Below are 57557 nucleotides of genomic sequence, written 5' to 3'. Positions count from 1 at the left end.
CCCCCCCCCTCCCTAAGGGGTTAGTTATAAGCGTAGCTGTTCTTAGATTTCCCTTACTTCCGAGCGTAGTAGTGCGCTACTAGCGGATCGTACGCGCAATCGATTAAAGCGCCGTTAAGAGTAGGGTATACGTTAACTATAGATAGCGTTACTATCTAGAATTATTAGCTAGAGTTTATRTAACACTTTTATCCGGTCCTTTAACGGACTTCCCTCTTAGTTAGTATGCAAYATAGCTTTCGAATTGTACTAGCGTTTGCGATTTACGATATACTTGTATCGCACCTTTGCCTTTTATCGTGTAGATTAAGCTGTAGCTCTTAGAGGAACATACTACTATATAACATACACTAGTTTACGACATCTTTATACCTTAGCTTGCGCCTTCTTCTCTCTACGCTTTATATAGGTAAACAGAAAAGAGATAAGCAATAGGTATAAGGCAACGCCTTTAGATGAAATTATAAGAGTGTCGATATACTAACGGTAACTAGAACAAATCTTTACGATACTATTATACAGCCTAGCACTCTTGCTATATCGAAACCTTATATATAATACGATACAATAGCGTAGGAAACGCTGTAATACTCTAACTCCGGCGCCGAGGTAAAGCTAAGAGTGGTAGTGCATTCTGAAAAGCTATTTATGGGTTGTTGCAGGGAAGTCGCTAAAAGACCACCGTAGATGTAGCGTGAAGCTTGCCATGTCGATCAAGAACCACCCCCACCCCCACCCCCCCCGCTTGGACGATGGGTGCTTCGTCACCAGGTACTGTTGATACGCATGATTGTTTATCCTTTCGATGCTCATCAACCATATGTTGTTGTTCTCGGGCTCTTGTTTCTGTTTTCTTCCTCGATTCCTGCCCATCTCAAAAGCTGGCGTTTGCAGCGCAAGGACATCATTGAAAACAGCTACACAGAGATGGATGGCTTACCTCACTTCAACGCACAACATGGATRGGTTCCATGTGGCCACACAGGTATCCCGACATGGAAGATCTTAATCGAACTCGCCAACTGGCGATTCTGCCATCACTTCTCCTACATCCGAACCCCAACCGCTCAGACACCTGAGCTTCAACGTGCTTAAGACTATGCTGGCCAGCTAGAACATCTCTGCACTGCGCTCTTTGAACTATCTATCGCGCGATTATAACGTCGGAAGAACGGCGCTTGGGATTTTCTTTGTCGATTCAATTTCATGGACAGGTACACTTCTTCGCTGGTGCTGCACCAATACTTCGGGGTGATTAATCCAACTGTCGTTTACATCTAGTGATTCTCCTACTTGCCATGGTCTACTCCACGTTATTTCTACAGTATCACGTTGGCATGGTGAAAAATTGCGAGCTCGGCATGGCGACCCAACGAATCTAGGCCGCAAGTCCTCACGCACTCAGGAGGTTCGGGAGATTCACACAATCCGTTAATCGACCCTAGGAAGCACAAAGAAGCACAGTCCGAGTTTCGATCCCTTCCATCTACCAAAGCCATGACTATGAAAGCAGGGCACATGAAAGAATAATCACAATGAACACCGCCAGCTGCGACTTTTCCGCAATCCGGAGATTGTACACAAAGAAAGTTGCACAGGTATACATTCCACTCCATGAATTCGATCGAAGACATTCTTCCCACCATCCTTTTCAAGAAAAACATCATTTACAGCAACAACAACAATCATGGCCCCAAAGAAGACCGCCGGGAAATCGGTCCCGGATAGTACGTCCAAGGTAGTCAAGACACCCAAGGTTCTCAAGAAACAACCCAAGATCACCAAGAAGACCCCCGATTCCCCGGAGAAGAAGAAGAAGAAGAAGAAGGAAGGAGATGGCCTGTGTAAAGGCGGCGCTCAAAGAATCCTCGAACCGCTCGTCGCCCAGCTAGACGCCGTCATCGCCAACAAAGGAGACTGGTGCGATGGAAAACATTTCCGTCCAGCTCGTGCCTTGCTCCAATCCTGGCTCGACGAGAAGACCGGAGCTTCCCCAAAGCCACCGCAAAAGATGAACAAATTCGCCGCGAAGAAGACGTTCATTGAACCCATCATCGGGCAATTGGAATTCATCGCCGATAACAAGGATTGGTGTGACGGTGGGAAATTCAGCGAAGCTCGCGCCGCTCTTCAGGCTTGGATGGATACTTCTGCTGGGGAATCGCTCTGTAAAGGGGGTGCGGAGAGGGCTATTTACCCTATTGCGAATGCATTGCATGAGCTTATTGAGAAGAAGGGAAGTTGGTGTGATGGGAATCGATTCGGACCTGCTCGGGATCTGCTCGATGAGTGGTTGATGGAGCAAGGTGCTCATTGTGGTCCTCCTTCGGGTATGTGTGGTTAGTAGAGGCGCTCTGTGATGTTTTTTATGGGAAGTTTTGCGCCCTATCTATAACTAGGTATGCAAAATGTTGAAATCTATAGCTATCTCTGGCAATTTCATTCTGTAAGCCACCTGATTGTGATATCTGTTGGCGAGTCTGGTTTGATGGATGCGGCGGCGGCAGCAGACAAGAGGCTTGCTCGTGTTTTTCGATCTAGTTCTTGGTACCTTCTTCCTATGGTTGGAATAAGCAATCGACACAGTGCTTTCCCTGAACTAGGTCGAGAGCTACAAAGCAGACACGGCGATTCCGCAAGTGTCTCACAGCTACTTGTCAGTGCATTGGCATAGTTTCTTCGTCCCTCGCTTTCTTCGCTCCATCCAACCACCCTTCTTCCTCGCCTCCGCCAGTTAATCCCGATACCAGCCGCCAGAGTTTAGCCCCTCTTTCCCACGAGCCCGTTCAGTCAAACCTTGGCATCGCCACTCGCAAGGCTCTCGGTATTCAATCTCGCATCCTCATCCCAWTAATGACCCCTTTCAATAGCTCGAGGATACTCCCACGTAATCCTCACCGGGTAGACAAACTCGCTATCCCGAAGCCATCGCTTATACTGCTCTAGACCACCCGGTATTGGTTTCTTCCACAACTCAGGTCGACTTTCGATATACGCAGCAAGATCCTCGAAGCGAAGGCCGTTGGCATTTTCAATCTCAATCAAATTCGCTCGGCTGGGCCGGCCGGGCCAATAGTCATACCTGATCCAAAAGTACATGGATTTCTGTGGTGGTTGTGTGAGGAACATCTCCCTCGCCAGAGGCACCTTCGAGCAGATTTCAAATTTCTCCCAGGTGATCCATAATTCCATGGAAGCCATGGATACATGAAGCCAGTGAGACACCGCAGGATGATGAGTAGCGACTCTAGCTACGATGCCCGGCCTTGAAGCGGTACGATACGAAGGATCATCTCTGTCGCGTGCATGGAGAGCCGCGACATCAGCTTCGTCATGAGAGATGAAGACATGACGCTGGTAGGCCCAGGTCGGAAGTCGGTGGTGCGTTACTGTACGGTCGAAAGGCTCCTCACGATGGCAGACAATGCCTTCTACTGTCTCGTCTCGAGGAGCTAGGTTGAGCGCCAAGCGTGTGGGATGCTCCAGCATCACGGCCCTCCAGGCTTGACGGGTCACGCCACGAAAGGCGAGGAGAGTAGCGGTGCCTCTACTGGCCGAGCATAGTTTCGAGGGGGGAGTAATGGCTTTTTGCTTGATCAAGATTTCGCAAAAGTGCGTGCAGAGGTCGGCGTTGCGGAAGAAGCGGATGGCGGATGAATGGGAGGATTCGTTGAGAGATTCACCCTGAGATTGCATCTCGCGGGAATCAAGCTGGAAATAGCAATCGGAGTAGCCAAGTCACACTCTGGTCGATGCTAGCAGGTGGTTTGTGTTGAAATACGTTTCGACTTGCTGGCCTTGGATTTGCAGTGCGTGATGATGAGTGTAATAGAAGCGTACCACCGAATGTCCTCTTGAGTTGTAAGACAAGAGGACTAATTAAAGACGGAGAGAGGTGGCGGTGCTAAGTGGCATCCGCGCTGTCGAAGGATTGCACAGCCCTCTTCATCTTTATCAACCTACCTACTTCCGATGATGGGGGTACATCATCACGCTTTGGATTGGACAGTAGATGTAGGACATGAACTGAAGGATGAAATGAAGAGAAGGGAGCGACAAGCTTACCTTGTACTATCATCGTGCTGCTGGTGAGCACCTTGATCCTACCTTGGCTGCGAATAACAGATTGATCGGAACGGAGCCCCGATTTGACGGTAATGACATATCACTCGACCGCAAGTGGCRGTGAGAAAGGAATGGCAAGTACTTTGGTGCATGAGTGAACATGGTATCCGATAGTTATATGGAGGTGGAAAGAATGGACGTCTGGAGAAGGAAAAGAAGAGGAAAGGCGAAGGCGAAGGCGAAGGCGAGGAGACGGCCCGGCCCGGCCCTGCCGTTCGGATACTCCGTATTCGCGTATCACGAAAACTGCGCGACGCGTGAGATAGGCCGCCTCAAAGACGGAGTACCCCCACTTCTCCTTTCTCCATCAACACCGCTCCATCAACACCGCCCCATCATACATTATCGTATCAAGCATGATCTGAGGGAGTTAGTTCTACGGAGGATGCCGGTGCGAGGCCGAGAAGTTCAACTAGAAGCTCCAAGCATCGCGTCCGGCCTGAACCCGACACGGCCGCCAGAACCATCCGCCAGGCAGAAGCCCAGCCATGGCGTAGTCAGGACGACGCTTGATGCGTAGAGATCGACCAAGGTCGCAGTCATTGATGCCCGCTGGTATCAGCACATTGTCATTGGACTACCTTATTCCATACTACTCCTGCACGTGTTGGACGCAAATCCGGTTCAAGACGCCGCTTACTTCAACGACTATCTTGGTGAGAAAATCCCCCCTTACATGTACAAACCTGTACATGCTCAAGAATGGATACTTGAAGACCCTCGTGGACATGTCCACTGTATCAAGCGAATCGAGGCCTTGTCGAAGGTCTTCTTCCTACGAAAGGTATTGCTCGATTCCCCGGACCAGCTGGCTTCACAAGACTACTACCTATCTTACACGGTAATGATCTTCTGTGAGTATGCGCTTCAAGCAGAAAGTGTGCTTCTCAACAATGCCATTCTCCTCTCAACCCACCACAGATCTCCATGAAGGATCATACGTGGATCCAGATGGCGTTCCAAAGCGCTTGCAGTACGAATACCGCCGGGGTTGTGATATTCAAGAGCTCGCATACCGCGTAGGCCACCGATTATAACATCCGATTTGCGCCTATGAGGGAGTTAAGGAAGATGAGGATTGAATCGTTGGAGGATTCAAAGGTTTCGTTTTCAACGCCTTGCCTGCCCCGTCGTCTTGTTCTCGCCAATGGCTTGCATTCTTTGCACGTGCCTTGCGATCTATAAAGCATAGATCATAGTCCTGACGGCAACACTGGCCTCCATCCGCTGTTTCCGTCGGCTGTTGCCACACTCCTCTCTCTCCGCAAGCGTGGCGAATGGTCTTGCTGATATCAGTTGACAGCCAACCATTGCCTTGCGAGCGTGCTCAGTATTGAAGAAACATATTCTTGCGGCGGGATTCTTCAAGTCACGTCCACAGCGTGTCATTTGGTCAGGCACAGCAAACGATCCTGATGCAGCATCACTGGCTCATGTTCCATCCTCCCGCCTCTCCGTCATCGACTCTCGGCGCCAAGATTGAGGCTGCATACTACCCCTCACGGCTGGTCAAGCCGCACCATAGGGTGCACGAAAAAGCATCACATCATCATCTACACACCTGCGGTCTCTTTTGACTTTTGGTCCGCGGTCTTCCGATACAAGTCGTTTTGGGTGGCTCTACGGGACTGCATGTGATCAGCGGGCGCACGCGAGAATGCTTGGCCCCGAGTAGCACGATGGAGCTATAAGCATAGCTGACCCCCATCGCCATGCTGCATGTGTGGGTGATTGTGAGAAGCTTATACATTGGCTGCCATGAAGTACACAGCGGCATCCTTGACGACGATCGGCCTCTATGCCACCTTCACAGCTGCCCAGCAGTGCACAGCAACCATCTCCGCATCAGGATATCCCGCCCCATCACTTGCAAATGGCTGGTCCGCACACATTATCGCGAATGGCTTTACCAAACCTCGATCACTGAAGCTGGACAATGAAGGTAATATGCTTGTTGTGGACCAAGACGAGGAAAACGGTGGTGTTTACAGGGTGAGCTTTACTGGCCAAGCCCCCTGCTTGGTCGAGTCCAATCGCTTTCAGGTTTGGAAAAATGGGTCGGTATGTTGGGCAAGCACTTGGATTTTCCTGATGACGATAGACTGACATTCGCAAAGCTGAACCACGGTATTGAACTTTCACCAGACGGCAGCACTCTTTATGCGTCAAGTCAAGACGCAGTGTATGCGTGGCCTTATGAAGCATCATCAGGCGCAATTGGATATGAGAAACGTGTGATTGAGCTTGGTGGAAGTGGAACCCACGCAACGAGGACCCTTCTCCTTCCTCCCAATGATCCCGATTTCTTGCTGGTGTCCTGGGGATCTAACGGTAATGTTGACCCTCAAGCAAGGGACCCCACATCAGGATATAGCAGCATCAAAGCGTTTAACATCTCCGACACAAGCCGGGTGTGGAATTATACCACGGATGGGTTGCTTGTGGGCTATGGACTGCGGAATTCTATTGGCCTTGCGCAGAATCCAATCACCGGCGGTATTTTCAGTAATGAGAACAGTGTCGATAATTTGTTCCGTGATGGCGTGGAGATTGTGGAAGACAACCCTGCAGAAGAGCTGGTAAATACTCCCAATTGCGAGGCTTTGCTCTTCGACTGACTGTTTGTAGAACTTTCATGGTTACCTCAATGGCACTGATTCACCCAACTTCGGTGCATATTACGGATATCCTGACTGCTTCTCAGCCTGGGACGCCGAAGCTGTGCCCGATTACGATGATCTCCAGACCGGACAACAATTCGCCGCAAACTTCAACGAATCTGTCGACGATGCCTGGTGTCGTGAGAATGCTGTCAGTCCTGTCCTCAGCTTCACAGCCCATATGGCTCCTATGGATCAAGAGTTCAACACCGCAGGCACAGTCATGTACATCTCTTTCCGTGGCAGCTGGAACCGTGAAAACCCTGCCGGCTACAAGCTCGCTGCCATTCCTTTCAACCCAGCGACAGGAATGCCTACGGCGGACCCCAACAGTCGCGATGGGTATTTGGAGATCATGGCCAACGAAGACGAGAGCAAATGTCCTGATGAGTGTTTCCGACCCGTGGGGTTGGAGTGGAGTGCGGGGGGAGAACAGCTTTTCATGGCATCCGATGCCACAGGAGAGATTTATATCGTCTACCGTGACGATGGAATGCCTGTTGACGACTTCACTGTGCCTGGTTCTGAGACCGAGGATGGAAATGATGAACAAATCGAGCCGGCGTCTCCGACTCCTTCTGAGACCGAGGAAGGAGACGACGAACAAAGCGGGCCAGCTTCTCCTACTCCTTCCGACGAAAGTAGCGCTGTTACCTTCGCTAATGGACAGTGGTGGGTGGCAGCTGCAGCTGCAGTGACCATTGCATTTTTTTCCTGAGCTAAAGTACAATCACATTTGCATTGACGATGGCTGGTCGATAGGCAGGAACCAACTTCCAGTACGACTTCGATGCACTGCTATTCATCCAACTCCTAGACCATGTCGTCGCAACATTGCTTCCTTACAAAAGCGCATGTTTTCTTTGTTGAATTTCAAGAGGATCGGCTCCATCACTGAGATGTTGCAGACAATGGGAATGTAAATCCATTGGGATATTGGATCTGTTTCCGGACATCACAACGAACGTCTCTCTACAGAGTTTATCCAGGCTGTTCATTTCAAAGAAATCGTTTGAAAGCCATCATTCGAGGGGAACATCTCATCCAATTCCACACCGAAATAGACGAATACTACCCTGAACTACACCACAAAGACTACTCGTCCAGGATGGCCGCCAAAGCAAGCCTGCAGGGTCTACCTTACGAGATGAAGTTAGCCATAGGCAATCAATTCGAGCCTACTAGCATCCAAGTGTAAGTAAATCGAAAGGCATAAAAGGCATACACGCGGATGTTGAAGGATAATGCCAACCCCGAGACCTCGACGCATCTTTGGAATACTAGAATTTCGGAACCATATCTGACACATCGCTGACCCTCATGCCCTTTCTTTCAGATATCTCGATCCAAAGCGTCAGACAGCTTTCGAGATCAACAGCCCCGAGTGGAAAGGACTGTATTCGTTGAGTGTCACCTCATACGCCCACCATGGCATCATAGCAGACGTTATAGCAGCAGCGAGAGCTCGATGCGATCTATTAAAAGTCAAACTCTTCAGAAGTGAGGACATCACAGGGCGTATAATGACCAGCATGGAGCTGGGAGACTTCAAGAAATTGGAAGTCACTGTTCCGCTGTACTTCACACTGGACGAACAGTATGTTGAAGGAGAAGATCCCGATGAAGTTCTCATATCCTACACCATGAATTTCACGAAAGCGGAAGATAACAATTGGGTCTGCTCGGAATCCGACTGTACCGAAAGACTACTCCTGAGTACGATTTTTACCGATCCAGCGTACCACCCAGACGAATCTCTCGCATTCTTCAGACACCATCCATTGAAGAGCACTTTACGCCGAGCGGCACTCCGTGGACTGAATTCGCCGCCAGACCCTTTCACTCGACATGTCCTGTTTGCGATGGAAAGGAATATCAGAGCCACTTTCGATCGATACCTAACGTCTCGAAACCTCGAGCCACCCCAAGGAAATCACAGTCGTACCAGCGAAGATTTCACATGTGCTTCCCCATGGAACGCAGACCTGGAACTTGTTATAGAATATCCACAAGCGGAATTCTATAGACGTACGTGGTGCTGGCTGGGTTCGGTCAGGCGATCGATTGATGAGAGACTCGGTATCAGAGGTTGAGTAAGTGGCGATAGGGAGTGTTGGGAGAAGGGCTGTAACTTAGGACGATTATATGAGTTCTATGCTGTCGTCTGTTATTAACGGTACTCGTTTTTCAGGACGAAGAGCTTGTGGATGAGCTGAAGTTTTGGATGTCAGTGGGCTGTAGTGAGATGTATTAAAAGGTGTTATAAGTAGCTTGCCTTTCCAAGATGTGATGTCTCTTACCTGATCGAGGAATCACTTTAGTGGAGGCTTACCTTGCAGAAGAGAGGTACTGCTTGTACTATTTTTCATTTCTGGTCTGGTTGAATATAGGTTATGTACAGTTCCCTTCGTCCTTCCCACTCATTCGATTGATTAGATCTTGCATGGGACATCTCAGCACATAGAGAGAAACATAAGTGGAACCCTCTTTGTCGTCTCGTGAAGCTGCTTTGTATAAGGGGAATACGCTAAACTATCCTGTCGTTCGTGGATCATAATTTCGATTCCACACTTGAGCTACTTCGTGACTTTACTTGAATTTGTTATTCAACGTCTATGTTACGGCTTGCGGAGCATCAAAAGTTCTATATCATGGTTACTGCAATGCCCGGAACAGGTACCGTTAGCTTCTCCATGTTGTCGTCGATAGTTCCTTCATCCGACGTTGTTAGAAGCTTTGCCCTATCCCTGAGATGCCAGAAAATGTTGTACTCACTGCTCTTCGCCCTATAACTCTTACGCATAATCTCAGTCGTCTCATCTTCTTCATCTTCGAAATAAAGATATCCCTCCGGTCTGTGTTCTCCATCGAGGTACGGTGGAAAATAGTTGGTCGCTTCCTTGACCAGCTTAATCCGTCATCATCGCCATCATTGTCTATATCAAGCTTCGTCAATTCGGCATCTAAGTCCTCTTAAATAGCCCAACAGAAATGTTGGAACGTCCGTAACTGATTTTCGGTTACTGTCAACTTATGTCTACTGAAATGGTACCACGTTGTAGGGAAGACTCAAGACCTTAACAGGAGCGGCAGCCTCTGGAGCTAGTCCTCGAAATATTAGACGAGGGAAGCTGCTATGTCATCTTTGGAATGTTTGATTGTGCAATGAAAGTCGCAAGTGGGTGGCAGCTCTCGTTGTAGTAACTGTCACGTTCTTCTCATGAGAGGGTAGGCTAGTATGAGATGACACTCGCGATGAGCAGGGTATTGGGTCGATTGGTAACCAGTTTTGTATCATCTAACAGGACCAGTTGCATCCTTTAAATCACTTGACTATCTGCCAAATCAAGAAATGACTATATGAACACAACATGTCACCTGCTAGAGTCTCCTTAATTCAAAACCTGTAAGTCGTACACTCTAACTTAGTTATACTGGCACTACTTTTGGTGACAAGGGCTTCAGGTTCCTTTGAAGAGAATTTTCATCTCTGCGTTGGAGACGTTTGGTTTCTTTGATGAAAGTGATTTTTCTCCCGGATGGGAACGTTGACTCCCTTTGTGCCATTCGAAATTCTATTCGAATGGCACATACGCTTTTGTATTCCGTTTCCGGACGACTTCACAAGCGAACAAGTACAAGACATTATTGCTGTTTAGCCAACAGTGAACTGCTGAGATATCATCTTGAATTCAACGCTGAATCCTTCTTTGGCGACTTTCAACACTGACAGATCCTGCCCCCTAGAGGCCATTTGATCGAGATGGATCCCCCGTCCATGTTGGATCGTCTGCCCGACGAAATGAAAATGGCAATAGCCCGACAGATCTCGAGTTCCACCGTTGAGGTCTTCTTGAACTTCCCAAATCAAGTAGCCTATGAAGTGTATACCCCTGAATGGAAGGGCTTGTACTCACTTCAACGCAGCAATCTGGGCCTTCTCGGGCCCACAACAGATGCTATAGCCCGTGCGAGAGCGAATTGCCGAAAGCTCGCCATAAACTTTTTCCGCCGCGATGAAGTTGAAGTTACCCGCCACATCGTACCCAGCATCGAAATCGCAGGTTTTCAAGAGCTGGAGATAACAATTCCACTGAAACTCTCAATCGATGAATATGTGGAGGTGGAAGACGAAGAAGAAGAAGAAATGGAGGAAGCAGAAGCAGGCCATTTTACAGGCGCAACCCACGAGGCACTCATAGCGTTGACTCTGAAATTCACAAGAGGTGCAAACAATCGCTGGATCTGCCCCGAGTCCGACCGTCACGAATTGCTCCTCAGCTCCTCATTCTTTCAACACCACTCCTATCATCCCGACGAAACACTCTATTACTTCCAAACCCATCCCATCAAAATTTTGGTACGCGAAATCATTCTCCTTGTGCTTAACGGTCACGGCCCAGCACCACCCCCTTTGAGCAGGGTTCGCCTGTTCAGAGTCTTCGCGCGGATCCGTGCGGCTTTTATGTATTTTGAAGAGCGACGAGTATACGAGTCGAGATTGATTCCCCAAGTCCGCGCTTTCAGGTGCGAGAAGCCAACTGACATACACGGGAATCTGGTCATAGAGCTTCCGCAACAGGAATTCCAAAGAACGGGGGCTGGCTGGACCAGAATTGGTAGCCGTTTGTTTAGAGACGATGGATCTCAGGAGTCTGGCTCAACTAGAGAGGATAGTGATGAAGATGAGGAGATGACAATCGGGGAGTATATGGAGTCCATGTAGCTGTATGTATTGCCAGGAAGTTATTTGTTGACGTGTGAGGCTCAGCACTCTCGATGTGAGAGTTCTTCAGTGATGAGGAACCAATGAGAATTACTGAATACCTCTTCGATGGATCTCAAGAATACGTATGTCGACTTTGAAGAACGTAGCTCGCATTGGATCTGATGAGAAGCATCCTCCTTGATCATCGGAAAGTCCTCATGCCGACAGGTTTGATGAAGTCTGCAGCCGGTCAGCTCACAGTCTCGTTCTTGAAGTGTTTTATACGGCTGTAGAGTACGCCGTTGCGGAGAGGGAGGAGTCAAAAGTAAGACAAGGTGGACGATGGTGAGATGTATGGTGCTGCGTATGGTTGAGTGGATGGAACCTGCGGTGATCCAGTGTCATGAGACCTCAGCTTTTCTGGACGTGGAATGGCGAAGAAGGCTACTTGTGAAATGCCTTAGCCAGGATACTGCCTATGGCTAAAAGTGCAATGAGTGGACTGCACAATAATGAGCTCCATTTTGTCCAACTTGAATAACTCAGGGGTAACCCCTGTCAATTAAGCCACAAGGATATTTACGTAATCCTCGACACGTCAACAACGCGTCTCACAAGCCTACTCTTCTTCTATCTCATCCACATCGTCATCATCAGAGTTTCGTGCAAGCAAACATGCCTCGAGCGAAAAGACCTCTTGTAGAAATTGACCCAAACCAGCAACCGCCGCCGCAGGTCCTGGATTCATCAGAGGCTCAAAAGCCCAAACGTCAACGCACAAGCGCCAAAACACAATTTGAAAAGTCATCGTTCACCGGCAAATATGAGTACATGTGCATTGGCAGACCTCCGTGGGCTGATACTGATACTGAGGAAGAGGGGGGAGAAGATGACGCTGAACAAAACAAGCTTGTTCATCAGAAGCCCATCACAGAGTACCCTGAATGGAAATGGTTCATGTTGAACGAAGCGTTCACACTTCTGGACGCCGCATACAAGGACGCCGACAATCGTGACCCCGATCGGTTCGGCATGTATGTTTACAATGACTATTTCGGGTACGGACTGATCGAGGTCTTGGAGAATATGGTACGTCCGCCCTCCTTCTCTTCTAAATCATTCTGACTTGGGGAAATCACAGCTGATGAGAGCTTTCAACAGAGAGATGAAACCTCAAAAGGGCAAGCAATACAACTACCAGCAAATGTGGGCTATTGTCACAACCCTTGCCAACTTCCTCAATCGAGACGTCAGTGTGCCATGGAGAATGGTTGATGACAGTCAAAGATGCGAGCGACTCGCGGGGATGTTCGGGTGCGTTATCTTGACGGCTTTGAACGAGTTGGATCGTATCGGGCAGCTCAAGAAAGACTCACGATTTCTGGATCTTGGGCATGTTATGGCTCTATTCTTGCTGTGGTCGAAAAGTGTAACGTCCACTGTCATTGAGTATCCTACTTTCACGTTGGGCTCTGACGGGGAGAAACAAACTGAATCGGACCCAGTAGATTGGCGCGAAGCAATTGTGGGATATGCCAAGAAGGCGAAGATTGATCTATCGACCCAGGGAGTCTCTGGCTTGGATAATCWTGTCGTGGGACCAGGCGAGGAATATCCAATTGGCAAGGCCAAGGTGGAAAGGTGGAACTGGACATTGCTTGTGAGTTGTAAAGCTGCTGTGTGCTCTGATGATCTCATGTCACTGCTGACGTTTGACTCTCGGGCAGCTACGAGACTATCGCGAAGACTATCTATTTCGACCTACGATCCTTGCCTTGTCGTCGGACAATATTGGTGGCGATGGTTACAACCTGTTGGAATGGACCCGATCAGACAGGGCCAAGTATGCATTCGATAAGAAGGATCCTCTGGCGGCATATACGGACGAACAAATCGAGGATGGGGGATTCGAATTGTGAAGACACCGCTGCTGTGTATAATATCTTGTCATTGAGCTCTCTATACCGACGGGAAGCGATATGATTGGGGAATGCCACTTCCACTACTCTAGAATATTCCTGTGGAAAACTCAGTGCAAGGGCAGTCAGTCGTGATGGGAAAGTGAACGACGCTTTCCTTCTTCGACAACCTTGTGCTCGTTGAGCCTTCCAGTCCTCCTAACGTGATGCAGTCCTGTCGTAACTGTGCATCACAACCCGCAACTTCCAAACACCAGCCGACCAACCAATGACCACTTGCTCGTTTGCAACAACCTTCTGAATGAATCTGTTGATTCTCTAAACACCACAACGCCACCAACACAACAATGGCTCCACCAACTCCGGGTCCTAGCAAGGCACCAATCACCTCAAAAGACCAGTTACCAACCATCCCAGAAGACAAGTCACCGACAGTCCCACAAGACAAGTCATCAAAAGACATGAAAGATGAGGAGGCATCAACCGCCCCACAAGACAAGCCACCAACAGCCGTACAAGACAAGTTACCAACCGCCCTCAAAGACCAGTTCCCCGGACAGCTCGACACACAAAAGCAATTCCCCAACAAGTTCGATGAGACCAATGCAGTAAAGCTAGATGACATCGACAAATCTTACCGAACCGCTTCGGCGGAGGTTCCGATCACGGTACACTTGCACAGACCGTGTTTACCTTCAATCTTGCTGACCAAAGACACAGATTGAGCGGCCTCTCTTCATCCCACCAAACAAGTCCGACCTCCAATATCCCGAGTGCTCGCTCCAAGACGCCGGCACTGCGCGGTTCAATCGGGCACCTTGTCAGGAGAAACCGAATGGTACCGTGGGAGAATGGTCGGCATCTCACGTTCACCATTCGGTCTTGCAGCAACATGTCGATTATTTCGATCGATCCAAGATTGGAATCATCAGTCCGCTGGACACCTTCGTCTCGATCCGCAAGTGGGGTTGGAACATCCTGCTGGCACTCGTCCTAGCCGCCATCATCCRTCTCGGCGTCTCCTACCCTACTTGTCCATCCTTGATACCGGATATGCGCTTTCGGATCTGGACGAAGAGAATCCACAAGAGTGTACATGGGAGCGACTCTCTATCCTACGACAACGAAGGACGWTTCCGACCGCAGATGTTTGAGGAAATCTTCACCAAGTACGATGGAGGATCCAAGGGAGGACTGACGATTCGAGACTTGACGAGATTTCACAAGGGACAGAGGAATGCCATGGATTTCTGGGGTTGGTCTGTTACTGCTGTTGAGTGGATCGCCGTCTACCTCTTGCTTTGGCCTGAGGACGGAGTGATGAAGAAGGAGGACGTGAGGTGTGTCTTTGATGGGACCATCTTTCAGAAGAAGGCGGATGAGTATGCGGACAAGAAGAAGGGTGGGAAGGGCAAGGTGCAGGAGAAGTCGACTTGACTCTTGAGTTGAAGATGGAGAGCGCAAGAGATGTGTCAAGTTAGGCAGGGATTAGCTGGTTTGCATGATTGCGCTGCATGGAGTCATGGTATGCATAGAATAATGTTTGATGGTGGGAAGTACAGAAAGGCATGGAATAGCACTGAATGAGTTAGAGCAATGCCGGAAGATATAATAGAGAATAGAGCCTACACTTTAGACTCAACGCTGTCGATGAATGCTTTTCTGCGGATAGTGGCCTGTGAACATGGAGACTGATTTAATCCTCTCCAAAAGATAATGCGTGGCCTTTGCATCAAGATGGTCTGATCCCTGATGGCTTTGATCCATGAACACATGACGATTCGACATTCTCAAAGGACAACCCTCGCAACACATCACCTCCCCTCCCCTCTCCAAGTAGCTTTAATCTCCCCATCTCTCTTCTCCCGGACATCCCGCCATTCCGTTTGCGCCCACACTTCTGGATGCTCCACCGCTTCAACCCAATGCTTCATAGCCAACACACACTGTTCCGCCCATCGCTTCTCTGAAACACCCCCGACGCCCGTAGCCAGAGGAGTCATGAGAAGACTTGTAATCTCCGTCTCTATCCCCGATGATGATGATGATGATGATGAATTTCCCCGCACGGCACGATTATGTCGATCTACAGCACACAGTAAAGACCAGATGCATTCGTAGACGACCTCTCGATCCCAGGTGACGTTTTGGGGAACTCTCATCGTTGGGCAGAGGAGTAGGTAAGAGGATTTCCAGGGATTTTTGGAAGGGGCGTCGCCCGGTTGGGAGTGGTCGAGTCGGATGATGGTACAGGTTCCCGGGGGAGCGAAACCTCTGTGTTCGCGGTAGACGACTGCTTGGGCTTTGCGGGTGATCCAGCCGTAGTCTTCTTTATTGGGCATGTAGGCTCGGGCGAGGGCGTCGTCGAAGGCGCCATCTAGACGGGCGTAGGAGTTTGCTGGGGAGACGATGGCCGTGAAGGTTATGTGTTTGGGGAGGAATTTGAGACTGCACTCGTGGTGGGTGATTGTGGTGTGAGAGGAAAGGGTGGGGAAGTGAGTTGCTACTGCGGTATGGAACGCTTGAGCGGAAGAGGCTTGCATGCAGAGGAGGTGGATGTTGGGTAATTTTGATGTTGTTGTGGGGTTGGAGGGTGGGGTTGAAGTTTGGGAGGCCATGATTTTTGTTGAGTTGGAGGACAGTGGAACGTGAAAGATGGGAGAGAAAGTGATGTGAGGGTTTCAAGAGTCAACCTCAACCCAATGATGAATAGATGGATGGATAGGCGGCTGTTTGTTGAAAGCTGACGCCTGGATCCTCCCGGTTGCCACGGCTTCCCGGTTTTGTGCCACCATCATTGCCGACATGTTACCATGAGCCCAAGTCTGGTGATATATCTACCTTCTAGGACTCGTGATAAGGTAGTTCTCACCGGCTCGAGGAAAACTCTGATTCCAATGGAATACATATAGGAGGAAGGCAAGGTGAAGTCCCGACAATCTGGTGAATCTCGGCATCCCGGCCGGCCTGCCGATCCCACGTGCTCGGGCCGCATGACGTCTGCCGATAGATAGCACACCCCACCTACCTTACTTCGTAAAGTACCTCCACAATCGCGCAGCAGCCCAGATAACTCGAAGATCTGCAGCGTCCGCCTATTAAGGACACCACATCACCACTTGCATCATGTCGGGACTGGAGAAGGCGCTGTTCAACCTCAAAGTATGCATGTCCCACCCATTCAATCATCCATCTCCCCCTCACACTGACCTTCCACCCAGTTCACAGCCAAGCAACTCAACCGACAAGCCGCCAAAGCCAGCAAAGATGAGCAGGTGGAAAAGGCCAAGCTGAAAAAGGCCATTTCCGCCAACCACACCGACATTGCCAAAATCTACGCCGGCAACGCGATCCGCAAGAAGAATGAGAATCTGCAACTCCTGACGCTCGCGTCGCGCATCGATGCCGTGGCCTCGCGCGTGCAGACGGCCGTTACGATGCGGCAGGTGACGGGTAGCATGGGCAACGTGGTCAAGGGCATGGATCAGGCGATGAAGAGCATGGATCTCGAGAAGATTTCGGCCGTGATGAACAAATTCGAGAGTCAATTCGAGGATCTGGATGTCGCGACGGGATATTACGAGAATGCCACGAGTTCGGCGACGGCGACGGGCACGCCGCAGGAGGATGTGGATCGCTTGATGAATCAGGTGGCCGATGAGGCCGGAGTGGAATTGTCGCAGGAAATGGCAGGTGCCACGCCCGCCAAGGGAATCCAGGCCCCGGCGGCGGTGGAGGAGGATCGGGAGGATAAGCTGGGCGAGCGATTACGGGCGCTGCGGAGTTGAGGCTTGTAGGCTTGTTGTACGTGTTGGGAGATGGAAGACGATGAGGGAATCCTAGATGGGCTTACGAAGAATGGACATGACGAACAGACGACCAAAGGGACAGACCTTCCTATTTCCTACCAGAAATCATCTCACCTTGTCTTCACAATCATCTCGATTCCGGTAGTTCTGTCTGTCTTGTACGTATCGCGATTTAATGACTCCCTCCAACCCTGTTATCTGACTGCCCAGCAAGCACATTCTCGAGCAGCATGTCCTACATGCTCTCGAAGCGAAAAGCTCCTTCCATCCGTACAGTGCACAATGAAAGCGCCGAGTCCTACTAGCATGATGGGGAACCAGCTCTGGATCGCCCAAAGACAGGGCGAATCCTGCAGTTCTCGCCAATCTAATCTCTCATGAATCGTCATCAAGTAAGAACCCATCCCGTCTCTCTCACGCCAAGTCCGCCCCCATCTCCCGCACAACCCTCTCCTCCGTATCTCTAACCGCTCCATCCAACCGCACCCACGCCACTCTCGCAGGCTCCCAACGCGTGAATCTACCCCTCACCATCGAAAGCGCACGATTCTGTTCCTGCACTTCCGCAATCCTTTCCCGCAAACTCCGCCCAACTTCCCCCCAAGTCAACAGGTTTCCTGTCAGAGTGATTTGGCATGTTGCGGAGGGACCTAGAGTCTGGAATCTTGAGGTAGAATTTTCTCCTCCTTCGGAAAATCGGATATCGCTCGTCCAGAGAGTTGTGATTGTGATGGATTCGCGAGGGGGAGGTTGGGAGATTAGTCTATCCATCCAGGGTCCTTTGGGACGGCTGAGTAGCGAGGAGATGGTGAAGGGAATGCCTAGAGGGAAGGCGGATGTTGGGATGTTGTTTTTGCGCGCGAGTTTCACGGCGGTGTTGAGGGATGCTCGGTCTGGCGGGGGAATTATCGTTGGGTTGAATGTCGTGATGCTTTCTCCTGAAGAGAGCGTTCCTGATTCGGGGCATGGAGAGAGGAATGCGACGCGCGCGCGGAGCGTCTTGGAGAAGGTTATGCCGTTGTGCCATTCCGAGGACACGCGTTGGGCGCGGATCAGGCTGCGGACGGGAAGGTGGAGGAGGATCATCTCGAGGAGCTCCGGGACCGCGAGGGCGCGCGTTGCGGATGTCATGTTGGTGGAGTCGGGGAAGGTGATCTTGTTTGATATAGAGAGAGAGACAGTTTTGTTGTTGTGTTGGAATGTCGTGGGTGGTTGTGGTGTCAAGGACTGTGGTTGTGAAGGTGAGGAAGAAGGGTTGGTAAGAGGGCAAAAAAGTCGAGGTGGGATAATCCTATTGTACTTGTCCTCAAAGCATATTTTTTTCGGGATGACACGTATCCCGCGCAGCYAATCGTCCAGATATCCCGTCAGAATGTGAATGAGTCGGCAATCAGAATAGGCTTCATCGTGCAATATGTACTCCACTATTCATTTCATCTCTACTGAAAGAGATGTCACTTCCAGTTGCGAACTCTAGTTGTGACCTTTGCTGCATCTCGAAAAGAGACAGTAATCAAAGGCAAAATACATCCATCAAATTGCACTCTATTCTTCGTTGTAATGTCCTCTCGAGTTTTAGCTTGCCATCCCCAAGAAGCAATAAGACTTCGCTGTGTTCGAAACAATTATCGATGACCTGCGTTCGAGGGCCGGGTACCTGATCATGTTAGTAATAAAAATAGCGAGGTGGAAAACTTAGAAGAGACGTGTTGTGCTTATCATCTAGGCTTTCTATCTGGCCCTGAGACCTCTTTTTGCCGTGGACCGGTACATAATGAAGGCAAATCGGACGCTGTCGGTTTAGGAGTAGGTATAGAGAAAGGCGAAGCGGCTTTAAGCAAGAGCGAGATTGAATGTGATTTGAAGAAAGAAATGCGTCGAAGATTATAGGACGCTGTGGTGAGTGGTATGGGACATGCGACAGACGCTAAAGTAGCTATGGCAAGATGACGCACGTGAAAGCCTTGGCACACATCACACTTGGTCTTGAATTCGTCTAGACAAAGCTTTACCAAACCACCTATGATTGAATTGGTGAGGACGAGTGTACATTGAGAGGCATGAAATGGGAAAGTATTCGGTCGACTTGGGATTCTCAGCATCGTACAAGGAGCGACAGAGTCGTAGTTTGGCAAAGCAAGAGTCGGAAAATTCCAGATCCAGGAAACTTGCAGAGACGACCGGTGGTCTTGGATCGATGTTCCAGTCAACTTCGCTCGCAATTTTCAATTCTTCGTGCCAGACGCTGCAGTGACCTTTTCCTCGTACAAAGAGGAGTTTCTGGGGATACATCTTGAACTCTGGGTACGCTGCATTAATGCACGTAGTGCTCGCCTCAGAGATAGCGCTCGCCCACGGCCACGACGAAAAATACGGCGTCTCTTTTCATTGGTATTTGAGCAAGTATTCTAGGTTGATTCAAAGCACCATCTTGCTGGAATTCTCCGAGAACCATAGTGTGACGTGCAGAACCCGCAAAACGATAGTTGAGAGCGGTGTAATCTTTTTCATCCTCAGGAGTAAGACATTGCCTCTTCATATCGATGAGCCAGGCCTGTGAAGACATCATGATCCTCGGCGGACTTTCTACAAATGGTTTCATGGAAGTTCAAACAGTCCTTTGCCAGCATTTCTCGTAATCAAGATCTATGGAATTCATTCTGGGTCAAGGAATCGTCTCACGCCGGGATGCCCCAGCAACAGGATTCCAGAGGATATCAAGATCATGGATGGATTCCGTTAAAGCAATGCCACGCTCAGCGCAGTCTCCAAGTAACATTCGACGCCGTTCGGAACCGGCATGTCGGGATCCTCGTTTCCTTCGGAGCAGTATATCTTGAGAGCCTTGATAATTTGAGTGCGATCTCAGCAGTTATCAGCAGGCACATTGCCGAATGATTCAAGATTGAAAGCTTTCTTCTCGAATTCGGAAGTAGAAAAGAAACGCCAGATCACTGCGCAGTTGTTGCATGGAAGAATCCACGATACTTGATCTCGTTGCGTGTGTGTCAGGATGTCCGAACTAGTCTGATTCCGTGGAGATGTTCACATGTTCATGTGCCTTGACATCGGTTCATGAGACAATCCAAACGCTGCCTGTTTGATGAACCAATCGTAGATGTGTACTATACTGCGAACCTATGCTTGCATAGTCTCCTACGGTTGGATGGCGAATCCCAGGTAGTTCATACTCAGTCATGTCTCATCGAAATGCGATGATTCGTCGTGAGACTCAAAGAGAAAGGATTAAAGCGCAGCACTGCAATCTGCATCCATATCCCAGTGCTGACGGTCAGGGTTAGAATCGGCGGTACGTTGCTCACGGATTAGGATGATGAGAAGTATGTGCTCACCGACCCGCTCACATTCATGTTAATGCCAGATTGGAGCCGGTCTGTTTATTTCGCTCGCAGAAAAGCACTTTGAATTTCATATGCTTTCTCGCATCAAGGAGTAATGTGGTAGATGGCTCTACTGCATGTTTTCGATATCAGTGACTCACCATCCCCTGGCATGCTTGAGCATTCAGGGCGAAGGACAACATTACTAGCTCTCTGACTCGCGTAAGCTGACATGCAGTGAGCTTGTTGGTTTGGTTACCGGTTAGTGAAGGGCTCTAACCATACTAACCAACTGCTTCTGAAGTGAATACCAACTTAACCAATGGTTACCAGCTTCCTAAATAGGCAATTAGTGTACAAAAAGCGACTCCTCTTGCTCTAAGAGCTCTATAACCTCCTTCTGTGCAATAGCAGCTTTCTTAGTAATATCCTACTGCTTAATTACCTTATCGTCGTCCTTATTAAAAGCATCCTACTATAGTAAACTATACTAGCTCTTTAAACAACTGCATGCTTTAATTATCTGCTCTTAAAGGCGGTTCCGGCGGTAGGTAATTATATTACGGCCGTCTAAAAACGAGCGTTCTAGCTTATCTAACATAAGTAGTATTGCTAGCGTGTTAAAGGCAAACTTAGCTAGTTCTAGCTCTAAGAGTCGTCTCTTAAACTACTAATTTAGAACGTTTAGTGGAGCCTCTTTAGTATCGTGTACGTAGTCGATAGATAGGTAGCTATCGAGTGCATTAAGCCGTATAGTTGCTATTGTTTTACGACGCTTAAAACTAAATAAATGGTCACGGAGGTCCTTACTATCTACCGGCGTTACGGTAATAGCAGTTAGTAATACTAGAGCCGGCCGGTAGTCGTTTATCTATATGTCCTTAACTAACCTCCGCACCTGTTCGATATAGCCCTACTGTTCCTTATTTCCTACACCCTAGAGGTCCTTAAACTAGCCGTATTTAAGAGTTGGATTAAGGGCAACGGCTACATATAGGATTAGTATATTATCCGCTAGCTTCTAGTACTTCTTAGCTTTTTGCTATGCATACTTATAGTAGCCTAATAGGTAGCTAAAGCTGTTATTATATAGCGCTTCTTCTCGGAACTCTACGGAGTACTTACTAGTATAATCGAGCGTAAATTAGAGGGTAGGGTACTAGTCGTATAGGTACTTCTCGTTGCCTTAAGTGCTTATTATTATAAGCTCGAACACGTGTAGAGCGTCGTAAAGCCGGTTAATCTGTTCCTAATCGTTTAGTGTTAGTGCATTATTACGGATAGTTCTATTTGTCCTATAGAGCCTATAGAACTCGGTAATTCGCTCTCTAACGTCCTATGCCCTTCCGAGCATATAGTAGAAGGAGTTCTACCGCGTAGAGTTGTCTTAGATAAGCTATAAGGGTGGTAGTAATTAGCAAGGTTAGTAAAAGTTAGTAAGAAAGCAAGGACGAATTACTCCGGATTTACCGGAGTTAGTAGCGGAGTTACCTCCGGAACGGTATAGACCTACTTTCTTAGACTTACCTTTAGATTATTAAACATTACCGCCTCTACACTACTATAATACACCTTCTTAAACGCCTCTAACCGGTTTGTCGACCCTCTAATCTATTTAATAATGTTGTGTAGGCGTCTAACGGCTCTACGGTTACGCTAGAACTCCTTAACTTTCTCGAAAGCGCCCTTTTCGATATTACGCTCTAAATCCTTTATCGCTTTACTACTACCCCTACCGAGCAACATCGCCTTCGTAATAAGGTTTATAATGTGGCTAAGACACCTTAGCCTACGCGCCTTACGGTACTTAGCGCTTATCTTTAGATAGAGCGTACTAAGGACGAAATTAATAGCCGGATCGTTATTACTAGCGTTATCCGCGATAAAGTATCTAATCCGCCCTCTAATGTTCCACTCTCTAACTACTTAAAGCAGCTTCGCACCGATATTGTCGCTAGTATGTTCGCCGCGGATCCTTCTAAAGGCTAGTCGCTCTATCCTACGCTTCCCTTTCGCATCGATAAAGTGTACATTAACGCTAAGGATTAAGTAGCTATTCGGACTCGTCTAGCTATTAAACGACATATAGATGTCGCTTAGCGTATCTAGTATCTCTACCTATAACACGACCTTTCGCGCCTTATACTTATCTAATACCTACTATCGAATTATCGAAGCAGCGCGTAGTAAGAGGCTACCGAGGCTACTATTTATAAAAGAGACGAGGGCGCGAAAGTACGTGTTTTCGAGCATGCGGAAAGAGATGTAGTAATACATAACCTAGCGAACAAGTAGGCTCTTAAACCTCTCGAGGCTCTTAACGGTAACTAGCGATAGCATTATAGTAGTAATACTAGCCTTACGCTCCGGTTTTAACACCTTCTTACCCTCCTTATCGATACTATGCTCCCTTAAGAGGTAGTAGAGCGGCCCTTAATTACTATTAAGAATTAGTAGAGTTTGCTTCCGGCCCTTACGCTCGTAGTAATAGTAGTACTAGGCACTTACGCCGTCCGCCTCTTTTACTAACTACTCACCGTATTACTATATCGCGCTCTTTCGCTTTCTTAGGTCCTTTACGCTAGTAATAGTAAGGTAGCGTGTATACCGCGCTCCTTAGATAGTAATACGTATAGGTAGGGAAGCATAGTTATATAGTGTATTATCCGGATTAAGAGTAACTATATTAGTTACGCCTTAACTTACAACTAGCCAGCTACCGAACGGCATTGAATTAATAATAATAATGCTATATACAGCTAATTACTCACTCTAGCCCTTACCGGAACATTAAGGTTACGGACCTCCGAGGGCAATAGAGCTAATCGGAACAGTTCCCTGTTAGTTACCGGTAACCAACCTACTCCATACCAACTACAACTAACAGGCTAAAAGATGCTAACCATACCAATTGGTAACCAACCGGTTAGCTACCAATAACCAACTTAACCGAACCAACAAGCACACTGCTGACATGTATAACCTTGCGGAATATGGATCGAGTGGGCAGTATGCCTATCCGATCTTCGCAGCTGTCAATTTGAGGATTCTTCAACAATATCCGCCCTTTGAGAAAGGTTTAGCGAGCGAGTCTGGTAATGGAGAGATTTGTGCCAACAGACACAGAGCCTATGTCGAGATGACAGAATAAGGGTCAGTGTGAGGGGAACTACAGACTCTTGATCTGTCGGACGATCGTGATATTGACATGTCTGGCAATCTGAGATGGTTCTCCAAGTTAATCATRTCCAGACCTCACAGTCCCTCCTTAGGGTGAATTGGACCTCCTGACATGATCGCCTCGATCAAGTCATGGCCAATGTCAAAAGACAAACCGTCTGGGGCTCTCAAGTCCTCATCATCAACTAAGGAGTCATCAGCGTAGCTCCTGACCCAAGCACCTCAGTAGGAAAACACTCACACCAATCTTGGTCAGCCTCGGGATGAGGTCCCACCAGCCCGACCCAGCCCCTACCGAACTTGTTCAGCGTGGCAGCAACATCACCGTTACTAGAATATCGCCCAAGCACGAATGCGTCCTTTCCTTGAACAAATTTCAGAATCACGGCGCCATCCTGGAAATAGACCCATCGTTTCTTTATTGCTTGACCAGCTTTGGGTCCAGTAGCCCACATCCAGTCCATCTGAATGACGGCATCATCCGCATTGGTGACTTGGGCGCCTTTCTGTAGCATCTCGGACTTTGCATCTGCACCTTCGGGAAGGAGGCCATAGCCGGGTGAGGGTCCGCCGAAGAATGCACCCAAACAGATACCAAAGTAGCGTCCGCCGTTTGCGACAAAGTCGCGGATTGCTGGGGCATATGCCGCTACCTGTGCAAACGTCTCATCTACATCTATCGCCTCGCAATGTCAGTCTCGTAAATGTAGGTATGATCGTGACGTCCGCATACCATCTCCACCTCCCGGCTGAGCATACAGGTCAAATTTCTTGAGGTTCTCCGGGGTGATGCGGATGGCTTCCTTGGGACCCGCATAGCGGACTTTGAAGTTTTGGGGAGAGGATCGCAGTAATGCGGCAACGGATTCGGGACATCCTTCACAGGCTGCTGGACCGCGGTACACCAGAGCTCGTGGGCGACGCATTGATGAGTCGGCGTGGATGAGATGGGATTGAAAGATTAAGAAAGTGCTAAGAATGAGAAACCACAGCTTTGCCATGTCGTGTTGTTGATGTCGGAGATCGATATCCCAATCACGTCCGCTGTGTTGATTGAATTGTTGACTGCGGTGTCAGGAAGCACCAATGCGGTGACGCTTACCTATGCTTTTGCTCTACCTATCTTTGGAGACCGCCACGCGTACACGATTCATCTAAATGGCGCAAGCCGCAGCCTACATGATTGTGCACTTGCAATCAGTCCAATCTCTCAAGGATAAAGTAGTAAGGTCGACGCTATCTTCCGCCATGCAGGAGGTGTCCGTCGGTGCTCGGAGCAACCAAAACCATCAACCGTGGAATGGAGGAGTAGGAAGCAGAAGAGGCGGGAGATCTGATGTGTCCGACCGTCGACGGGATTCCCACGATCCGTTCCGATTCATGCACAGACATGCACAGACATGCATCGCAAGGTGAATTAATCGTTCAGCCAACCTTTTCATCCAATTCATCGGCGAGAGATGGAAACATCATCACCGCCTTGCTCCTGCCATAAGGTTTCCATTGCACGTGCCATGGGACGTGGATAGACTTTTCGGAAGAGGCCGGATCGGCCTGAGCCCCTCCGATAAGGATGTTGCTGCGCTGTTCGCTCGTGCACCCACAAAACTGCTCGGATTCCCCATCCAAGTGTCGCAGTGAAGGAAAGACTGGAGGTGTCGTCAGGAATCGCTAATCTTCAAGCAACATCGTCATTTCTCAATCGGCCCGCCGCCGAACCCCACCAACCGAAAAGACACCGAAGGAGTTGACGTAGGTACGAAGCGAGAGAGCTCTCAAAAAAAAGGTTCACCAGCAGAAACACGAAGCTCTCCCATCTGACTTCCACCGCTTCTTCTATCTCTTCCCTACATCCACGATACACCACCTACACAACACAACCATGGCGCAAATCACGCTCAGCCCGCCCCGGGGCGTCGGCAATAAGCGTGTTGCGATCATGACATCGGGAGGAGATTCACCCGGAATGAGTCCGTTTGTACGCGCTGCAGTACGATATCTGATCCATCAGGGCTGCGTACCATACGCCGTCTACGAAGGATATCAAGGACTCGTCGACGGCGGGGACATGATCAAGCAGATGTCATGGGACGATGTACGAGGCTGGAGCTCGGAAGGTGGAACTCTGATTGGAACAGCACGCTGCATGGCATTCAAGGAGCGAGCAGGTCGATTGACAGCCGCGAACAACATGATCGAGCGAGGAATCGATGCTTTGATTGTATGTGGTGGAGATGGCTCTCTCACCGGAGCCAATCTCTTCAGCAAGGWATGGCCCAGTCTCATGGATGAGCTCGTGTCGAGTGGGAAGCGCAAAGAGTCGGACGTTAAGCCTTATCGTCATCTCAACATCGTCGGGACAGTTGGATCCATCGACAATGATCTCAGCGGAACGGATGCCACCATTGGATGTTACAGCTCCCTCCAGCGCATCTGTCAAATGATCGACTATATCGAAGCCACGGCACTGTCACACCAGCGGGCTTTTGTCATTGAAGTCATGGGACGACACTGCGGATGGCTCGCAATGGCTTCTGCGGTGAGCTGCGGAGCCGACTTTGTCTTCACACCCGAGCAGCCTCCATCAGAGAACTGGGAGGAGGAAATGTGCACAATTGTGAAGAAGCACCGTACAATGGGGAAGCGGAAGACCATCGTCATCGTGGCAGAAGGTGCGCACGATCGAAACCTGAAACACATCTCGCCGGGCATGGTCAAGGACTTGCTCTCAAACAAAGTCGGACTCGACACCAGAGTGACAACATTGGGACACGTGCAGCGCGGTGGACCTCCCTGCGCCTACGATCGTATGTTGGCAGCTCTGCAGGGTGTCGAGGCCGTTAAGGCTGTCCTCGACGCTACTCCAGATACCCCATCACCGGTGATATGCATCCTCGAGAACAAGATTGTTCGCAAGAATCTCATGGAGGCAATTGCGTTGACACAGCAAGTCGCCGAGGACATTGGCAAGAAGGACTTTGAGAAGGCGATGAGAGGCAGAGACGCCGAGTTTGAAGAGCTACTCCAGGCATTCCACATCACGACGGCTGCGGAGGGGGGCACCATGTTGCTTCCTCGGGAGAAGAGAATGCGGATTGGCATCATCCATGTCGGTGCACCAGCAGGTGGTATGAACGCAGCAACACGCGCAGCTGTGGCGTACTGTTTGAGCAAAGGCCACACACCCGTGGCGCTCCACAACGGCTTCCCCGGTCTCGTGCGCCACCACGACGACAAGCCGCTGGGATCGGTTCGGGAAGTGTCCTGGCTGGATGCTGAGAACTGGGGATCCAAGGGTGGCTCCGAGATTGGCACGAACCGCGACCTACCGTCGTCCCCTAAGTGTGGCCTCGATAAAGTTGCAGCCTGCTTTGACAAGTACAAGATTGATGCCTTGTATGTTGTCGGAGGCTTCGAAGCCTTCACAGCCGTCTCTGAGCTACGACAAGGACGCGAAAAGTACGAATCTCTGAAGATCCCCATGGTCGTCCTTCCCGCTACAATCTCCAACAACGTCCCTGGAACCGAGTTCTCCATCGGCTCCGACACTTGCCTCAACGCCCTGATTGACTACTGTGACTCAATCAAGCAGTCTGCCTCGGCATCTCGTCGGCGAGTATTCGTCGTGGAGACACAGGGTGGTGCTTCGGGATATATTGCTACCATCGCTGGACTCTGTATCGGCGCTTTGGCCGTGTATACTCCCGAAGAGGGCATTCATCTCAACATGCTTGTTGAGGACATCAAGTTCTTGAAGGAATCCTTTGAGCGCGACATCGGGCACAACCGGTCCGGAAAGATCATCCTGAGGAATGAAAAGGCCAGCAAAGTCTACACCACCGAATTCATCGCCGAGGCCATCAAGGAAGAGAGCAACGGCAAGTTTGACTCTCGATTCGCAGTTCCTGGTCATGTACAACAAGGCGGCATACCAAGCCCCATGGATCGTGTGCGAGCAGTCCGTTTCGGGATCAAGTCATTGCAGCACTTGGAGAGCTTCTCGGGCAAATCAAGGCAGCAAATCGCAGACGACCCGATGTCCGTCACTGTGATTGGTATGCGAGGAGCGCGAGTAAAGGTCCGAGATATGGAGAAGATCGAGCGCGAGGAGACCGACTGKAAGGATCGGAGACCCAAGGATGAGTTCTGGATGGCGCTGGTCGATGTCGTCGACACGCTTTCTGGACGGCCAAAGGCTTGTCGGACACCTATGCCAGGCAATACGCCCATTCCGGGATCACCAATGATCAAGGCCGCCAATGAGAACTAAATGTGAAATCGAATGCAATGAATGACATGGAATGGGATGGGATGAGGGATGCCAAAACAATTCAAGGCTGTTGTGGGGGGTTGAAGGCGTGGATTGCTTGCTTGTAGATCGTGTGCTTTTCGAGAGATATCCAAATACCACCTGCATTGTCCTCMAAATCTTCTCTCCACCTGCCTCTTCAGATGTGTCCCGCTCTACATGGCAAGCAAAGCCGAGTTCTTCGGTGCATGCCGTGTATAGCTGAAGACTGATCCGGCAACTTTCGTGCGGCGGAATACACTCCTGGAGGTGAACCTTTTGGTCTCCCTTCTAGTCTCCACGCTCCGGTATAGGGTTGTCTGAGATCCCAATCTGTCCAATGCTGATATCTTCCAAAAAGCATGTCTTCGTTCAGTCGTAATCAAGGGTATAGTGTCAAATCGCCTCCATCCTTCAAAGCACACCATCATGCTCGCCAGGTAATCTCTTCACCCGTTTCTGCTCCCAACTATCCAAATCCTTGGCCGCCAATTTCTACATCATGTCAGCAGTCTACTTCACCTCTCCATCAATGCTTCCAGATGATTACTCACATAATACTCCTCCGCCAAATCAATCTTCCGCTTATCCTTCCCAATCCCCAGCTCCTCGTCCTTGGACAACTGTTTGACTTTGCGATCGTGGCGCTCATATCTCAGCGCGGTGGCGGGTGTGAGGAAGAAGCTTCCCAGAAGCATGGTCGCGACGAAAGGTAGGCCGAAGAGAGCAAAGGGATGTCGGGCGAGGAGGGCGCGGTATCTGGCAGGGATGGAAGAGTTGTAAGTGCTCGAGCGGAACTTCTTCGCGGGGAAGACACCCATGGTTGGCAAGAGGCGAAGATTGATTGAGTGAATCGAGGATGGCGAGGCGAGGCGCTCGTTAGCATAGAGCAGATGTCAGTCGGCTATTTCTCGGTTTCCCCGTCGCTGATCTCCCAGATAAGGTTCTCGCCGCGTCGCGCCCGCCCGCATCAAAGTCGCGTCCCAGGCAACACTGCACTGGCACTTTGAGCTCTCCATCTCAAAAGTTGGACATGRGATGAAAGACACTCCCATCAGCCTGAAACATGGCTCGACGTACTGCAATCGTCAATCGAGGTCCCAGCAACGGCCATGTAGCTCCGCAATCCACGCTCGCCGCTCAGATTGTCCAGAATCAGACTCGTCCCGCCACTAGCCACCAGGCCTCAGACAAAACACCCAATATCCGAGAGCAWTTGCAGGCCATCCTCTACAACCAAGCCACGGTCCAAGAGACAGATGTCAAAGTCAACGCGCAGCTGGTCAGTGTGTTAATGCAAGCTGGACTGGTCCCTCTCACCACAGGAAATCCTTTCGCAGATGATGATGTCCTTCTTTCGCTGGCCGTGGATAGCATGTCCGTCATTGAGGCCACGGTGAAACGTCAGCCGGAGGTCTTGCTGGAGGAGCTCACATCAGATGGACCGCAACTACTGCTCAGCCTGCTCAGTCTGCTCATAGCTTTCTGCGGCAAATCCAAGTGCGAGAATTTACCAGTGAGAAGAGTGCTCGAGTCTGCTGTTTCGGCCCTCCGCAATTCCGTCAACTTCTGGCCACAGGCTCGAGTCTTGCAAGAAGTTCTTCAGGAATGCGTTGATGGTACGTGGACAAACCTATGGTAAGTGATGTCTTACTCATTTCTTTCTTACAGACCTTCTTTTTGCTCTCGAGGATCTGCCATTCCCTCACGCAGCTTTCACCATCGATTTGCCTCCTGCGAGGAGCGTCGGCAAGCTTTGGCCTCAATCGGAGAACTCCATTGCCATGCCTCGGGGCCACACCATTGCTGTCAGCAAAACGCCTCATGCCTTTGCCATTGCTTTGATCATTTCTCAGGTGGGAGGACTGAACAAGACATGGCAGCAAGAAGCGTACATCCGATTGCAGCGGCAAGCAGTAAAATCGAAATCATCCCTCGAAGATGCAGATTTGTGGGAGTCTTCAGTCGAGCAAATGCTTTTTCTACCACGCAGCTGGTCGCTTTTGGCGGCCTTACTGCGAGATGCCGCTCTCGCAAAACCCTCAAACTCGCAGAAACTGCTAGACAAGCGCCGGACATCACATAGGCTCCTGGCCCGCTCACTTATGGACCACCTCAGACATGACAGTGACAATTCAAGRGATGTGCTAATGCCAGCGATACGATGCCTCGGCACTGCTGAGCTTTGGCCAGCTCTTGATGAGGATCTCAAGATCGCCATCGCGACTTGGTATACTCGGTTTGGACATCAAGATCATCCGCCGGAGCACGTCACTGCGCTGCGTCGTGACCTCGAACAGAACAGCGCCATGACGGACAGCGATCTCGCCATGGCGTTTCAGGAATTGAGTTCATGTGAGGTGCACCCGTCACGACCACAACGCCGAAAGCGTCGGAAAGTCATCACAGAAGATCCAATGTCCCGCCGCCACGCCCTGTTTCGGAAAACAGCTTCGCYCTTGATTGGTGTGGAAGATGCTGACATTTCAGCAATGCCAGAAGTTGCTCCTTCCATCTACGCATCGCTTTCCAATGAAGATCAGTGTGCCGCGTGGAAGTGTTTGATCGAGTTGGCTGTTCATGACTTTGAGACAACCCAAGCGACGGTTTCGAGGTTGCTGGAAGTGTCGGACTTGCGCAATACCCCAGGGCCGCGAGTGCTATCTGCTATTGCTGTCAAGGCTCTGGTACAGCGGACGGATGACGCAGCGTATACGTCTTTAAGCTCTTCCCAGTTCGGCGGATACTGTATGATGGGACTCAACAGTTCCCTACGGGAGTTGAGAATTGCCTCGGGCAATCTACTCCCATGCTTTCTTCGCGATGATCTCCCAGATAACACCAGAGATGAAAATCGCAAGCGCGCAATGACACGCCTCCGCGAGCTTTCCGATCGAGACGTTGCGAGCGAGCAAGAGACTTTGATTGCTGCATGGGGTCAGGCTGCGATCGCTTCCAGTCCCACGGAAATGAACCTTACTCTTCTTCGTCTGGTGGATTACTTGGGCCACCCCAATCCTCTCGTTGTGGGCTACGCTTTCTCTGAAATCGAAGCCATTGCAATCGCCAAAGCGAAGCGGACAGTGGAGCTCTTTCAACCTTTCTGGCGTTCAGTCGCAGTTTCGGTCGTCCAGGATCTCAGCGTCAAGCCGCAAAAGACGCAGCAACTATGCGATCTTCTGGGAATGGGAGTCAACGCATTCCTTGTGCATACCCAGCGAGAGACATTACCAACGCTCGTTCTCACCAAGAAAAAGGACATCGTTCACAGAATCGCTGCAGCGCGGACAAATGGTAGTAGCGCCAAAGATATATGCATGCAGCCACGAAGCAATCTGGCTTCCATCCTCACATTGCTGCTTGTCCAACCTTGGGCGGACCCAGAGCAGTCTGCGCTAGCATGTCTAGCTGAAATTGCACCCGAGTTTCAAAACACCGACATGGCTGGTCTTGTGAAGCTGGACTCTGTGCTAGTCGCTTGTGAGATGTTGAAGTATTGCGGCGAGGAACACGAGAGCAGAAAGCCCATGGCGTACCAAGCATTTCAATTAGTGGCTAGTATCTCCGAGCGCACACCTGGACAGAGGCGGAAGAGCTCCAAGAAGGAACTAGAGGCTTTTCTTGAGAACCACCTTCTCGGCATCCTTACACACTTCTCCACAATGCTTGAGATCGGCCTTGCTCCCGAGCCTACTTCCGAACGCATACGCTGTCTCAACGGCATGATCGAGATGTTCAACCTCACCAAAGGCCACGTATCTGCTGCGCTTCCCCAGATTAGAGCCTGTTTACAGTCCGCTCTTGAGCAGGATGACACCCGAGAGGTCGCATTTGATGCGTGGCTTGCTTTGATTCCTGTCCTCGATGAGGAGGATGTCGCAACCATCGTGGATGAGACATTCGTCATAATCGTACGACACTGGTCAGCCATCTCCCCTGCTCTCCACCAGAAGACGCACGAAATGCTAGGCCGACTGGTGAAAGCACACAACGCGATACTGCAGGAGAACATCATGACATTGCCATCACTCAATGGCGTGCCGCTGTTGTCAAAGTTTGCGGCTGAGTTCGAGCGATTGAGAACTTCGGAGAGTGTTGAGAGTCAGTCGAGATCTTTTGCTCGACGTCTCCGAGTGGATGGCGATACACTGGTCTTCCAGACTTTGACTGAACTCGTCATCTTTCTCGAGACGAACCAGGACTTCATCCACGATACAGCTGCAAGCGAGCATCCTTCCATTGTCGTGTCTGAGCTTGTCTGTGCTTTGTTGGATGTCACTGTCCGCAACACTGCGCCCGCAGCAGCTGAACTTTGCGGAAGAGCCCTGGGCATCATTGGCTGTCTTGATCCCAATCGCGTCGAAGCCACCAGGAAGAAGAGATCGCTGCTCGTATTGTCAAACTTCGAAGCACCGGAAGAAGTCATAGATTGGATCGTGTCCCTTTTCGAAGACGTCCTTGTCAAAGCATTCAAGTCGGTCACCAATGCCCGACAGCAAGGCTTCCTGGCATACACGATGCAAGAACTGCTAAAATTTTGTAAGTTTGGCGATGCCACCAACTTACGGCCGCGAGGCTCTCAGGCACCCGAGTCGCTTCAGCGATGGAATTCCTTACCAGATCATGTCCGTGCGACATTGACGCCTCTTTTGACCTCTCGCTATCTCATAACAAGCAACAGCGAACTTACTGTGCCGAATCGAAAGTATCCAAGCTTCGATGTGGAACATTCGCACAGCCACTGGTTGCGATCCATCACGACTGATCTACTGTTCAAGGCCAAGGGAGACAATGCCCAATCCTTCTTCCCTCTGCTTGCTCGGATCCTTCGCGGACAGGATCTGGCAATCCCGAGGTTCATCTTTCCCTACGCCGTTATGAACGTCGTACTTGGCGGTACTATGACAGAGATCAAAGGTATCACGGACGAGATTTTGAGCGTTTTGAAAGCGGAACCACAATCACAATCCCAACAGGAAACTGTCCGGCTATGCAGTGAGAATGTATTTGCGGTCTTGGACTACATTTCAACCTGGCTGAGAGAAAAGCGGAAGAACCTCTCGGACACCCGGACAGCGGCATACAAAACCGGCATGTCTCCGAACGAGTTCGACGAGGACAAGGCCATGGGTCAGATTGAAACGATTGAGAATTTCCTGGCCTCTATTCCTGCCAAGACTGTTGCCCAGCAAGCAGTCGAGTGCCGGTCCTATTCTCGTGCGTTGTTCTACTKGGACCAGCACATCCGGCAGAAGCGGAACGTCATACCAGACAAGACGCTCACCACAGCAGACGAGGATCTATATGCAACCCTACAAGACATCTACAGTCAAATCGACGAGCCCGATGGACTTGAAGGCATCGCTGCACACCTTCCATTCGTGACCGAACTTCAACTTGCAATTAATCATTCCARGGCCGGTCGTTGGACTGCGGCTCAGGCTTGGTTCGAGCTCAAGCTAGCAGATCAGCCTGACAATGCGCTATTGCAGCACAACGTTTTGGAATGCTTCCGTGAGACTGGACAATACGCCTCGCTTCTGAGATATGCGAACGGTTTCTTGGACCTCAATCACGATGACGGCGAGAAAGCAGYGGGGGCATCACAGATTCTTCTACCTCTGGCAGCCGAGGCATGCTGGATGACCGGCACGATGAAGACACTTGAGCCTCGTCTTCAGCTGGATCGTAAAGTGGTCAATCCAGACTTCAATGTCAGCGTTGGGAGATTGCTGCTTCATGCTGCGAACCAAGCAGAGTCTTCCTTCCAACAAGAGCTTCACGCACTGCGCAAGTCAATCACTGATGGCCTGTCGATGGCCGGAACGGATTCGCTTCAAGCCTGTCACAACGAAGTCTTCAAGCTGCATGTATTGTATGAGTTGGATGCTTTGATGAGTGTGAGCCCCGACCAAGTGTCTCAGCTGCTGAGAGCATTGGACAAGCGGCTCAACGTCATTGGCTCATACGTGCAGGACAAACAGTACCTTCTTGGTATTCGTCGTGCAGTCATGGCCTTACGTGGTGAAGAAGTCTTTTCCCGCTCGCGATATGGAGCTCTTTGGCTCACGACAGCTCGGCTTGCAAGAAAATCGAAGAATACGAGCTGTGCCCACAATGCCGTGCTGAATGCTTCGGATTGTGGGAACCACGGTGCGAAGCTAGAGGAAGCAAGACTCCTGTGGCACGAGGGTCACCAACGACAAGCAATTCAATCCCTGGAGGCTGCTTTAGACAACGAAATCTTTGATGCCGCAGATCTKGACCCAGAATTCAGTGTCGGAGGCAGCCTCATCACAAGCCTGTCGTCTGAACCCATCAATGGCCACGCCCAGAATGTGCTCACAGGTAAAGCTTTATTACTTCTCGCAAAGTGGCTCGATGCTTCTGGACAGAGCCAGACCAAGGATATGACTGAAAGATACCAGTTGGCATCCCGGCGTCATCAGCGATGGGAGAAGGGGCATTACTACCTCGGCAAGCACTACAGCAAATTGCTCGATGCACAGAAAGCTCTGCCAAAGGAAAAGCGAACTCAATCTTTCATGACTGGAGAATTAACGAAGCTGGTCGTCGACAACTCGCTCAGATCGATTCCATTCGGTAACAAATACTGGCACGAGACCATTCCGAGGGTCATCACCTTGTGGTTGGAGCTTGGGACAGATGCTCTAGCCAGGGGTACACGAGAAGACCAGGCCATAGCTGACAAGCGCGCAAAATCATTGGCGGCTTGCAACAAGCAGCTTCAGAAGTACTTCGAGAGGGTACCTCCGTACGTCTTTTATCATGCTCTGCCACAGCTCATCTCTCGTATCACGCATCCACATGCGGAGGTGTGGAAGCAGCTGTGCAACATCCTCACCAGAATTACCACCGCCCACCCCAGTCAGGCTCTGTGGAGTTTGCTCTCGGTTGTCAAGGCCACCGATCGGGTGCGTGTGGAGCGCGGGAATGAAGTCTTGAACAAATTGAGGGATCCAAAAAACAAGTCAAAGTCGGACGCAACGGCTGTTGATTTGCGAACATTGATCAATCAGGGTCAGCGATTATCAGATGGCCTGCTTCAAGCTTGCGAGCAACCAGTGGAGGCGCGGGCGATTCATGTCAGCTTGAAGGGTCTCGGATTCAACATGAAGCTTGCTCCGAGCAGTCTTGTTGTGCCTGTTGAGGCTACGCTGACTGCTTCTGCGCCTCCCACGGCATCTAGCGAATCGATCCGGAAACACAAGGCGTTCACCCAGGACAAGGTCACCATTCAGTCGTTCTCTGACGATGTACTCGTTCTTAACTCGCTGCAGCGGCCGAAGAAGATTACACTCCGCGGGTCAGACGGCAAACAGTATGGTTTACTTTGCAAACCGAAGGATGATCTTCGCAAAGATCAGCGTTTGATGGAATTCAACGGCATCATCAATCGAGCGCTGAAGAGGAACACCGAGAGCAGCAAGCGGCGTCTATACATCAAGACGTACGCTGTGACCCCGCTCAGCGAGGAGAGCGGCACTATCGAGTGGGTGGAAGGCATCAAACCTATGCGCGACATTCTTCTCAACCTCTACGCTCGCAAGGGCATCCGGCCCAATTACACCGAAATCAAAAAGGACCTGGACGTCGCTTCCGCCAGTCCAGCAAACGCCCACGTCTTCGAAGAAAAGATTCTCTCCCAATTTCCCGCCTCACTGCATGAATGGTTCACCGAGACATACCCCGAGCCAGAGATTTGGTTCAATGCCCGTGTACGTTATGCCCGCACCGCAGCCGTGATGTCCATGACAGGGCATATCCTCGGCTTGGGCGATCGTCACGGTGAGAACATACTCCTCGAAGAAGGAACAGGTGGAGTCTTCCATGTAGACTTCAATTGTCTGTTCGACAAAGGTCTAACGTTTGAGAAACCCGAACTTGTTCCCTTCCGCCTGACGMACAACATGGTCGATGCTATGGGCGCCTACGGCTACGAAGGGCCCTTCAGAAAGTCCTCCGAATTGACTCTTGGCCTGCTGCGGCAAGAGAAGGATACTCTCATGACGGTCCTTGAGACCTTTCTCTACGATCCCACAACGGATTTTGTGGGCAACAAGAAGAAGCGATCCACGGCTGGGGTGCCCGAGACTCCGGCTGAGATTCTCGAGAGTGTGGCAACGAAGTTGAAGGGGCTGTTGAGAGGGGAAACGGTGCCGTTGAGTACGGAGGGGTATGTTGATGCTTTGATCCAGGAGGCTACTAGTCATTTTAGGCTTGCGAGCATGTATATTGGGTGGTGCTCGTTTTTGTGAGGAGGTACATGTAGATGGGCATTTGATTATGACGACCTGAATTTTTTCCAAGAAAGCGGCCATGATGTTCCCTCTCGTTGTGACTCGGAAGTCCATTGCTTCTACTGTATTGGATCATGGCTTCTGTTCTACCTTGAGTACTCTTGACTCCAGCGTTGTGGGATTGGATTGGTTGTTGAACATGGCATCAAGCGACCTCTTGAAATGCCTGGCGCTCAGGGTTAGGGTTGGGGTAGAGCGATCTTGTGTTCCACATGAATTTCCTGATGTCCAAGGGTTTAACATCTTTAAAGATAGGCATAGTATAACTCAAGGAGGCGTAGTAGTGCAGCATAGAGTTGACCAGCTCGTTAAGCTCCACATTGCTTTGTTTCCCGCTGCACGAAGAATCAACGCAAATGTTTTGGCAGTGCTCTCGATACTAACAGTTCTCATGGCTTTCATGGTTTCAACGCGGGTCCCGTCCTTGGAAGGGCAGAAGCCAGGTATCTTCTAACAATGCGGCTCGGCTGCTTTCATAAGTTTCACCATGAATGATCACAGAGCAACTACATGAGCAGTTTCTATAAGGTCATAGGCTATTAAGCCGAAGATTCGTGCTCAGAGTTCTAGACGCCTCCTTATTGTCGGGGCACAGAGTTTTGAAGGTTCCGAATTCCATAGGGAACGCAGAGAGCCAGAGCTCGAGACTTGGAATACCGTCATCGTGAAAGTGACACGAGGCACTGTAGTTATGAGTGAGCCCTACGCTGTCAGAAGCCAGGTGTAGTCTCTGAAACTGAACGCACAGAGGAGTTTGCCCTGCAGTAAATTCTCCGCTCAATGATTGGTAAAGGCCTTCCGTTCTTCTTCCGGCATGAACTGCTCCTTAACGGAACAACTTATTCCGCCAATAGTGTTTCCTCCGAATGTTTCGAGCGTGCCCATTGAGTTACAGCTTTGATGGGAGCTCCATGCTAGATATGGGAGGTCTGACTGCCATCCCGCTTGACAGATTTCAACACAATCGCCCAGGAACCCTCTGCTCGCAACTTCGAGCTTACTACACTCCGCAAGGAGAGCATCGAGATATGTGATCACCCCGAGATCGTACGCAATGATAGGGTCGCAATCGTTTGTAAAGCTACTTCAGCCCCTGATTCCACCCATATGTACACAGACCCTGCCGGTCGACAATGGAAAGTAATGTTCGAAGAGGTGATACAGAAAAGCCGGATAATATCTGTGGCGAAGTGTCGTTTGATACTACTGAGATCATCGAGGCCGGACCGCAGATTATTGCTCGCCTCGCGAGCGTATTAACAGTGTGCTGGATGTGGTGCTGTACACATCGATCGCTATATGAGGGTGACAGAAGCTGATGATATCAGGGAAGATGTGATGAGCATCGAAGAAGATGGTCGTAGGCTTGTTAGGGATGATTGAGCATCGAGCCCCGGAGCGAACAAAACGGTGTTTCGTTCATAAGGGTGGTAGAAAGCGCGTGCATATCAACAGTAGCCTAGAGCCCTGATTTGAGATTTCTCCGAGGAAACCTGTACGACGCCGTCATTCAAATGTCCGGTCGTGGCCTGTACACGTTGAAATTTTTTGATCTGGGTTTTTGATTCTCATCCTTGCTGGGGTTAACGAGTCATCAGAATACATGGCTGATGAGAGAATTCAGCCTTTGCTCCGGATCGGTATTCCATGATTCGTCATTGTTTGCCGGCCTCTTAGACCCACGGCCTCGAGGTATGTTGTGCTGTTCAAAACGGGAGCCCGCATATTTGGCAGCATGTGTAATGGACAAACTGTTTCTTCTCGGTAGGGAATGCATTTGGAATGGTTGTCGCATCATATAACTTCCAGACTCAGATTTAAATGGCTCGAAGTAGTCCCACATTCACACAGCAGCCTGCTCGCAACAAGACCGATATCAACGTCAGGTCTACTTTCATGCAATATGAGCGTGGAGCTGGCAGTCAACTTAAATGAAGACGATCAACGGAGTCTCGAAACAAACGCTGTCGAGAACAAGCTCTCGCAGGGACAGCTGGAGGCAGAATCTCGCCAAGTCCAATAATCGCTTATGGAAGGAGCCATAGAAGACGAAACTGCTGATCGGCCTGCAACTTATACAGCATTTCGAGGAAGTGGAGGCAAGAACGTTGCCGCCAGTCCAGAGAAATTCCATGACAACATGGTCCAAGCCCACAAGCTGGGTGTTGGAGATCAGGGATGGATCCTGCTGGCCGACGAGGATGAAGTTGAAGAGGAGTCCACCGGCTTGCTGCCGGCCAAAGAACCGGATTGGGAGAAGAAGGTACGCTCAACTCTCTCTTCTACTCCTCCATGCGCTGACTTTTCGGAGTGGAAGCTTCAGAAAGCTCAATGCGATCATGGAATGTCCAGAATGAGCGTCACAAATGCGGTGTCCGGATCAGGTGGTCATTTTGATCGAGAGGTGTGCATCATATCTCCACATATTTTCTCATATTTTCCATTGCTCGCGTATAGACTGACACTCTCGATAGTTCCAGGCGAGGAGACTGGAGGCTCACGCACGTCAAACAACTTCAGAAGGTGACTGCCCAGAGTACCGGTAAACCGCCCGAAGAATCATTCTCGACGCRCGATGCGTATGCCATCATCAATAGACTGGAGGTGGGTGATAATTGCAATAATAGATCCGACTTTAACTTATGTGATCCACTCACAGGCCACTCGGCATGACCAGGAAATGGCAACATTGCGGAAGGAGAATCATTCATTGCGTGACCAGCTCCAGGTCGCTCGCGCAGGGCGGGAGAACTATCGACAGATGCTATCTATGGTCATTGTCCGAGACCAAACTCGCCCAGGCTAACATGTTCCTCTTTACCGGAAGGCGAGGTCGTGCTAGCCGAGATCCTGAGTGGTGATTCCGGAATGTTTGGGGACACCAGAGGTAAGAAGTTTGCTCATCGCTTTTTGGATACATCATCAAGCCCATTCGCTTCCGAGGACGGTCGTGACACGTTCGGCGAGAGCAGTGTTCCCACATCCAAGGATTCATTCTCTACAGGCGGAGGCGTTTCCACGGAAAAAAAGTCTGGAATCTCGTTTCGGGCTGTTCGAGGTCAGTGCCTCTCGATATGCGCCTCCGCCTGCTCCTCCCAGCCTGTTCGGATCAAAGAGAACCAACCTCAACATCCCATCCCTTGTCCCGAGGACGATTCATGCCCAGATCCAGCCTATTTGGAGTGGCCATCCCGACCCATCACAAAGAAGATCTTGGAGCAAGGCCTCTCACATCAGAGGCCCTGTCCAAAGAGCATACTAGCACAGGTCGTAGATCGAATGCTCAACACGAAGCTGACTCTTACGTCAAACACATTGAAGGAGACTGCTCCAGTTGCGTTGGTGCTAAGATGCAATCCACCTCATCCGCCGACCCTGAGTTCAACTTTCCAGACCCAATCCTCCACCCGAGAGATCCATCCTCTCTCCCTCTCCGCGACCAACCCACAACCGTGCCACTCGAGCTCAATCCTTCAGTCCCCCGGTTTCCTCCAGAGTTTCCAGCGTCTCTCGCCACTTTCGCTCACTCAGATGCGGAGCTCGACATGACATCGCCAAAGTCTGATTCCCCTCCAAGTCCGCCAGCAACAGACGTTGAAAACCAATGCCCCAAAGAGCATTTGACTTATCACACTCTGGCTACTCAGGTGGAGTGTTCCAAGCTCATCGATGATGGTTGGATGTCTCGTCCTGCGTGTGGGAAGTTGCCCTTGTCTGAAGAAGGGGAGAGAATCAGAGGGCGGTTTGCAGATCCGAGGTGTTATGCCAGCGGAGAGGCGATTTCATGTGGTCTGTGAGAGTTGTGCTGGATCTGAGGCGAAGGTTCGTCAGCCCAGGGTGGAGAGGCTGAGAGGGCGAAGTAGGTATTCAAGTGATGATATCGAACGACTGATCCATTCTCCGTAGTTTCGCAGTTTTGAAGTTGGTTGCGGAATAGGAAGGGGTTTTTTCTTGGATGTGAATGTGTCCGCGATGCTCAATTCTGACCGAACAAGGCTGGCAATCAGTGAGTGGCCTTTTACCTCTTATATCGATGGCGAGAAGCCTAGGGGTAGACCAATCCATTGATTCAATATGTACCTCCGGTGATATCATTTTCATAATACCATCCTTCCACGTTTCTGGTTGATCGTTTCTCACTCCCAGCCACTTCCGTCTCACATCTATACTCCTTCGTCCCAGAAAGTATCCCAGTGGTATCGCTTCTCATCGACAGTGGCTTGTCCAGCAACAGCGTCCAATCCCTTGTTGGAAGAACTGTTGAAAACACGGACAGCGTTGTTGACTTGAGTTGGTGCAGACAGTAGGGTAGTACCGCTGGCAGTCGCTAAGATGGCGAAGAGGAGGGTGATGGCTGTCTTCCCACGCGAAGCGGACGGATTAGTCAGGGAGACAATAAGTTAGGGGCGCAGCGGGAGACATGTAATTTGATTGTGACAATCTCGCAGTCTCTTCTCGATATTTCTTCTTCTCAGTGCTTTGAAGTCCGGAAGAAAGATGGAACGGCGGACCCCAGCGGAGAGATCGTACTTCACGACAAAAGGTGATGCAAAGCTACCACTTGTGTGTTACTTATTCCACCACTCGATAGATTTCTCCACAGCAACCGTTGCTTTCTGCCCTCGTCGATGAATCACTTGTAGTCCTCATCTTCTGCTCGTGTTGATGGCAAAAGGGCTGGATGTGAACAGCATCAATTCAGTCTAGCACGATGCTATTGTTGATATACTGCTGCATAGCAGCTCCCTGGTCGATCTTCCACTCCCCTGAACTCCGTCCGCGCACCCAATACGCACCCATATGGACTATCCGATCCAGTTTTGCCACGCCGAGAAACATCACGCTCGCTCGCTGAAAGCCCAATAAAACAAAAGGGAAGACATGTTGTCCAGTCCAGTCTCTCTTCCCACACCGCACAATCAGCTAGGCGTCATCTTGCGCACCACATCGACCTATTCCACAAGCCTTCTTCATGATTTCCACCATGCTCGCAGCGCGGGGAGTAGTCGGTGGGGAGACTTCCTAAGCCGTGCCACCTCTCGCACCAGCATTCAGACTGCTGGCACTCTCACCGACCCTCACATCATCGTCCGTAATGCCCGGAACAGGGACGCCCCTCCGACTGCTCGCGGTGGTGGATTGACTCTCACTCCTCTCCCTCGGTCCCGCCACACCTCCAATACCTCCATCATTAGCCGCCCAGGCAGCGACCCCAAGACCTGCTGATGGAGGCGGCGAGCCAATGCTGTGGCCTCGGGTGGAGAGACTCTCCCCGCTCCGGACATCGCGACGGTCTGTGCGGACATCACTGGCTCCCCGCTCTCTCTGCTCCCCTCTTGGTTCGCGAGAAGAGCTCGATCCTCGACGCTGAGTGCGGAGAGCCTGTTCCAGAGCTCGGACGCGCTGTCGTAGGAYATCGTTCTCTGCCTTGACGATTTCCATTTCTGTGCGGTAGGCGCTGGTATCGGCAAAGTGCTGCATAGCGTCGCGGACATCCCTCGTGGGTCCTTGTGCAGCGGCCGCCGGAAAACCAGGTTGGGCCAGAGTGGAAGAGCTAGTGTTCTCCCGAGACATGGAAGGGCGGGCGAGAACAGCACTTCTGGAGAAATCCACGCTCTGCCTCGCTGGTGTACTCGCTCCTGATCTTCCACTCACCGACGGATTCCGAGAGAGATTACCCGCCGCAGCAGCACGATCTGCCGAAGCTTGTGACACGCCATGTCCCGCATGGGAACTTCCTGCAACAGCCTGTGTGCTGCCAGCGATGGAGGAAGGGGTGAGGATGACATTGCTCCTGCCACTCATGGACGATGAAGAGCGATGTCTCCGGGAAGGAGTAGGATGGGTGGCACCCGTCATCTGATGTGTGGGATTGGTGTCGCCGATGTCGACGGGGAGGAGCGAGTTGGAGGCGGCGGTGGAATTGGACGACATGGAGTGATTGCTGGCGACGGAAGCGGACTGAGCGCGGAGGGCGGTGAGTTCGCGAGTGAGGCGATTGACCTGCATTGCATTACCATGTCAGTATAAATCCCTCCTGCATGAAGGCTTTATTTTATGCACGTCACATACCACAGCTTCCTGCTCCTTCTCACATTCGAGGTACAACTCGGCGGCGGTGAGGGGCCGAGGATGGCGGAGAGGGACATTCTGCTCCTGGCCCGACATGATCGGGCTTCGATGCGAAATGGTCAGCGAGGCCGGCTGGATGGGCGGAGGCATCATCTGCGAGGGGCGTCGAGAAGCGGTCGTCGAGGGAGTCTGCGAGTTGGGCTGCGAGGGACGCGGGGAGAGTGGAAGCGAGGTGATGTCGGGGGCCATTGATTGATGGATGGATTGATGGTATTGATGGACTGATTGATTGGTCGGGGAGATGTTGGAGTCGTTGGTAAATTTCAGAGGCAAAATGGTCGTGGGGATCTTCGCAAGATATTCGTTGTTGTTGTTGTCGAAGGAGGGAGTTGGAGGTCGGGATGGCCTGTCGTGCCGTAGATTGTATCGCATCAATCAATCAAGACTCATCCGTTGTTCAGGCCCACGCGGCGGCGACGACGACGATGACGACAAGTGTTGAGTCCCAGCAGATTGATTGCCCTCGAGTCGACCGATGTTGGTGCCTTTCACGACAACGGTCTTGTTGGGATCTTCACCACATCCCAGGAAAGAGGTGCAGCGGTTCATGTACAACGATATGATGCCCCGCGATCGAACGAACGAACCCCTGCGCGTCAACAGCCTGACCGTGCACGTGCACAGCCGGATGAACTTTCAGAGCGCTGCCACACTTCTCCCGAGCGACTCCACCCAGATAAGCCACGATTCTCAAGTGAATTGAGCGCATCCAATAGGAAAGAGTGGTCTTCTATACCCGACGACTAACAGACCGGCGGGGCGCTTTGTCGGTGTTGYCTCTTCATTAGGTACGCAGGATCTTTGTGACTTCTGTGTCGGAACGAGAGGAAGGAGTAGTAGACTAGGCTGTTATATTGGAGTGGTTCTTACTTCATCGTCGACTCTGTAGATTACATGTACATCAACATACACATTTTCCACCATCCACACGAACATCTCATTTCCTCTGCTGCCTCTCTCGCTTTTGGTAGACCATGGAGTCGGCAGAACCCACAGCGTTCACCTCCACGCTAGATCTCGACGCTACTTTTCTAAACGCCCCGCTTGTCGAGAGATGAAGAACACGGAGAAGTGGCAAAAAGCACAGAGTGGACGAAATCGCGGTGACGGCCTGGGCATCGGAAGTCGATGCTGCTTTGTCGGGGGAGGAAGACTGATGGAAGGGACCCACAGTACCGACTGGGTTTGGAAAAGTAAGCATCTTGCGTCTTGCGGAGGAGGAAAGCTTTTCGGCTGCGGCCTGCCCAATATGAGTAGTCGCTGCTCGTAGATAGGAATGACTTTCGGGCAACAGAGCACCTGCACTCACTCCCACCTCTCACTGTTTGAGTCTCTCACCCTGTATATCTTCCTGCGCATCTTTCAATAAGAAGCTGCATTCAGTCAGCATCACCATTTCCATCACTAACCTCAAGCCAGTACTCACTTGTACCACCAAATAGTCGGGCCTACCGTCCCCAAATGCCACAACGCATGYGCATCTACCATTCCCCACCACGGCGGGAAATCAAACAACTCCAAACTCATGGCGAACAACAACCAAAACACTATCAACCCTGGCCATGCGGCCCACACTCTGCCCACTTTTCTGTATCTTTGCACGGAGAACCAAGTCCACATGATGTTTTGTGCCAGGCCCAGCACGACGTTGGCAGCCATATTGTAAGTGTAGTCGAAGCGGATAAAGGCCAAGTAGGAGATGTGGAGCAGGTATGCCACGACGCATGTCATTGTCCACAGTCTCAGTACCGTCCCGGATCTTCCCGACAAATTCTCCGGTCTATCCCATCGGAAGATACGAATGGGAGTGTAGTACATGCCATACATGACACTCGCTCCCGCCGCGAAATAGTCCAGCTTTTCCGTCGTCTTGAAATCTCTGGTGTGGAAGATGATGCTAAACACCCAACTCGCCAGGCCAAAGTAGCCAAACATGATGTAGTATTTCCTCAGAGGATATCGAGAGGGGATCTGGGCGCGGATGAGGGACAATCCATGATTGTGAGCGAGGAGGTTCAAGAGGGAGAAGAGGACTGAGGCGGGTTCTTGCATGCCGAGGAAGCGGTGAAAGGGCCATTTCCCGTGATATTGGACAATGGGTTCGAGGTAGGGTGGATCGCGGGCGAGACGGGTGTCGGTGGTGATGTGTTGGCAGGTGTAGTCGCATTCCGCGGGACATGTCCAGAGGAGGAGGCGATGTTGGAGGGCTGTGTTGAGGATCAGAGCAAGGCATGATGAGGTGGAGGGGTGGAGGAGCACGAACGGATGCCGAGTTGATTGTCGCCTTCACAATTCGTTCTGGTGCAGTGCTAGAGGGATCGTCGTCAACGAATGGGCGCTGGGCTCAAATGGCGATGGATTCCACCATGCGCACCTGCACGCAATCCCGGAACTCGGGCAGCCAGTCTCCTATGCTGGCCTGAGCGATTCCGGAGAAGGCCATCATGAGGCACAGGATGGAAAGTAGCCATTGCGGCCTTGGTTGGTGGGAGGGCATGTCGCATGGAAGTCTTGGGCGGAACGAGACGTGACACCGTGAAGTTGACCTGGAATGGAGACGCCAAGAATCTCCGTACTTCATCTCAATACACGTGTCAGTTTCGCGTTGTCCAACACCGCATCCCTTTTCCCGACACTTGTACATGAAATGATGAGCGCTCGAAAATCTTCTTGCGTGTCTCCCACACAAATGCAGCTGGTGAACAACTGTAGCAACGTTGGCCTGTGGTGTGGAGTGAAGATGGCCACATGCATCGATGTGGCTCTCGCAAACGTGCGGCCAAATTGCACCACCGAAGTTGCACACGGCCGCTCATGTCGACTTGCCTTCCCTTACCTTCTTGCACTCGGCACAGTAGATTCCTTTCCCAATTGCCGGACGTGAGACGGTGGAAAAGGAAGCGAAGCGGACATGCGGTTGACCACGCTCTACGACTCTGAAATCCCAATACTCTCTACATGAGCATCCCCAAGATATCCATATGCTTCCTTCTCCTTTCGGCTCGTACAATCTATCGGAATCGGARCGCCGACAAGTTGGGACCGCCAGCAGGACCTGTCGACTCCGAGCTGCCCAACCAAAATCCACAACCAAAACTGTGGGATGTGGAGACGACACGCGCGGAGGATCGCCCGTCGAGAAGATTTTCAACGCGCCCATGGGATCGAGATGCCGAAAGAAGCTTAGCGATGGGATCGACCATGTATTAATAGAAGCCGGGACGGAATGTGCATTGAATGGTACATATCAAGCAACGTTGAATCGTGCTGTACTGTACTTCATGCTTGCAGCTGACGATCGACGATATGTTGTGTTTGAGGTGTTGCTCGCGTGGACAGCTGTGACCGCCTCGTGTTCCAGGGGTGACGGGGTGGGTGGGCGATGTTGTGTTTCAAGCATCGGCGCTGCTCGCCTATAGAAGGCCTGTGAAGCTTGGAAGCTTCGAGTTCCCCTGGCTAGGTCTAGGCTAGTCGCGTTTGACAGGTTGAACCGGGGGTCCTACGTAATCCGGCCGCCATCCCTGCATACGACGACGGAAGTTTGTCGTCAATCCATTGGAAAGTCTCTTCCTAGGTACGGATGAGGGACGCTCATTCATTTGTCCATTTCTCCTCCCATTGTGCTGGCGTTTGATATCCTTCGTTGTTTTTGATTGCAGCATCACATTCGCTCTCCTCGACTGCATTTCCACCATACTTGACGGGTACCGCGTTCCACCACATCTTTTGAAACCACCAAATCACGCCACATTTTGGTGCTGCCATCAACAAACATGTCGAGCCATTTGCAGGCACAGGCAAATCAGCGCAATCGATTTTCTCGAGAAGGCTTCTCTCCCATACGACCCGACGACGCGGAAATGGCCACTCATTATGATCCCCATCCTCACGACGCGGCCATTGACATTCCGATGCACGATATTCCCCTCCAGCAAGTCCGGACCAACGCCAGCAGTGGTGGGAATGGCGGGCTGAGGACCACCGACAAGACGCCCGACTTCCACCCATCAAGCAGCGGACCGGATGAGAACGAAAAAAGTGCCTTCTTCCGAGGACGAAGAGCAAAGCCCAATGCTCAGGCTGACAAGGGCATTGGTCGGGTGGGATATGATGGGGAAGAGGATACCTTGACGACCATGGGCAAGGTTTACAACAAAATCTTTGGATTCTCCATTGTCACGCGATACTTTCTATATGTGTTGCCGCTGGGAGCGCTCATCGCCGTCCCCATTATCGTGGGAGCGACAGTCGGCGGGTCGAAGAACCCTCCCAAGATTGGCGGGGTCCCCATCGTCTGGCTCTTCTCTTGGGTGGAAATCATCTGGCTAAGCTTGTGGATTTCCAAACTCATCAGCCACTTTTTGCCATTTCTCTTCCAGCTGGTTGTTGGTGTCGTCAGTTCAGGCGTTCGAAAGTACTCCACCGTCATCCGCAAGCTAGAGATCCCTCTCTCCCTGGTCGGTTGGGCGGTCACATCTCTGGCAACTTTCAAGCCATTAATGACGAGGAACCCATACAATCGATCTCGCCCTGGACCTGCGCCGGATTGGGTCAACATTGTGCAGAAAATCCTAGGAGCCGCAGTCGTTTGCGCATTGGTCTTCCTCGCGGAGAAGGCCATTGTCAACCTCATCCAAATCAACTACCACCGAAAGCAATTCAATGCGAGAATAAAGGACTCCAAGCGACAGGTCTACATTCTTGGATTGCTCTACGACGCCTCTCGCGCTCTCTTCCCAGCCTATTGCCCGGAATTCGCAGAAGAAGACTACATCATTGCTAATCAGCTCCAACTGGCGACATTGGGCGGGAAGAGAAAGCAGGGTCACAAAAAGACCGGCTCCAGCACGCCCATGCGGCTGATCCAAAACGTCAACCGCGTGGGTGATAAGGTGACGTCTGCTTTCGGCAACATCGCACACGAAATCACCGGGCGCGAAGTGTTCAACCCCAACGCCGCGCACTCTATCGTCGTCACGGCACTGGAGAAGAAGCGCACTTCCGAAGCTCTTGCTCGCCGTATCTGGATGTCATTCGTTGTTGAGGGCCGAGAGTCTCTCCTTGAAGAGGATATCCTGGACGTCATGGGTCCGCAGCGACAAGTCGAAGCCGAGGAGGCATATTGGGCGCTTGATCGAGATGGCAACGGAGACGTCTCCCTCGAAGAAATGATCATGACCGTCACCGAATGGAGTCGTGAGCGCAAGGCCATTGCAAATAGCATGGTGGATGTTGCTCAAGCTATTAACGTCCTCGACCGCCTTCTCTGCACAATCGTGATGGTGGCTGTGGTCTTCATCTTCATCGCTTTCCTCAACGCCAATTTCGTTACCACGCTGGCCACTGMTGGAACCGCTCTTCTTTCGCTGTCCTTTGTCTTCTCCACCACCGCACAGGAGTTTCTCGGATCCTGCATCTTCTTGTTCGTCAAGCACCCCTTCGACATTGGCGATCGTGTAGACATAGGTGACAACTTCTTCACCGTGGAGCACATTTCCCTCCTCTTCACCGTCTTTCGCCGCGCATCTGGACCCAAAACTGGACAACTCTCGCAATACCCAAACGTCGTGCTCAATTCGCTGGCACTTGATAATGTTAGTCGCAGCAAATCCATGACCGAACAAATTGTCCTAGATGTCGCCTTTGAGACTTCCTTCGAGGACATCCAAATCTTGAAGTCTCAGATCCACAACTTCGTCTCGGACAAGGACAACAATCGCGATTTCCTGCCCGATCCTGAAGTGGAAGTCTTGGGCACGTCGGACATGTCTAAGCTCCAACTCAAGGTCGAGATCAAGCACAAGTCCAACTGGTCAAACGAGACTCTCCGCGCCGCCCGTCGCAGCAAATTCATGTGCGCACTGGTCTCGGCTCTGCGTGCAGTACCGATATATCCGCCTGGCGGTGGTGTAGACGCTGCTGGAACTGCAGCAAACCCCAACTACGGCGTCACAATCACCGACTCCGAGGCGAGAGAAGCTGCTCAGGCTGCTGCTTTGGAGAGGGAGAGTGCTCGACTCTTTCCACCTCGAAAGCCCAGCGATGCGCCAGACGACCTCAAGCCTTCAATGTCCAACAACAGTGCTAGCGGCATGGCGGGCTTGAGCGCTCAAGATGCTAAGATCATCAATGATCTCAATGCTCGTGATCCCGGTGCGAATGCTGCGGTTCACGACGACGACAGTAGCACGCTCGGAGGTCTTCCCAGACCGAGTATTGATAATCAAGATATCAGCGATGTGCGGGACATGCTTCGGAGAGCCAGCACGAGGGGCAAGCGCAGACCGGGGAACAGTGTCGAGTTGGAGAGATTTCGAAGCGCAACCACTGCGCAACCACCTGGCGTTCCTACAATAAACGAACCCGGCGAGCTGGACTACATGGAATACGGATACACACAATCCTATCCTCAGGCAAGCTCGCAGACTTTTGGTGATGAAGGAAGGTCGTATCAGCCTACGGGTAGCCCTGTGAGAACTCCTAGTGCTGGCGTGAACTCGGGATATCAGCCTTCGGTCAGCGCTGTGGGGACTTCCAGTGCTAGCGTGGCCTCGGAATACCATCCAACTACGCAGATGCCGACGCCGACTATGCAGGGCGGTGGCGCTTTCCCAGTCCCTGTCAGTCGGTTGGCTGGGAATCCGTACCGAGCTAGTATTGTCGAGCAAGGACAGGATGAGGATGAGGAGAGGGGTGTGAGGCCGTTCACCGGCTTGTAAAAAAAAGGATGCGACTGTGAAATGTATTGATGAATGGAAGTACGGAACGGCGAATCGGCAAGAAAGCAGTGCGAAGAGACTAGAGAATGGGGAAAAGCGAGTTCTGGCCAAAGTATTTTACCCGGGCGGCGTTGCAATAACGAGTGAACGAAAAGCTTCTGTTTCAATGTATAAATTAGAACGTAAGAGAAGGCTGAAGAGGCCTCGAGGATGAATTGTATATTCCTTCATTCCCCTCTTGATCTTTCAGCAGCACATGTGCCCAAAGCAGAGCTGTCGATATGAGGATTAATAATCGCGACAAGACATCCTCATCCATTCCCATAATGTCCTTAGGCCTCGCTCTCTGCAGGCTCGACGAATCTAGGCCTGCTAGAATCCTAACTACTAGCAGAGTAGCCCGTTAATCRATCGAGGGAGTAGTTCAGGACGCTGCTCTTGTTGATAATCTCTTATATCGACTGTGGACAGCTCTGGCCCAAAGCCGCATAAGACGGCACAAGGTTTCAGGCCCGATTCTTGGCTCATGCAGGGCTTAGACTTCTTCGAGACACCGCAGTTCGCGACACGACTTGGCTTCGTTTGACTCATGAAAAGAAATGACTTGTGGGGAGGTTGTACCGACGATCTTTGATTCTGGTGTTTGCATGAGTATTCAGCTTGAGATTTAAGAAGGGCTGTCACTGCTGCTGCTTACAATCAAAGTAAGGCTCTTTCCTTTTCGTCTCTCATTTCTCTTCCAGAATCATCACCAAACAGAGGCACTTCGTCACACTCATTGCAGAATGCCACCGCGAAGAACGAAAGACGCCAAATCAGCGGGCGCCCTCACCATTACAGCGCAAGAAAGTCGATTCCATACAGACATTGATGAGGACAACAACCTCAAAGAAATTGTCGTCAAGGACTTGAGCATCTCCATCGGAAATCGGGAACTCCTCTCCCATGCGAACTTTCAACTCCAGCGAGGAAGACATTATGTCCTTCATGGCAGGAATGGGATTGGCAAGTCGACTTTGCTGAGAGCCATTGCAACGGACCAAATTCCTAGCATTCCGCGGGGTATCAAAGTCCTTCTTTTAGGACAGACGATTTCGGGGCTGGAGGATGATGTTGAGAATTTGGATATGAATGAAATGAATGTATTGGACTTTGTCGTGAGGAGCGATGAACAGCGGGAGATCCTTCTACGCGAGGCCGAGGCTCTGGGGAATGCGATTGAAAACTCTGCGGATCCGACTGCGGGAGTTTGGGCGTACAGGCAGGTCTCCCATGAGAGGTTGGGAAGGAAGCTGGAGAAGATTAAGCAGATTGCTATCAGGAGGAGTGGTGGGAGGGGAGCGGATGCGAAGAAGGTGCTGTTGAAGACGGAGAAGGAATTTGAAGTCTCGAAAGAGAGACTTGAGGGAGAGGTGGGAGCTGAGGAGATGGGAGAGGAGACACAGAAGGCTGCGGAACTGATGGTTGAAATTCAGACCAGTTTGGAATTGATGGATGCTTCTGCAGCTGAAGCAAAGGCTCGGTCTGTTCTCATCGGCTTGGGATTCTCAGAGGAGGCTATCAATCAGCCGCGATCTCAACTTTCAGGAGGGTGGCGAACAAGATGCAGTCTAGCATGTGCCCTCTGCCAATCTCCCGGTATGTTTCCAACATTATACCGCGGAGGAGTATACTGATGCACACAGATCTCTTGCTCCTGGACGAGCCAACAAACTTCTTGGATCTGCCCTCCATCATATGGCTCGAACGCTACGTCCAAGATCTGACCGACACTACCGTAATAGTCGTCACTCACGACCGCTCCTTTGGTGACTCCGTAGCAGAAGAGCTTCTAGTCCTCCGCAACCAAACTCTCGAACGCTTTCGCGGAAATCTCTCCTCGTATGAAATGGACCGGTTGAAGACATACAAACACATGACTCGTCTCAAGGATGCTCAAGACAAGCAAAAGAAGCATATCCAATCCACTATTGACGGCAATGTCGCAGCTGCGAAACGTGCTGGGGATGACAAGAAGCTTAAGCAAGCTGCGTCGAGAAAGAAAAAACTTGACGAACGGATGGGATTACAGGTCTCTGCAAAAGGAACCAGATTCAAGTTGAATCGTGATCGAGCGGGATACTATGCTGATGGACTGAGGAACGAAATTGAGGTCCCGACGTTCGATCCTCCCGCGACCATGACCATTCCTGCCGAGCCTTCAGATTTGAGGTTTCCCGGTAGTCTTGTCAGCTTCGAGAAAGTTGGCTTCTCGTATGGGGTTGGAAAGAACAAGAAGCAGATTCTGAACGACATCGACCTGACGATCCAGCTCGGCGATCGAATCGGTATCGCCGGGTTGAATGGGTCGGGGAAATCGACGTTGGTGAGTCTGGCGATGGGTGTTGTCACTGGATCGGGGAAGCCGATGATGCCAACAAGCGGAGCTGTGACGAGGCATACCAGAGCCAAGTTTGCATTATATTCACAACAGGCTGCGGAGGAGCTCGAGACTCTAGCTACGAAGAGGCCAGAACTCACGGCTTTGAGCCATTTGATGGAATTTGTTGGGCTGGAAATTCCCGAACAAGAAGCTCGTGGCCTGCTCGCAGGAGTTGGGTTGGCCGGCAAGATTGCTTCTGATGTCCCGATCGCTCTTCTTTCCGGAGGCCAGCGAGTGCGACTGGCTCTGGCGAAGATTTTGTCACATCCACCGCATCTCCTCATTCTTGATGAGGTCACCACACATCTGGACACGGATACTATCCAAGCACTGGTCACCGGATTGAAAAGCTATAAAGGTGCCATCTTGGTGGTCACCCACGACCGGTTCTTCATGCGTTGCGTGGTCGAGGGAGAGTCCATGAGAGCGCTGGCTGCAGCTTCGAGGCCCGAAGATGAGGAAAGTGAGGAGGATGGCGGGAGCGATGAGGACGATGATGGTGATGAAGGGGCGAAGAGGATGAGACTCGTGTATAGATTGAGCAAGGGAAATTTGAGCGTGCTAAAGAAGGGGATGGAGGGGTATGAGGAGATTGCTGCGAGGACTGCGGCGAAAATGGGAAAGACATGATCGGAGACTAAAAAGGGGTTTGTTGACCAAGACATACTTCATTCAGTATTTCGTCTTCACGACGAGATCCGATCTTCATCATTTCCTCATCGGCTAGGTATTATGTCGACGGCCCCGTCCTGAATCTACAACTCAGGTCATCCACGCTACACGACGACTACGTAGACACGATGCATCACTCGCTCCACGAGCTTCGCTTTTGGCGCAAAGGGGACATCAAACTGTATCTAGATCCGAGGGCCTACACGCCGAAATTGCTTTGACGATGAGACTGCCCTCATAATCTATGTGCAGCTCTAGAGAGTCGAGATTCCCAGCTCCAGAGCTGTCGATATGAGAAATCATTAATAAGAGTAGTGCCCCGTTCTGCTCTCTCGGTCGATTAACGGGCTACTCTGCTAGTATTAAGGATTCTAGCAGGCCTAGATTCGTCGAGACTGCAGAGAGCGAGGCCTTATAACATTAGTAAGGATGCCGAGAAGGTCTTGTTCCGACGAACAATCCTCAAATCGACAGCCCTGCCCAGCTCGTTTGAACGTGTCTGAGCAGTAGGCATTTTATTTGTCAGAGAGGATGCACGGCCAGGACACTCTGAATCCATAAGGTCGTCTAATTCGTGCTGGGGAAGCAGCGAATATCGTTTGCGATAATGGAAATTCTAGCGATCACAGCGAGGGCATCTTTTTGAGGTCCCTTACAAATTCTCTTCCTACCGTGGCAAATCTGTCAGCGAAAATTTGTAGCAGTCGCTATAGCCCTCGGCACATTGATACGCAGAGAACCCCTGAATTATCATGTGCGCCAAGAGTTGGTGTCTTTGAATCTGGCTGACATCGTCTGAGCGAAGTCAGAATTCTTTGTGGGGAGCTGCTTCCGAATACGCGAAATTCACAGCTGTACGTGAATGATATGTCAGAAGATATCGCCCCGAGTCCCCCACGGGTCTTGATAACATCAACGCCAACCCATTTCGGAGGAGTAGTGGAAGTGTAATCTTGCCCCCCTTATTCTCCCTGTTGCTCACAAAATCGTCGACCATCCACTTGAATAGTTCAATATCTGCCGAAGCGTTCTCAGCAACGAACTTCCGAATGTCATCGAGAAGGTACGACTCTTTGAGGATGACGTAGATGCGTAGTGTTTCATGAGAATCATGATGCACGTCCTTTTACATGGAGGATCTCCAAGTCGCCCAATGTCCATGTCCTACACGCGGCCGTSCCCTTGGCGTGGCTGAGACTACGTTGCCACTCACTGTAGATCGGCTCGATGAAGATGTTGCCTGTTGCAACGAAGAACGCAGTGATGCTGGCATTGAGCCAGGGTATGCTCGGACTACGCGGAAGACTTTGTTAAACAATCCAGGCTTGATGAGGTCAGTCACTGTGCCTAAGCAAGACAGCGGGGGCAGAAATGTGTCGCAGGATGCTTTTTGCTCGAATAAATCTGCTGAATCTGTTCATCCTCGTACTATGGTCCGTTTTGCGATCAGATGTGATTCGTGATGTTTTCTACGTCAAATCCCACAACTTGTTGTTATGCCAAGCATCTTGAATATTTCCTGTTTGTTGCTTCGGTTCCTTCTTCTTCACTTCTCGAAAACAACACCGAACGACAGACAACRCAAGAAGCAACGAGCCATCACAATGGACTCCACCGACAATCAACAATATTGCACGACTTGCGCGAGACTGGGCCACGATTACCACGCCTGCACAAATGTGTGCGTGTGGTGTGGCCAAGAGCATCATCAGATGCCCTGCCCGAGTGTCATTCACCTTTATGGTGAGGGTAGGAGCAGCCGAGATGCGACGTGCCGTTGAAGAGCGGTCGTTCGATGTGCTGATGGACCGTCAGCGACGGGCCGAGAGAGCAGAGAGCCGGCTAGCGGTTCGCAAGGCCGCCTTGGTCATGGCCAAGAAGCTGGACAAAATGAAGCGGGAGATGGAGAGAATGCGGTTGGGAGCAGGCGCTGCAACTGGCGCAAACGGGGCTGCTGGTTCGGCTCCCGCTGCCCAGACAGTACCAGCTCCTGGTGCTGCCCAGGCTCCTGCGCCGGCTCCTGTGTTGGCTGCTGCTCCGGCGGCAGCTCCCATCGCAGGACCGTCTGCACAGCCGGCAGCCACGGCTGCTGATCCTCCTCCTCCTCCTCCTCCTTCTGTCCGAGGACCAACCCTGGTTCTCTTTGGGAATCGCACGTGGCGGGAGATCTTTCCTCTTTCGAGGAATCCATCTGATCCGTTCAGGACGTGCAACAGATTCACGCGGGCAATGAACGCCCAAGTTTTGGGTGAAGTTCTCACCCCAACGGACGGGTACCTGCATCGCGCATTGCAGTTCTACCGAATCCCAGTCGCGCCACCAATTCGTTTGGGGCCGACTGTTATGAGGGAGGATGCTACGATGAAGTGAGCGCGTCATTGAATGGCCGCAAAATCACAGAGAGAAATAGGTCCCAGAGTGTTCGCCATCGCGGCAGCACGATGACGGCGCCAGAGAAAAATAGGTCCCCGAGTGTTCGCCATCGCGGCAGCACGATGACGGCAGCAGAGAAAAAAAGTCCCGGRGTGTTCGCCATTGCGGCAGCACGACCACAGCGGCAGAGAGAAATAGGTCCCGGAGTGTTCGCCATCGCGGCAGCATGATCACCGCGGCACCATGTGTCGAATGCTCGTTCAAAACTGGACAAAGGCATGGCACATGGCACAAAGAGAGAAGGAGAGGGCAGATTATCTGTCCTTGAGCATGGCTCGTCATCGCGACAGCCACTGCTCTCATCAATCGTCTGACTCGTTCGGGCGCTTGAAGAAGGCCATGGCACCCACGATTCTACAAAGCGCGCGTTGGAGCATCTCTACCGCGAATCGGCGTCACTTTTGTGACAATAAGCGCAAAGATGCAGGCCACCAAGCGGCAAGCGAAGGATCAGGACACCAAGCGCAAAGATGCAGGCCATCAAGTGAAGGATAAGGACACCAAGCGCAGCGAGGTTGATACCATCAAGCGACGGGCGAAGGATCAGGACACCAAGCGCAAAGATGCAATCGCGAGGTCGACACGCGGGTGATAGCGACGACTGAGGGTGTCCTTTCTTGGTGAAGAATGCTCACATCGACAGCTCTACGGGACAGCACTACTATCAGCAACGTGCCGCTGTATGCACCTGTATCCACCCGCCGCACAAAATGAAACGGCATCGCTTTCGGCACAGGGAACTCGACCCCCGCAACAAGCAACTATTCCACTCTTCGCATCCTTGTAAGTTGTCCGTCCAATTCAAGGGATTTGGCAGCTCGGAGCTAGTGACTTACCACGAGGGTCTCTGTCCACGACAGTCGCGAGGGTAGAGAAGAATACACCAACATCTACGAGCCCTCCAATTACACCATCTTGGTCGCCAGACTCTACAGCAATCTCGTCGAGTTTACCACCTACCCTAGAAGAGCACCTTAGCTGTGGTTCTAGGTACAACCCTCGTATTGCTTATAAACTTCGATCTTAGAAGCACCGAGCACTCTCTAGTTGGCCTCCTCTAAGTAGGCTCGGCCGAAGCCGACTTACCGACGTCTCCGCTAGCCTAGTGCCCTAGAACAACGGCCGTAGAGCTACCTCGGCCGAATACGACTTACCGACGTTCCGCTAGCCTAGTACCCTAGAATAACGGCCGTAGAGCTATCTCGGCCGAACACGACTTACCGACGTTCCGCTAGCCTAGTACCCTAGAATAACGGCCGTAGAGCTATCTCGGCCGAATACGACTTCTAGAGTATATCTTCGGGTCTCGGGTTAGGCCTTATATATTAGAATTATATAGATTTTCTCGCTCTACCCTCTCGGCTAACTAATTCCCTCTCGATTCTATATCTTACCGAGTATAGAGCTCGTATATTACGTAAGTAGTTTAATTTTAAAGTCGTCGTCTTCGTAAAGCTAGCGTCGCGTTTACTAAGAGCGTTATAATTCCCGCTAAGAGCGTTATAATTCGACTCTTCCTTAAGGATTACCGTTATAGCGCCGTATCGTACCTCCTAAATATAGATACTACCCTATAGCCTTATTATAGGCTCGTACGCGAGTAAATTAATATAAAAATCCTATAAGATTTTTAGTTCCCTCGAATACTATATCTATATTAATTACGCTCGTAGGAAGAAGGCGGAGAGCGTTATAATTCTTACTAAAAGCGTTATAATTCGACTCTTCCCTAAGGATTACCGCGATAGCGCCGTATCGTACCTTATAAACATACTATCTATAGCTCTATTATAGGCTCGTACGCGAGTAAATTAATATAAAAATCCTATAAGGTTTTTAGTTTCCTCGAATACTATATCTATATTAATTACGCTCGTAAGAAGAAGGCGGAGAGCGTTATAATTCTCGCTAAGAGCGTTATAATTCGACTCTTCCTTAAGGATTACTACGATAGCGCCGTATCGTACTTTATAAATATACTATCTATAGCCCTATTATAGGCTCGTACGCGAGTAAATTAATATAAAAATCCTATAAGGTTTTTAGTTTCCTCGAATATTATATCTATATTAATTACGCCTATAGGGATAAGATAGGGAGTATAATAGGCGAAGCCCTAAGGCTAAAGTATAGGCGTAGCCTATATAGAACGCTTAGTATCCGCGTACTTTACGTCGGAATCCGCGGAGGATAGTTCTCTTTTCTATTAAACTTATTTAATTAAAACCTTACCTAAGCTCCTATATATACGCTACTCGCCTATAATATTAAGTTCGATCGCCTTACGATAACTACCCCTTCGGATTAGGATACTAGAAGGAACTTCCCGGATAATAAGAGTTTAGAACGGAAGTACTCGTAGAACCTACTATAAAGCTACGTAGAGCTATAAAATAGATATATCTTAAGTAATAGGCTATAAAAGCCGAGATAAGCGCTACGCGCGCCGTACTAGAACGCGTAGGATCCGAACGCTTAGCTAACGACGATATCCCTATAAGTATAATAATACGAAACCTTATAGAATCGGTATTAGCGCTAACTTAAGTAGGTTCCGTACGGGAACCGTTAGTACTAAAGGACTAGAGACCGCTAATCTAGGATAGTAGAGCCGATACTTTTAGACACTTTTAGGGATTACCTTCTTAGGCTAAAAAGCTCCTACCGAGTACGTTCTAGCCTTAAGCTAACGCTTTCTACGGACTACTATTAGAACTCTATCTACGATACCCTTATAAGGGTATTATAAATAGGGGGTCTTAATACTAAGTAGTAATTCTTAGATATATACGATATTACCTAGGGAGCGAAAGGGAATAGGTAATAAG

General features: G+C 50.6%; 18 protein-coding genes; 11 read left to right on the top strand and 7 right to left on the bottom strand.

The window, feature by feature from the left end:
- Positions 1-1687: 1687 nt before the first annotated feature.
- Positions 1688-2344, top strand: RCC_01549 (uncharacterized protein; the record flags this gene model as incomplete). Its single annotated transcript, XM_023766843.1, has 1 exon — positions 1688-2344. The coding sequence occupies one exon, from the start codon at positions 1688-1690 to the stop codon at positions 2342-2344; it is 657 nt and encodes a 218-aa protein (XP_023622611.1).
- A 446-nt stretch (positions 2345-2790) lies between these two features.
- Positions 2791-3696, bottom strand: RCC_01548 (uncharacterized protein; the record flags this gene model as incomplete). Its single annotated transcript, XM_023766842.1, has 1 exon — positions 2791-3696. One exon carries the CDS (start codon positions 3694-3696, stop codon positions 2791-2793), a length of 906 nt encoding a protein of 301 aa, XP_023622610.1.
- A 2187-nt stretch (positions 3697-5883) lies between these two features.
- Positions 5884-7503, top strand: RCC_01547 (related to L-sorbosone dehydrogenase; the record flags this gene model as incomplete). XM_023766841.1 has 3 exons in its annotated part: positions 5884-6186; positions 6243-6704; positions 6754-7503. The coding sequence occupies 3 exons, from the start codon at positions 5884-5886 to the stop codon at positions 7501-7503; spliced, it is 1515 nt and encodes a 504-aa protein (XP_023622609.1).
- A 390-nt stretch (positions 7504-7893) lies between these two features.
- On the top strand, positions 7894-8878 carry RCC_01546 (uncharacterized protein; the record flags this gene model as incomplete). XM_023766840.1 has 2 exons in its annotated part: positions 7894-7979; positions 8122-8878. 2 exons carry the CDS (start codon positions 7894-7896, stop codon positions 8876-8878), a joined length of 843 nt encoding a protein of 280 aa, XP_023622608.1.
- Positions 8879-12168: 3290 nt separating this feature from the next.
- On the top strand, positions 12169-13412 carry RCC_01545 (uncharacterized protein; the record flags this gene model as incomplete). 2 transcript variants are annotated; one of them, XM_023766838.1, is made up of 3 exons in its annotated part: positions 12169-12581; positions 12655-13153; positions 13221-13412. In XM_023766838.1, the coding sequence occupies 3 exons, from the start codon at positions 12169-12171 to the stop codon at positions 13410-13412; spliced, it is 1104 nt and encodes a 367-aa protein (XP_023622606.1). The 2 variants fall into 2 exon arrangements, with proteins under 2 accessions (XP_023622606.1, XP_023622607.1); XM_023766839.1 differs by having other exon boundaries at positions 12169-12582; positions 12635-13153.
- A 347-nt stretch (positions 13413-13759) lies between these two features.
- On the top strand, positions 13760-14849 carry RCC_01543 (related to calcium-binding protein caleosin; the record flags this gene model as incomplete). XM_023766837.1 has 2 exons in its annotated part: positions 13760-14080; positions 14133-14849. 2 exons carry the CDS (start codon positions 13760-13762, stop codon positions 14847-14849), a joined length of 1038 nt encoding a protein of 345 aa, XP_023622605.1.
- Positions 14850-15226: 377 nt separating this feature from the next.
- Positions 15227-16030, bottom strand: RCC_01542 (uncharacterized protein; the record flags this gene model as incomplete). The annotated part of the gene is made up of 1 exon (XM_023766836.1): positions 15227-16030. One exon carries the CDS (start codon positions 16028-16030, stop codon positions 15227-15229), a length of 804 nt encoding a protein of 267 aa, XP_023622604.1.
- Positions 16031-16538: 508 nt separating this feature from the next.
- RCC_01541 (probable vacuolar protein-sorting-associated protein 46) lies at positions 16539-17200 on the top strand (the record flags this gene model as incomplete). XM_023766835.1 has 2 exons in its annotated part: positions 16539-16574; positions 16634-17200. The coding sequence occupies 2 exons, from the start codon at positions 16539-16541 to the stop codon at positions 17198-17200; spliced, it is 603 nt and encodes a 200-aa protein (XP_023622603.1).
- A 435-nt stretch (positions 17201-17635) lies between these two features.
- On the bottom strand, positions 17636-18352 carry RCC_01540 (uncharacterized protein; the record flags this gene model as incomplete). The annotated part of the gene is made up of 1 exon (XM_023766834.1): positions 17636-18352. The coding sequence occupies one exon, from the start codon at positions 18350-18352 to the stop codon at positions 17636-17638; it is 717 nt and encodes a 238-aa protein (XP_023622602.1).
- A 5465-nt stretch (positions 18353-23817) lies between these two features.
- RCC_01539 (uncharacterized protein) lies at positions 23818-24743 on the bottom strand (the record flags this gene model as incomplete). XM_023766833.1 has 3 exons in its annotated part: positions 23818-23927; positions 23984-24418; positions 24476-24743. The coding sequence occupies 3 exons, from the start codon at positions 24741-24743 to the stop codon at positions 23818-23820; spliced, it is 813 nt and encodes a 270-aa protein (XP_023622601.1).
- Positions 24744-25624: 881 nt separating this feature from the next.
- On the top strand, positions 25625-28012 carry RCC_01538 (probable 6-phosphofructokinase alpha subunit; the record flags this gene model as incomplete). Its single annotated transcript, XM_023766832.1, has 1 exon — positions 25625-28012. The coding sequence occupies one exon, from the start codon at positions 25625-25627 to the stop codon at positions 28010-28012; it is 2388 nt and encodes a 795-aa protein (XP_023622600.1).
- A 432-nt stretch (positions 28013-28444) lies between these two features.
- Positions 28445-28851, bottom strand: RCC_01537 (probable cytochrome c oxidase-assembly factor cox-16, mitochondrial precursor; the record flags this gene model as incomplete). XM_023766831.1 has 2 exons in its annotated part: positions 28445-28525; positions 28585-28851. The coding sequence occupies 2 exons, from the start codon at positions 28849-28851 to the stop codon at positions 28445-28447; spliced, it is 348 nt and encodes a 115-aa protein (XP_023622599.1).
- A 245-nt stretch (positions 28852-29096) lies between these two features.
- RCC_01536 (related to UVSB PI-3 kinase) lies at positions 29097-36309 on the top strand (the record flags this gene model as incomplete). XM_023766830.1 has 2 exons in its annotated part: positions 29097-29649; positions 29702-36309. 2 exons carry the CDS (start codon positions 29097-29099, stop codon positions 36307-36309), a joined length of 7161 nt encoding a protein of 2386 aa, XP_023622598.1.
- A 5064-nt stretch (positions 36310-41373) lies between these two features.
- On the bottom strand, positions 41374-42672 carry RCC_01535 (uncharacterized protein; the record flags this gene model as incomplete). XM_023766829.1 has 2 exons in its annotated part: positions 41374-42354; positions 42424-42672. 2 exons carry the CDS (start codon positions 42670-42672, stop codon positions 41374-41376), a joined length of 1230 nt encoding a protein of 409 aa, XP_023622597.1.
- A 1129-nt stretch (positions 42673-43801) lies between these two features.
- RCC_01534 (related to PER1 protein, involved in manganese homeostasis) lies at positions 43802-44980 on the bottom strand (the record flags this gene model as incomplete). XM_023766828.1 has 4 exons in its annotated part: positions 43802-43856; positions 43910-44690; positions 44747-44792; positions 44858-44980. 4 exons carry the CDS (start codon positions 44978-44980, stop codon positions 43802-43804), a joined length of 1005 nt encoding a protein of 334 aa, XP_023622596.1.
- Positions 44981-46256: 1276 nt separating this feature from the next.
- On the top strand, positions 46257-49202 carry RCC_01533 (uncharacterized protein; the record flags this gene model as incomplete). Its single annotated transcript, XM_023766827.1, has 1 exon — positions 46257-49202. The coding sequence occupies one exon, from the start codon at positions 46257-46259 to the stop codon at positions 49200-49202; it is 2946 nt and encodes a 981-aa protein (XP_023622595.1).
- A 785-nt stretch (positions 49203-49987) lies between these two features.
- RCC_01532 (related to positive effector protein GCN20) lies at positions 49988-52254 on the top strand (the record flags this gene model as incomplete). XM_023766826.1 has 2 exons in its annotated part: positions 49988-50840; positions 50888-52254. 2 exons carry the CDS (start codon positions 49988-49990, stop codon positions 52252-52254), a joined length of 2220 nt encoding a protein of 739 aa, XP_023622594.1.
- A 1806-nt stretch (positions 52255-54060) lies between these two features.
- Positions 54061-54666, top strand: RCC_01531 (uncharacterized protein; the record flags this gene model as incomplete). The annotated part of the gene is made up of 1 exon (XM_023766825.1): positions 54061-54666. The coding sequence occupies one exon, from the start codon at positions 54061-54063 to the stop codon at positions 54664-54666; it is 606 nt and encodes a 201-aa protein (XP_023622593.1).
- Positions 54667-57557: the final 2891 nt, after the last annotated feature.

The sequence above is a fragment of the Ramularia collo-cygni genome (assembly GCF_900074925.1).
Source record: "Ramularia collo-cygni strain URUG2 genome assembly, contig: RCC_scaffold02, whole genome shotgun sequence".
NCBI lineage: Eukaryota > Fungi > Ascomycota > Dothideomycetes > Mycosphaerellales > Mycosphaerellaceae > Ramularia > Ramularia collo-cygni.
The sequence above is the reverse complement of the archived record's forward strand: the minus strand, read 5'-3'. Positions and strand labels throughout refer to the sequence as shown.